The 72089-nt window shown below is 37.1% G+C and overlaps 1 protein-coding gene across 1 annotated transcript; it reads left to right on the top strand.

The window, feature by feature from the left end:
* The first annotated feature begins 16375 nt into the window (after positions 1-16375).
* Positions 16376-42403, top strand: LOC150080883 (uncharacterized). Its single transcript, XM_090382011.1, has 3 exons — positions 16376-16412; positions 35625-35816; positions 42335-42403. The coding sequence occupies exons 1-2, from the start codon at positions 16401-16403 to the stop codon at positions 35808-35810; spliced, it is 198 nt and encodes a 65-aa protein (XP_090238137.1). The 5' UTR covers positions 16376-16400; the 3' UTR covers positions 35811-35816; positions 42335-42403.
* The last annotated feature ends 29686 nt before the right edge of the window (positions 42404-72089 follow it).

The raw sequence follows: 72089 nt of genomic DNA, 5'->3' as shown, positions 1-72089 counted from the left end.
CCACGAGGCCAATAATGGTCATGGAATCGCTGCATTTCAATCGTCCATACAAAACATCGCAAAGGCGGAAATATCGAAGAACCAAACCACCCTTCCATTCTCCGATAGATCAACCAATGCAGAGGATTTGCATGGCGGTGGTCCTTATGCAGCGAAAATAAACTATAGAACAGACAGCACTCTAAAGCAGAGCCACACCACTGACATACTGTAAGCTGAATCAGCTTATATTGAAAAAAAAAAAGGAAATAGATGGCGGCACAGGCGTTGCTAAATTAGCATATCGACCCATTACTATTGAATTATATTAAATGTTGACGAAAATTAAATTATAATAAAAAATTAAAATAATTAAGCATTCATTAGAGGCAGCAACTTGCAATTCCTCCATATGAAGCCGAAATATACTATCATTGAATTATATTAAATAAAGTTAAATAATAATAAAATAAATAAATAATTAAGCATTCATTAGAGGCAGCGACATGCAATTCCTCCATATGAAGCTGAAATACATCCATTATTTTAAATTAAATAAAACATAAGCCAGTAGTATGGCAAAAACTGTAGAGCGAAAATTAACATAAAAATAACCCAAATAAACAATCGAACGAAAAGAAAGAATAGATATAAACAGTAGCCCAGAAACCCTAATATAATTTCGATCTTTAAATCCAATTAACAAAAACTATACAATTTTTAGGATAATGCCAATTAGTTATTAATTTAGCGGTACCCCCCCGAGAGGTACCAGTTCCGAAAGACGTGAAATATCACCCAAAGAGGGTTAAAGGAACTACCAAACGAATAACAAAATCAAAATAAACTAAAATAAAATAGACTGACCATCATGCCCCATATCGACAGAGGACCACGAGGCCAATAATGGTCATGGAATCGCTGCATTTCAATCGTCCATACAAAACATCGCAAAGGCGGAAATATCGAAGAACCAAACCACCCTTCCATTCTCCGATAGATCAACCAATGCAGAGGATTTGCATGGCGGTGGTCCTTATGCAGCGAAAATAAACTATAGAACAGACAGCACTCTAAAGCAGAGCCACACCACTGACATACTGTAAGCTGAATCAGCTTATATTGAAAAAAAAAAAAGGAAATAGATGGCGGCACAGGCGTTGCTAAATTAGCATATCGACCCATTACTATTGAATTATATTAAATGTTGACGAAAATTAAATTATAATAAAAAATTAAAATAATTAAGCATTCATTAGAGGCAGCAACTTGCAATTCCTCCATATGAAGCCGAAATATACTATCATTGAATTATATTAAATAAAGTTAAATAATAATAAAATAAATAAATAATTAAGCATTCATTAGAGGCAGCGACATGCAATTCCTCCATATGAAGCTGAAATACATCCATTATTTTAAATTAAATAAAACATAAGCCAGTAGTATGGCAAAAACTGTAGAGCGAAAATTAACATAAAAATAACCCAAATAAACAATCGAACGAAAAGAAAGAATAGATATAAACAGTAGCCCAGAAACCCTAATATAATTTCGATCTTTAAATCCAATTAACAAAAACTATACAATTTTTAGGATAATGCCAATTAGTTATTAATTTAGCGGTACCCCCCCGAGAGGTACCAGTTCCGAAAGACGTGAAATATCACCCAAAGAGGGTTAAAGGAACTACCAAACGAATAACAAAATCAAAATAAACTAAAATAAAATAGACTGACCATCATGCCCCATATCGACAGAGGACCACGAGGCCAATAATGGTCATGGAATCGCTGCATTTCAATCGTCCATACAAAACATCGCAAAGGCGGAAATATCGAAGAACCAAACCACCCTTCCATTCTCCGATAGATCAACCAATGCAGAGGATTTGCATGGCGGTGGTCCTTATGCAGCGAAAATAAACTATAGAACAGACAGCACTCTAAAGCAGAGCCACACCACTGACATACTGTAAGCTGAATCAGCTTATATTGAAAAAAAAAAAAGGAAATAGATGGCGGCACAGGCGTTGCTAAATTAGCATATCGACCCATTACTATTGAATTATATTAAATGTTGACGAAAATTAAATTATAATAAAAAATTAAAATAATTAAGCATTCATTAGAGGCAGCAACTTGCAATTCCTCCATATGAAGCCGAAATATACTATCATTGAATTATATTAAATAAAGTTAAATAATAATAAAATAAATAAATAATTAAGCATTCATTAGAGGCAGCGACATGCAATTCCTCCATATGAAGCTGAAATACATCCATTATTTTAAATTAAATAAAACATAAGCCAGTAGTATGGCAAAAACTGTAGAGCGAAAATTAACATAAAAATAACCCAAATAAACAATCGAACGAAAAGAAAGAATAGATATAAACAGTAGCCCAGAAACCCTAATATAATTTCGATCTTTAAATCCAATTAACAAAAACTATACAATTTTTAGGATAATGCCAATTAGTTATTAATTTAGCGGTACCCCCCCGAGAGGTACCAGTTCCGAAAGACGTGAAATATCACCCAAAGAGGGTTAAAGGAACTACCAAACGAATAACAAAATCAAAATAAACTAAAATAAAATAGACTGACCATCATGCCCCATATCGACAGAGGACCACGAGGCCAATAATGGTCATGGAATCGCTGCATTTCAATCGTCCATACAAAACATCGCAAAGGCGGAAATATCGAAGAACCAAACCACCCTTCCATTCTCCGATAGATCAACCAATGCAGAGGATTTGCATGGCGGTGGTCCTTATGCAGCGAAAATAAACTATAGAACAGACAGCACTCTAAAGCAGAGCCACACCACTGACATACTGTAAGCTGAATCAGCTTATATTGAAAAAAAAAAAAGGAAATAGATGGCGGCACAGGCGTTGCTAAATTAGCATATCGACCCATTACTATTGAATTATATTAAATGTTGACGAAAATTAAATTATAATAAAAAATTAAAATAATTAAGCATTCATTAGAGGCAGCAACTTGCAATTCCTCCATATGAAGCCGAAATATACTATCATTGAATTATATTAAATAAAGTTAAATAATAATAAAATAAATAAATAATTAAGCATTCATTAGAGGCAGCGACATGCAATTCCTCCATATGAAGCTGAAATACATCCATTATTTTAAATTAAATAAAACATAAGCCAGTAGTATGGCAAAAACTGTAGAGCGAAAATTAACATAAAAATAACCCAAATAAACAATCGAACGAAAAGAAAGAATAGATATAAACAGTAGCCCAGAAACCCTAATATAATTTCGATCTTTAAATCCAATTAACAAAAACTATACAATTTTTAGGATAATGCCAATTAGTTATTAATTTAGCGGTACCCCCCCGAGAGGTACCAGTTCCGAAAGACGTGAAATATCACCCAAAGAGGGTTAAAGGAACTACCAAACGAATAACAAAATCAAAATAAACTAAAATAAAATAGACTGACCATCATGCCCCATATCGACAGAGGACCACGAGGCCAATAATGGTCATGGAATCGCTGCATTTCAATCGTCCATACAAAACATCGCAAAGGCGGAAATATCGAAGAACCAAACCACCCTTCCATTCTCCGATAGATCAACCAATGCAGAGGATTTGCATGGCGGTGGTCCTTATGCAGCGAAAATAAACTATAGAACAGACAGCACTCTAAAGCAGAGCCACACCACTGACATACTGTAAGCTGAATCAGCTTATATTGAAAAAAAAGGAAATAGATGGCGGCACAGGCGTTGCTAAATTAGCATATCGACCCATTACTATTGAATTATATTAAATGTTGACGAAAATTAAATTATAATAAAAAATTAAAATAATTAAGCATTCATTAGAGGCAGCAACTTGCAATTCCTCCATATGAAGCCGAAATATACTATCATTGAATTATATTAAATAAAGTTAAATAATAATAAAATAAATAAATAATTAAGCATTCATTAGAGGCAGCGACATGCAATTCCTCCATATGAAGCTGAAATACATCCATTATTTTAAATTAAATAAAACATAAGCCAGTAGTATGGCAAAAACTGTAGAGCGAAAATTAACATAAAAATAACCCAAATAAACAATCGAACGAAAAGAAAGAATAGATATAAACAGTAGCCCAGAAACCCTAATATAATTTCGATCTTTAAATCCAATTAACAAAAACTATACAATTTTTAGGATAATGCCAATTAGTTATTAATTTAGCGGTACCCCCCCGAGAGGTACCAGTTCCGAAAGACGTGAAATATCACCCAAAGAGGGTTAAAGGAACTACCAAACGAATAACAAAATCAAAATAAACTAAAATAAAATAGACTGACCATCATGCCCCATATCGACAGAGGACCACGAGGCCAATAATGGTCATGGAATCGCTGCATTTCAATCGTCCATACAAAACATCGCAAAGGCGGAAATATCGAAGAACCAAACCACCCTTCCATTCTCCGATAGATCAACCAATGCAGAGGATTTGCATGGCGGTGGTCCTTATGCAGCGAAAATAAACTATAGAACAGACAGCACTCTAAAGCAGAGCCACACCACTGACATACTGTAAGCTGAATCAGCTTATATTGAAAAAAAAGGAAATAGATGGCGGCACAGGCGTTGCTAAATTAGCATATCGACCCATTACTATTGAATTATATTAAATGTTGACGAAAATTAAATTATAATAAAAAATTAAAATAATTAAGCATTCATTAGAGGCAGCAACTTGCAATTCCTCCATATGAAGCCGAAATATACTATCATTGAATTATATTAAATAAAGTTAAATAATAATAAAATAAATAAATAATTAAGCATTCATTAGAGGCAGCGACATGCAATTCCTCCATATGAAGCTGAAATACATCCATTATTTTAAATTAAATAAAACATAAGCCAGTAGTATGGCAAAAACTGTAGAGCGAAAATTAACATAAAAATAACCCAAATAAACAATCGAACGAAAAGAAAGAATAGATATAAACAGTAGCCCAGAAACCCTAATATAATTTCGATCTTTAAATCCAATTAACAAAAACTATACAATTTTTAGGATAATGCCAATTAGTTATTAATTTAGCGGTACCCCCCCGAGAGGTACCAGTTCCGAAAGACGTGAAATATCACCCAAAGAGGGTTAAAGGAACTACCAAACGAATAACAAAATCAAAATAAACTAAAATAAAATAGACTGACCATCATGCCCCATATCGACAGAGGACCACGAGGCCAATAATGGTCATGGAATCGCTGCATTTCAATCGTCCATACAAAACATCGCAAAGGCGGAAATATCGAAGAACCAAACCACCCTTCCATTCTCCGATAGATCAACCAATGCAGAGGATTTGCATGGCGGTGGTCCTTATGCAGCGAAAATAAACTATAGAACAGACAGCACTCTAAAGCAGAGCCACACCACTGACATACTGTAAGCTGAATCAGCTTATATTGAAAAAAAAAGGAAATAGATGGCGGCACAGGCGTTGCTAAATTAGCATATCGACCCATTACTATTGAATTATATTAAATGTTGACGAAAATTAAATTATAATAAAAAATTAAAATAATTAAGCATTCATTAGAGGCAGCAACTTGCAATTCCTCCATATGAAGCCGAAATATACTATCATTGAATTATATTAAATAAAGTTAAATAATAATAAAATAAATAAATAATTAAGCATTCATTAGAGGCAGCGACATGCAATTCCTCCATATGAAGCTGAAATACATCCATTATTTTAAATTAAATAAAACATAAGCCAGTAGTATGGCAAAAACTGTAGAGCGAAAATTAACATAAAAATAACCCAAATAAACAATCGAACGAAAAGAAAGAATAGATATAAACAGTAGCCCAGAAACCCTAATATAATTTCGATCTTTAAATCCAATTAACAAAAACTATACAATTTTTAGGATAATGCCAATTAGTTATTAATTTAGCGGTACCCCCCCGAGAGGTACCAGTTCCGAAAGACGTGAAATATCACCCAAAGAGGGTTAAAGGAACTACCAAACGAATAACAAAATCAAAATAAACTAAAATAAAATAGACTGACCATCATGCCCCATATCGACAGAGGACCACGAGGCCAATAATGGTCATGGAATCGCTGCATTTCAATCGTCCATACAAAACATCGCAAAGGCGGAAATATCGAAGAACCAAACCACCCTTCCATTCTCCGATAGATCAACCAATGCAGAGGATTTGCATGGCGGTGGTCCTTATGCAGCGAAAATAAACTATAGAACAGACAGCACTCTAAAGCAGAGCCACACCACTGACATACTGTAAGCTGAATCAGCTTATATTGAAAAAAAAGGAAATAGATGGCGGCACAGGCGTTGCTAAATTAGCATATCGACCCATTACTATTGAATTATATTAAATGTTGACGAAAATTAAATTATAATAAAAAATTAAAATAATTAAGCATTCATTAGAGGCAGCAACTTGCAATTCCTCCATATGAAGCCGAAATATACTATCATTGAATTATATTAAATAAAGTTAAATAATAATAAAATAAATAAATAATTAAGCATTCATTAGAGGCAGCGACATGCAATTCCTCCATATGAAGCTGAAATACATCCATTATTTTAAATTAAATAAAACATAAGCCAGTAGTATGGCAAAAACTGTAGAGCGAAAATTAACATAAAAATAACCCAAATAAACAATCGAACGAAAAGAAAGAATAGATATAAACAGTAGCCCAGAAACCCTAATATAATTTCGATCTTTAAATCCAATTAACAAAAACTATACAATTTTTAGGATAATGCCAATTAGTTATTAATTTAGCGGTACCCCCCCGAGAGGTACCAGTTCCGAAAGACGTGAAATATCACCCAAAGAGGGTTAAAGGAACTACCAAACGAATAACAAAATCAAAATAAACTAAAATAAAATAGACTGACCATCATGCCCCATATCGACAGAGGACCACGAGGCCAATAATGGTCATGGAATCGCTGCATTTCAATCGTCCATACAAAACATCGCAAAGGCGGAAATATCGAAGAACCAAACCACCCTTCCATTCTCCGATAGATCAACCAATGCAGAGGATTTGCATGGCGGTGGTCCTTATGCAGCGAAAATAAACTATAGAACAGACAGCACTCTAAAGCAGAGCCACACCACTGACATACTGTAAGCTGAATCAGCTTATATTGAAAAAAAAGGAAATAGATGGCGGCACAGGCGTTGCTAAATTAGCATATCGACCCATTACTATTGAATTATATTAAATGTTGACGAAAATTAAATTATAATAAAAAATTAAAATAATTAAGCATTCATTAGAGGCAGCAACTTGCAATTCCTCCATATGAAGCCGAAATATACTATCATTGAATTATATTAAATAAAGTTAAATAATAATAAAATAAATAAATAATTAAGCATTCATTAGAGGCAGCGACATGCAATTCCTCCATATGAAGCTGAAATACATCCATTATTTTAAATTAAATAAAACATAAGCCAGTAGTATGGCAAAAACTGTAGAGCGAAAATTAACATAAAAATAACCCAAATAAACAATCGAACGAAAAGAAAGAATAGATATAAACAGTAGCCCAGAAACCCTAATATAATTTCGATCTTTAAATCCAATTAACAAAAACTATACAATTTTTAGGATAATGCCAATTAGTTATTAATTTAGCGGTACCCCCCCGAGAGGTACCAGTTCCGAAAGACGTGAAATATCACCCAAAGAGGGTTAAAGGAACTACCAAACGAATAACAAAATCAAAATAAACTAAAATAAAATAGACTGACCATCATGCCCCATATCGACAGAGGACCACGAGGCCAATAATGGTCATGGAATCGCTGCATTTCAATCGTCCATACAAAACATCGCAAAGGCGGAAATATCGAAGAACCAAACCACCCTTCCATTCTCCGATAGATCAACCAATGCAGAGGATTTGCATGGCGGTGGTCCTTATGCAGCGAAAATAAACTATAGAACAGACAGCACTCTAAAGCAGAGCCACACCACTGACATACTGTAAGCTGAATCAGCTTATATTGAAAAAAAAGGAAATAGATGGCGGCACAGGCGTTGCTAAATTAGCATATCGACCCATTACTATTGAATTATATTAAATGTTGACGAAAATTAAATTATAATAAAAAATTAAAATAATTAAGCATTCATTAGAGGCAGCAACTTGCAATTCCTCCATATGAAGCCGAAATATACTATCATTGAATTATATTAAATAAAGTTAAATAATAATAAAATAAATAAATAATTAAGCATTCATTAGAGGCAGCGACATGCAATTCCTCCATATGAAGCTGAAATACATCCATTATTTTAAATTAAATAAAACATAAGCCAGTAGTATGGCAAAAACTGTAGAGCGAAAATTAACATAAAAATAACCCAAATAAACAATCGAACGAAAAGAAAGAATAGATATAAACAGTAGCCCAGAAACCCTAATATAATTTCGATCTTTAAATCCAATTAACAAAAACTATACAATTTTTAGGATAATGCCAATTAGTTATTAATTTAGCGGTACCCCCCCGAGAGGTACCAGTTCCGAAAGACGTGAAATATCACCCAAAGAGGGTTAAAGGAACTACCAAACGAATAACAAAATCAAAATAAACTAAAATAAAATAGACTGACCATCATGCCCCATATCGACAGAGGACCACGAGGCCAATAATGGTCATGGAATCGCTGCATTTCAATCGTCCATACAAAACATCGCAAAGGCGGAAATATCGAAGAACCAAACCACCCTTCCATTCTCCGATAGATCAACCAATGCAGAGGATTTGCATGGCGGTGGTCCTTATGCAGCGAAAATAAACTATAGAACAGACAGCACTCTAAAGCAGAGCCACACCACTGACATACTGTAAGCTGAATCAGCTTATATTGAAAAAAAAGGAAATAGATGGCGGCACAGGCGTTGCTAAATTAGCATATCGACCCATTACTATTGAATTATATTAAATGTTGACGAAAATTAAATTATAATAAAAAATTAAAATAATTAAGCATTCATTAGAGGCAGCAACTTGCAATTCCTCCATATGAAGCCGAAATATACTATCATTGAATTATATTAAATAAAGTTAAATAATAATAAAATAAATAAATAATTAAGCATTCATTAGAGGCAGCGACATGCAATTCCTCCATATGAAGCTGAAATACATCCATTATTTTAAATTAAATAAAACATAAGCCAGTAGTATGGCAAAAACTGTAGAGCGAAAATTAACATAAAAATAACCCAAATAAACAATCGAACGAAAAGAAAGAATAGATATAAACAGTAGCCCAGAAACCCTAATATAATTTCGATCTTTAAATCCGCTGCATAAGGACCACCGCCATGCAAATCCTCTGCATTGGTTGATCTATCGGAGAATGGAAGGGTGGTTTGGTTCTTCGATATTTCCGCCTTTGCGATGTTTTGTATGGACGATTGAAATGCAGCGATTCCATGACCATTATTGGCCTCGTGGTCCTCTGTCGATATGGGGCATGATGGTCAGTCTATTTTATTTTAGTTTATTTTGATTTTGTTATTCGTTTGGTAGTTCCTTTAACCCTCTATGGGTGATATTTCACGTCTTTCGGAACTGGTACCTCTCGGGGGGGTACCGCTAAATTAATAACTAATTGGCATTATCCTAAAAATTGTATAGTTTTTGTTAATTGGATTTAAAGATCGAAATTATATTAGGGTTTCTGGGCTACTGTTTATATCTATTCTTTCTTTTCGTTCGATTGTTTATTTGGGTTATTTTTATGTTAATTTTCGCTCTACAGTTTTTGCCATACTACTGGCTTATGTTTTATTTAATTTAAAATAATGGATGTATTTCAGCTTCATATGGAGGAATTGCATGTCGCTGCCTCTAATGAATGCTTAATTATTTATTTATTTTATTATTATTTAACTTTATTTAATATAATTCAATGATAGTATATTTCGGCTTCATATGGAGGAATTGCAAGTTGCTGCCTCTAATGAATGCTTAATTATTTTAATTTTTTATTATAATTTAATTTTCGTCAACATTTAATATAATTCAATAGTAATGGGTCGATATGCTAATTTAGCAACGCCTGTGCCGCCATCTATTTCCTTTTTTTTCAATATAAGCTGATTCAGCTTACAGTATGTCAGTGGTGTGGCTCTGCTTTAGAGTGCTGTCTGTTCTATAGTTTATTTTCGCTGCATAAGGACCACCGCCATGCAAATCCTCTGCATTGGTTGATCTATCGGAGAATGGAAGGGTGGTTTGGTTCTTCGATATTTCCGCCTTTGCGATGTTTTGTATGGACGATTGAAATGCAGCGATTCCATGACCATTATTGGCCTCGTGGTCCTCTGTCGATATGGGGCATGATGGTCAGTCTATTTTATTTTAGTTTATTTTGATTTTGTTATTCGTTTGGTAGTTCCTTTAACCCTCTTTGGGTGATATTTCACGTCTTTCGGAACTGGTACCTCTCGGGGGGGTACCGCTAAATTAATAACTAATTGGCATTATCCTAAAAATTGTATAGTTTTTGTTAATTGGATTTAAAGATCGAAATTATATTAGGGTTTCTGGGCTACTGTTTATATCTATTCTTTCTTTTCGTTCGATTGTTTATTTGGGTTATTTTTATGTTAATTTTCGCTCTACAGTTTTTGCCATACTACTGGCTTATGTTTTATTTAATTTAAAATAATGGATATATATATATATATATATATGAATAAGCTAGTATATCATATTTTACCTTTAAAAACTCTTACCACTATTAACTTAACTCATATTCATATATATATATATATATATATTACAGGACAGTTCACGTGATGATATTACTATTTCAAATTACAGAAGACTACATGTAATTCAGATATCTTTCATATGTAATGAGAAACTTCATAAATTAAAGGCATTTTAATTATAAAGTGTGTCTGTCTTTTTTTTTTTTTTTTTTTTGTGTGTTGTAATGCCGACTGAAATATACAGTTGATATTAGTCAAAGTGACCAGATGTAGATTTATGGAGTTAAGGTCAAATAACTAATAATTTAAAATATAACGGCCAGACAATGGCTAAAATGCAGCCTAGAAGGAGATTAATATGACAGTACTGTGCCAGTTACAATAAACATTAATAAAGAGGCGCCACCGTAGCCAAGTGGGAAGGAGCAGCAGTGCGTAGTACACGCTTCTTGATTAGACCGGGGTTCGCGCCCGTCACCACCAAATACGGAGGATGCGGAAAGGTCAGGAATGACCACCGCATATTCCCGGAGCAATATAACCTTAGTTGCTAATGCTCCAAAATAACAAACGATAAATAAAGAATTTTATATACACACTACTGGGTTCAGGTGGACGATGATAAAAGGTTTCATCACAGTGTGACAGGTGCACTGGTCTTACTGTAATGAAACTTGCTATTATTACTCACCTGAACCCAGTAGTGTGTATATAAAATTCTTTATTTATTAATGTTTATTGTAACTGACACACGAGTGTCATATTCATCTTCTACTAAGCTGCATTTTAGTCAATGCCTGGCTATTACGTTATTAAAACCATTCAAAATATTTAAAAATAGTTATTGAATTATAATATATGGGGAAAAATAAATAAATAAACTAACATGTGTATACTTCAGAAAGAATTTAAAGTGTTAGAAGGGATAATAAAGAGAGGGAAAACAAAAAGCAAAACATATTTGAACTCAGAATAGAGAAAACAGTTTCATTTAATACCACCACACGGCTATTACAATCATTCAATTACGTTTGCCGTTATTTCTACTTATGTTAATATTTCCTTATTCTTCGATCATTTTATAGCTTTTTTGTTTTGTATTGGAGCAATAATTATGAATATGTTATACTAATAATCGGTGATTCGATATATTGTCCATAACAATAACAAAACTGTAGAAAATTCTCCACGAACCCTTCGCAACGTTCCGGCCTGTTTCTAGAGGTTCAATACCGGCCCCGCCACTTTCTATGCGTTTTAACATGTAAAAAAAAATTAACATTATCGCCTACGAGAGTTCCACTCTGTATCTTACAACTCTGTGCATCAGGGGTAAAGGGGACTACGGTGGTCTAAGACAATATTTAAATTCTATATGGTGGAACCAGAGGTGTATTGCTAAAAATAGTACCGGAACGCTCGTTCTCCAGAAGACTATATGATAGGGCCACATCGACCGTACAGTAACTGAATCACACTTCAGACTCACGGTTCATAGAACCAGTTCTAGCGTTCAGCTCATGGCGAATCAAAATGCAGCGTTCGCACGCATCACAGTATCTCATTAGTTGGATCTCTTTATCTAACATATTGTACTTTAGTAAGAAACGTTCAAGTTTCATTGCGAAATTTATATTTTTGTTTTTAAATAAATTTTTAAAGAAATCTATTAATTTTTAAAGATTACTATTAATATATATTTTTAGTAACAATGTGTAAAATATATATTTCTCCCTTGTTTCATAATATTAGGAATATAAATTTAATGATTTTCTATTATGACATTTAGAAAAAAGTACGGAACGTCCTTCCGGTACTTTCCGCCACTGGGTGGGACTAACCGATGATGTTACCAACAGCACATTCAAAATGAGAAGCATTCAAAGGCTTTTCATACCAACTAAGAAATATTGTTCAAGATTTAGGCCTAAATGGATGTCAGGTGAACTAATTAGACATGTGGCAGAGAAGAAAAATGCAAGGGATACATATAAATTAACAGGTGACACGGAAGCCTATGATAGATATAAGCTGGTTTGTAACAAAGTCACAAAGGAGGTTAGGCAGATTACGAGAAATATTTGCAAAGAGTTCTTTACTTATGTAAACTCTAGAAGGAAGGGGATGAATCAGATTGGTAACCTTGATATTGGTGGTTCAACAACTTGATGATCCTGCTCAGGAAGCTAACAAATTAAATGAATATTTCGCATTTACATTCACGCATGAAGTTATTCAGGGAGAGGAATGCCAGAGGTGTATTAAACCCTGGCAGTAAGCTAGATAATCTTGTAATAACTGAGAGTAAAGTGGAGGAGAAATTGTTGAAGATGAACATAAGAAAGGCACCTAGGATGGATGGAATCTATCCAGTTATATCAAAGGAGGCGGCAAAGGAAGTAAGCAAACTCTTAGCCATAATCATTAGAGCTTATTTGGACTCAGGGGAGGTACCCATGGACTGGAGTTGTGCAAATGTGACTCAAATCCACAAAGGATGATCAAAGGGAGACAGGCAATTACAGACCTCTTACTTTAACTTCTATTCCAGGGAAATTAATGGAGGCACTGGTTAAAGAAGCATTGCGGGATCATCTAGACAAGACTTCAGTTATAACTCGGACACCGCATGAGTTTGTTAAGGGGAAGTCTTGTCTGACCAATTTGATTGGATACTATGATGTGGTCAAAAGGAACTGGATGCAAAGAATAATTTTGATATCATATATTTGGATCTTAGAAAGGCTTTTGATACTGTTGCACATGGAAGAATGCTGCACAGATTGGAGCAGTGTGACATTTGAGGCAAATTGCTGCTATGGATAAAGGGATGGTTGAGTGGGAGAAAACAGAGAGTGGTAATAAATGTATACTGCTCTACGTGGACTAATGTTATTAGTGGAGTCCCCCAGGGTTCAGTGCTGGGCCCATTGTTATTTTGTGTATTTATCAATGAGATCGATGGAGGTGTATCAGGCTTAATGTCCAAGTTTGCAGATGATACAAAGGTTGACAGGGTTGTTAATGACACTAATGACAGTATGCTGCTGCAACAGGATGTAGAAAATTAGAGCAGATGGGATGAGAGGCGGCAACTGAAGTTTAACATTGACAAATGTAAAGTATTGAATATGGGTAGCAGTAACCCCAGAGTAACGTATCAACTGGGTGGTTGATACGTTACTACACTCATCGTAGAATGAAAAGGAAAATGAATTGGGGATAATTGTGCAGTCAGAATATGAAGATATGAAGTTTCTGAGCAGTGCTGATGGTCTGCAAGAGTAGTTCATGGAGCCTTGGTAATGATATACAGTAATTTTGCTAGCAGGGATAAGGAGGTGATTGTTCCCTTGTATAAGGCAATAGTCAGGCCACACCTTGAGTTCTGTATACAGGTCTGGAGGCCTAATTTTAAGAAGGATGTAGAGCTGTTAGAATGAGTACAGAGAAGGGCCACAAGGTTAGTGAATGGAACAAAAGGTTGCTGTTATGAAGAAAGGCTTAAATTTTGCAAATTACAGTGTTTGGAGACTAGGAACCTTCGAGGTGATCTGATTGAGGTGTATAAAACTTGAATGGTGTGAGCATTCCCATTGCTGATGGGATTCTTCCTCTTGCTTAGAGTAATCGCCTGAGAGGGCATAAATTCAAATTGAGGAAAGTCAGTTATAGGATAGATGTGCGGAAATTTGCCTTTAGCCAGCGTGTGGTTGATTGCTGGAACAAACTTCCATCTGTCGTTGTAGAAGTTGATAGCTTAAATAGATTCAAAGCAGAACTAAACAAACATTTGGAGCAAGTGGATGGATGAAATGTGAAGTGTGTGTGTGTGTGTGTGTTTTTTTTTTTTTTTTTTTTTTTGGCTGATGCTATATAAGTTTGCTTTCTTGCATAATGTGCCTTTGCTAATGCTAATGTATAAATATGATATGTATAAAATATGTTAGTGTTTAATGTAACAGTAAACAAAAACAAAAAAAAAAAAGTTGGAGAGCTAAATGAGGAAATGTACCCAACCTAATTTGATGTTGTGAATCATTTCAAGAAATAAGACTGAAAGTTGGTCATCGTTGTTTTTAATTTATTTACAGTTTTTTTCTTTTATAAAATGCTATAGCAGCTTCTTAATTTTTCAATTTTCACAACGTGAAAATCCGCCTGAACACACACACACTTGTAATAGCATGACATACAATTGAACATACCATACAAAACAGCGCTCTATTAACAAAACAGTGTATGCATTCAAAAATCCCCAAAACGGTAACAACCGTAATAACCTTAAATCTTTCTACCACCTTTTAATTTAAGAATAACAAAAAGTTACGAAGTTTAAAATATGAGTGATTATATTCAGTTGGCCTTGCTTCTGGGCTAACCGTCAGGATCACACAATGGTATCTGGGTGCACTGGTTTTGAAGACCCTTCACCCTTTTGTTTGTTATAGCAATGTTATACAGTATACGAAAAGCTTTGTCTTTCCTACTGTGTCGGTCCTAGGGTGCTTCGCATCCAGTGCACCTTCCCCGTTTGCCTCGCCCTGTTCAATGGGAGGGAAACAACAGAAAAATTTCCTAGTGTCCTACAGGCCGGTCCCCCTCCCCGTTTACTTAGTTACAATAACGCTGTTCGTATTTTTCTCTGATTTGATTTACACAAACCCACTCAGCAGCATGATGATTACGATCACTGGCTTTCCACACCATGCAGAAAAGGTTTGGTTCAAATTTTGTCAAAACAGGAGTAATTTTTATGGGTGGTTTTCACTTCGTGATCGAGTTAATCTGGACGAGGACTGACCCCCCCTCACCAAGACGCTTGGACTTTTTTTTTAAATAAACGGACAAAACGATAAATGCAAGTTGTAGACACAATACACTGATATCCCATAGCCTGTCTTAATTGCTTTGGTGCAAAAACAACAGTTCTACAGTGGTGAACAACCAACGATCACAGCATCAAGCATTTGTTCCCTTTCTGCCTCAGCGCCAATACGTAAGTTTGTTGTGCTTTAATGGACGTGTCAGCCGGCGGCAGCTGATTGGGTGGGACGGGGAAGCAACACTACTGATTTCCCCGATTTTCCTCCCCAACTCCACAAACCTTTGACAAATCATATCTATTTCTGGACGAATTTATGACAAGTGATTTGAGAATTTCGTGTGTTGCAAAAATGTAAACACCGAGGAGATGGTTTCATCCTTAAGAAAAATCCATTAGTTCGGGTTTTTTCAACTTCCTTAAGATGGTAGTTGTCATTATCCCGCTGATTAAGCTGGAGGTAAGGTAAGGTAGCTCCTTAGGTCTTATTGAAATATACCACGAGGTCAATCACACAGCTACTATCTCCGAAGCGTAACCGTATCAGTAAAAGAACGCAAGTGCTGCTTGATACGGAAATATTTTTCATGCATTTTTTTAGGGATGAAAAAAAAAGAAAACATTCTTTTCTTTCTTGTTGTTTCTACACATCTTATGGCGGCTGGCACATCCTGACATCGCATCTAAATATACTTCGTCTGTCTAGAATAGTGGATATAAAAGGTCTATCGTACAACATTAACGTAGTCGTTGCAGGAATATCTGAGCACAACTTTTGTTTAGAAGTAATGGAAAAGCAGGTAAGGTAAGAGGTAGTGTACATGTAGACGAAAATTATTCGTTCTTCTCTTTTACATTTTTAATTATATATAATTAGGGCTTTGTCTGGCGTGCACCGGGATTAGCGCGTCCAGGTTATATAAATTTTCCTGTTACCTGCGCTTCCCATAAACCTACGGAAAAACCAATGTATAAACAATAGCAAAACTAAAATTTTGGAAATGTATTAATGTAAACCATATTGTAGCTTTGTAACTAACAAAAGGGTATGTAACAAATCAGTCAAAACAAGTAAGATTTAACCTTATTTTATTTTAAACAAGTTAGGTAAAAACGTACACAGTGCGTTCCATTTCATGCGCGTGTGAATTTTTTATTTTATTTTTTCTGTGATTAATGGAAGTGAAAAGCAAATGCGGCCATCTTCATATCAATTAATTACTAAGATTCTAACTTTATAGAATACTTAATAAAACTCTGTAGTTTCACGTTCTCTAAATTTAGACGTTCAGTTTGAGGGTAATGAATATTATACAATTTACAACTGTATAATATTTATTATCATTCTCCCATATACTTTTTTAGGTCTCTCTCTCGCTCTCTCTCATACAGTGGCGGCCACATAAATTCAGTGTTGCCAATTTAGCGGAATTGCTTCAGCTTTGGCGGATTAAAATATGTAATAGCGGATAGCGGTTTTTTTAGCGGAATGAGTTTATATGTAAACATTTTAAATATGTTTAGCATTTTATATATTTTAGCAATGTAACATTTAAATTAAGAAATATTTATTTAACAATATAAATATTTCATAATTGAAATGTTTTATTGATATACATCGTAAACATAGTAGTGATATCTTATTTAATAGTTTTTTTTTTTTATAAAGCAAAGAATCGGTTTTATATTATTCAGGGATCCCCTGAGGGGAACCACAACAATTTCAATACGTAGTTACGATATGACCGTTGGTTCATAGCTTTAAATTGTTTAATCAAATCTAAAAATGTGGAAAAAATTCTAATGAATTAGCCCCACCTTTTTTTGAAACCGCGAAGGAATGCCATTGGATTATTTTTCTTCGTCGTAATTGAATCATCTGGAGAAACAAAATTATAGCGATGAATAACCTCATCATGGGTATAATTAATGTCTTGGTACAGATCTTTATATGCAGGCCATCCATCACTGATGATTCTTGTACCTGACAATATTCTTTTTCTTATAATTGATAATAGAGTTGTTTTATCTCTATTTTCTACCGGAACTAAAAAAACATCGTTTGGTAATTCTTTCGAATGCACCAAAAACCCATTGTGTTCCTATTAGTCGTCCTCTATTATTTTATTATTAGCTATACGGTGCAAGGAAGCCTGAGGCTTATGTTGCACCAGCCGAAAAAAAAAAAAAAAAATCTGAATTATTGAGAGAGAGAGAGAGAGAGAAGTAGAAGGGAATCACCAAGAAAGAGAAGAACGATGATGATATCCAGCTCAGGACCCTGGGTATCCCAAGTCCATGCTCACCAGATGTGAGTCCCTGGAGTTATTATATATTTTCTTTTGAAAAATGCTGATTCATCAATTTCAACTTCGATAGGTAGCTTTCCATTTTCTGAAATCCCCCTAGTTAACTATCTTAATTATTGATATCATGCAGATCTCCCTCAGATCTTTGCATTTTCCAATTACAGTTTTTTTTATGTTTTTTTATTGATATTTAAATCAAGAGCAATGCGATCCTGAGTCTAATCTTAGGACCAGAAGCATAGAAATAATAAATTTTGAGATAACGCTAATGTACTATCATCAAAAAAGATTTATGTCTAATACTCTTTGTTTTACGGCAAACTTCACCAAAAGCTGTATTTTGCAAAATGCGATTTTTCGCCAACCAAGAAATGAAGTGATTAATATTGCCACTGCATAAATTCATCAACTCCGTTAAACGGTAGTTGTTATTATTATTATTATTATTATTATTATTAGCCATAAGGTGCAAGGAAGCCTGAGGCTTATACTGCACCAGCAAAAAAAAAAAAAAAAAAAAAAAAAATTGATTTACCCTGTGTGTGTGTGTGTGTGTGTGTGTGTGTGTGTGTGTGTGTGTGTGTGTGTGTGTGTGTGTGTGAGAGAGAGAGAGAGAGAGAGAGAGAGAGAGAGAGAGAGAGAGAGAGAGAGAGAGAGAAGTAAAAGGAAATCACCAAGAAAGAGAAGAATGATGATATCCAGCTCAAGACCCTGGGTGTGCCAAGCCCATACTCACCAGATGTGAGCCCCTGGGGTTAATTTTTTGACTTCTTCCTCAGAATAAACTGCATTTGATATGCAATTTGGAAGTTTTTGTATGGACATAATGTAGGGGTGTTAAAATTTTTTATGGCACCCATTAATAGGATTTAACCCAAATGAAAATTTAAAAAGTTGGCGGGTTAAGTGTTAAAAATAGCGGATTTTGAGCATGCGGCTAGCGGGAAGTATTATTAAGAGTTGGCAACACTGCATAAATTGTATCAGTGTAAATTTGTTACCAAAAAAAGCATTACAATTGAAATAATTGGCCCATAGCCTTAATATGGTTATACAGTGATGTAAAATGATTGATAAGAAAATATATTAAAAAAAATAAAACTACTTAGACATATTTATTTACAAATAATCACAGAAATACAATGCAGTTCATATGAATACCTTTTTCATTGCGACCAATGTTTGAAATTAACATTACGTAAATAAGATGGAAAATATATATACTGTGCAAACAAATACGGTTACAATACCATCAGACCTTCTATTACAGATATCAGTATTTTCTTGGCTGACCACTAGCTTTGCTCCTTTTTAGCATGGAATGTATCAGATTCTTGATATAATCGTTGTTAGACATAAATAATAAATAAATAAATAAATAAATATTCATTTATTGCAAATACAGCAAGCCCATCACAGCACATGGCTAGGGGCAGATAAGAATACAGAGGAAATGATATAAAGTATATGTACATAGCAAATTTTATATAGATATTAACAATGGCTAGGAATTTTAGTTATGAAATTTAAAAAATTGTAGAACAGGGCATTTAGTTTTCAGCTGCCATTACTGGGTTGGATTATTTTTCTTCATTTCATCGGAGATCTGACTCCTGTAGGCTTCAGAGTTGATTAACCTGTTGCAATCAATGTTGTGATGATTTATGAAGTGAAGAGATGCATTGGGGAACATTCTGTCCATTTGTTTGAGCCTGGAGAGGTTGGATTTGAATCGCTGGTTTCTTGTATTTTCCCTGTTGGGGGCAGCTATTATATTGCCTAAATTTGGTGAATCGCATGCAGAGGTGATTATCTTTGCAAGAAGCATGACTCCAGACTCGTTGATCATCTGTTGCAGAGGCTTTGTTTTTAGGTTTTTATAAAGCTGTTGCCTGGATATTGTATGTGGAAAGCGAAGCTTCCTATTGAGCCATCTAAGAACCCAATATTCTAGGGCAAGGAATTTCTTGACGGTTACTTGAGGAGCACCAGACCAGATTTCGGAAGCATAGGACAGAATGGGAAAGATGCATCTTTGAACATGCTTAATGACTGTTTTTCTGTCTTGAATCGCTGCTGTTTCTTGTTTCATTAACCATTTTGCTTTTTGAATTTTTTGAGCAACATATAAATAGTGGGCATTAAAGGAGAGATTTTTATCAAAAACAACTCCAAGGTCTTTGTGAGCGTAAACATTTGGGATTGGGACATCTGCAATTTTGATTTCTATGTGGTTGGGTTGTTTCTGAAGGGAATAAGTAATTTGAGCAGATTTGCTTGCATTTATATTCAGATTGAGATCTTTCAGGTACTTGATGATTTCACAAATCTGTGAGTTCGCATCATTGATAACTTTGCGAATATCATCACTGGCTTTGGAGGTTATAAATAACTTTAAATCATCAGCATATGCCAGTAGATTTGGATTTTCTTGTAGAAGTGGTTGAAGAGATGCTGAAAATATCGTACTGGAGAGAACGGCTCCTTGGGGAATGCCTGTTGAGGTTGTGACGAGAATATCGTCAGTATTAGTGGGGAAGAGGAGAAGTCTGCGATTTAGGCTGTATTGAAGATAGGAAATAATCATTGTGTCAACGAGAAAGTGATTTTTTAGTATTTGAAAAGCTTTTTTGAGATCTATGTTGTCGAAAGCACCTTTGATGTCAAAATAAAATACGTCGCATTGTGCCTTGTCTTGAAATGCAGTTTGGATGCGTACAATGGTGTCAGCTAAGCTTGTTGTTGTGGAGCGCCCTCTGGGACCAAAATGCATATTGACAGGTGCCTTGGCGAAGATTGCATGTTGAAGATATGGGAGCATAATTTTTTCAATAATTTTAGTGATTATTGACGAAATAGCAATTGGTCGATGGCCGGGATGGTTATTTCTGCAAGCTTTTTTAGGAATCAGCGTAATCCTGAAAGTTTTCCACTGTCTTGGAAGGAATGGCTGGCAGATGCACCTGGAAATGATATGCACTAACGAATCAATGATGTATACGCTGGACAATCTAATAATAAAACCAGGGATGCCGTCAGGGCCTTCACTACTATCTGGGCGTATTTGGTTAACTGCACGCTGAACTGTATTTTTGTTCACAAGTTGGTTAATTAGCAGGGCTTGATTCGGAGACACATCATGTTGCACTTTGTCTGCTTGTTCATAGGAATTAAATGCTATAAATCTGTTTTGTATACCTTCAGTGAAAATGTCAGATCTGCTTGTTTTCATATTGCATCTTATCCATTCAACAACTAGATCATGCTGTAAGGTAGCTGTTGTTTTTGTAGATAGTGCTCTTTTATTGTGCTTTAGCGTGGACATAACATAATTTTTGTATGACTGAATTTTTTTGAGTTGAAACAAAGCTCTGCTCTTTTTATATTTTATGTGTGCTGATGAAGTGCCGTATTTCTTCCACTGTCTGTGGTATTTTTGCTTACTTTTAAAGTATGGTTTCAGGTGGGATTTGAACCAAGGTTTGGAGTGAGAGGATATTCTAACAAGTTTGGATGCCGACTCTGTTTTCAGTTGATTCAGCCATTTTATAAGAAGAAAGGTGGCGTCCTGTATAGGAATATTTTTGAGAGAATCCCATGGGTAGTATTTTAAGAGCTGCAAAAACTTTTCTTTCTGAAGGAATTTAATTGATGATATTCTTTTAGTGATTTCCAGAGGGGGGCGAGGATTCCCGCAGCAAATTGTTGCTTGCAGTTCTATACTTTTGTGGTCAGATTTAAATGTAATGTTCGTACTAGATTTTTCATGCAGTGGAAAGTTAGAGTATACAAGATCAAGCGCTTGATTACCTCTTGTAACAGGGACATTGATTTTGTTTGCTCCTAGAACTAAAAATGAGTCAGACAGCAGCTTCATTTGTAGATTATATTTGGGCAGGGGAAGGTTAAAGTCGCCCATTATAATGATGTTAGTTTGAGGCTTAAGAACAGTAGTGATCCAGGTTATTACTTCATTAATGATGTCATCAGTAGGTCCAGGCGGAATATAAATATTATAAATTTGAAGCAGAGATTCCTTAACTTGAATTAGTAGGGAAATTCCTTCAAAGTTGAAAGTATTAGAGTTGTATGTGTTCAAAACTTTAAATTTGGATTTTAAAATTATTGCTGTCCCACCACCTCTACGATTAATTCTTGATGTCATGAATGGCGTGTAGCTGAGATTCTTCGGCAGTAGGAAAACATCTTGTAAAGATTCCTGCATCCACGTTTCAACTAAACATATGATGTCATGCGATTCTTCAACCATTAATGAAATAAGCGTAGACAGTTTATTTTTTATGCTTCTTACATTTTGAAGAAAAATGCTGAGATGGACATTTGTGTTAGAAGGATGTTTGCAAACAGATGTATTAGATGGCAAATTAAATGATGGATTAGGATGAGAATTAGGAATATTATTCTTGCAATGTTATCTTGCTTGATGGCTTTTTGGTAGTTTAAAACTGCTTTTTCAGACACTCCAACAGTTTTAAATCGAGTTCAAATGGGACTATTTCTTGACCATGTGATAAGGCCATATTGCATGAATTTCACATAAAAATAAAAATAAAAATAATAAAAAAAAAACTGATAAAACACTCAGTGTTTGAAACAAGTTAAAATTAGCATACTAGAAATTGTATTAAATGATTATGTAATGGTGTACTAATCTTACGTGCAGTATGGCGAGTTACGGATGCGAGGAATTTTTATGGGCCTTTTTCACGACGTGGCTCGGTCTGAGGCGATGGTAGCATGTTTTTTTTTTTTTTTTTTTTTCTTTTTCTTTTTCACCTGGAAACTCAGGTTTTTTTCGTCCAGAAAACATCAAATCGATCACGAACAATTTATAGACATAACATATACGCGCAATATAGCCTAAACTGATGATGCGCCTAAAAAAAACACCGCAATAACGGTAATGGGGCAAGGCGCAGAGTCACATTGGAAAACAATTTTTTCCTTGAAAGAGGTCTCTAATGACCTTTAAAAATTGTGTAAGAATCGCATTAGTAGCACCATTCACAAAATGTATTCTGCTCACTCCTTTGCCCAAACCACCTGACCAAATGGAAAATTTACTGTTGACTAAATACAGTCAGGGCAATAGCTTCGTGACATCCACGCTGAACGCAGCGTCACCATCCAATCCGTTGTTAAAATTGGCTTCTTCAGAGAATATTACAGATTTCTATTGCACAATTGTCAAAGAAGCATGTTCTTAAGTTCAGGTTCGTCTTTTACCTCATGTATTCTGCTCACTCCTTTGCCAATAAAAGCTTCTTAGGAAGTCGCTTTCAATCCATCACAAGTCTTCATTGGACAGTTCTATTACGTACGTTTACCCCAATATGTTCTTTCAAAACTCTGTCCTGTGCTGTAGTACTTGTCTGTTTCAGTCCAGTTCCAGATTTAATTGGTCTCGAGTTTCTTTGTAACTATGACACAGCAGACTGGTTACTAACTTTTCCAGCTATATAAAATTCTGTTTATACTCCGGCACGACAACCAAGTCAGTAGAGTTTGAAATAAATCGACAATACAAATATTTATCGTATTTAGTAGTCACGGGCTTGAACCCCGGTCCACTCAAGGAACGCGTGCTATGCACTTTCGCTCCTGACCACTGGGCTACGTTAGGCCTGTCGACTAGAAGAGCCCTGGCTCTCAGGAGTAATAATTTCACTTTTCTTCCTTGGAATTAACCGAGTGTATGCCATACCGCTGCTGAATAGGACGTGAAGAGAGAGATAGCAGTAAGTGGGTGCTTTTATAAACAAGATGATATCACCCCGATATTTCAAAATGATGATGCAATATCACACTATTTTTACAGGATGATGTAATAGTCTTTAGATGACATTATTTTACACCTATAGAGGAAGTTATTAAGGAAATATTAAAAGGTTGACAAATTGTGGCCGTCTCTCTGTGTGTGTGTGTGTGTGGTAAAATTACTGTCTGTTGAAAAGTGCGAAGATCGATGCGTAAATTACACAAAATGCCAAACTAATAAAATAGTAGCAGAAATTGGAGATGTTTAACCTTTAAACATCGTGAGAAAGATAGAAAGAATGTGAATATCCTATATGATATAATTAATTAAGAAAAATTATAGGCTGAATTGGATAGCCAATTAGAGAGAAGGGAACTGTAAAGCAAAAAATGATTAAATGATTAAATTATTATATAGAGTAATAGCAAGCTTCAGACATGGGTAGGCAATTTTGGTCATAAGTCTAAGAAAGTGGTAGAGAAATTATAAAATTAAAATCTGATGTTAGCTAAAAATAAATACTGATACGTGATCAGGTATTTCATCAGGGGACTACACCTGATCATGTATCAAAGACTGCGTTTCTATACTTGTCCGTACCTGTGGAAGGAAAGCAAATTTAAGAATAAAACTAAGTGGGGGGTTAAAGCAGTAGAATGTTCACAAAAATATGGAAAAGGTAGTCCCAACGCATTGTATGTTTTGAACAAATTAATTGAAGTAAATAAGAAGTGAAATGGTAATAAAATTAAAATAAGTTCTTACAGTGTAACCTAGTTGCAATAATAGGTGGTTATAAGCGAATTACGCGATTTAGAATAAATTTAGAGAGAATATGTATATGAAGCTAGTGCAAGCAAATGGTATAAGGCAAGGGAGTGAATCGACGAAATGGAAGGGATGAAAGTTTAGATTAAAAAAAAAAAAAAAAGCGAAGATAGCCAGAGATTAAGGACAGTAGGAACGTTCGTATCACCTAAGTATTACACCAATAGCTTTACGAACGAGAAAAAAAGAGAAGTAGAAAGTATAAAGATAAAAAGCTGAGAAAAATATATTAAAGATTACTTGGGCTAGCTGGGATCGTAAAGCCCATTTTTAAGTAAGGGACTTGACTAAGAGAGAGTTAGTAGAAAGAAAGAGACTAATACCAGATGCTTGCGGTGTAAGAAGTGAAAAATTAAAACGGAAAGAATTACGAAAAAGTAGATAGTTGCTAATATAGAGTATAAAATAGATACCTGGAATTTTCAAGTAATGTGTAGTAAGTAGTTAAGGCGGGAAAATATCCAGTTGAATCGATTCGTATAGCTGAAGCAGTAACAAATTAGAAAGAATACCTGGAACTTACAATAATTTATAGTGAAAAGCGGACTTAAAAGAAAGCTGCAAAAAGAGGTTAGAATTAGTGACCTCTATAGTCTGATAAAATATGTGTGTATATGTTACGGTAAATTTGATTATGAATAATTACCGGTTAATATGTATAATCGCCAATAATATTGGAGAATTTAATAAATATATAGCAATTTATTAAATATACCGGTCATTTTACATATTCTCCAGCGCTCCCTGGTGTATTTGATAAATAGGACAGAGAAATCATATGAATGAAATGAAGGGAAGTGCTTCTGCGCACTATCGAACCGACTAGCCGCTTCTAAAACCTACATTATACCGCCATTTAGTTAGTGTTGTGCTGAACGAGAACGACCAATGTGTCTACATTTCTACCCGTTTAATGCAACGTTATACTTATAGATAAAGTTAAACGTATTTAGTTTATGTCCATAGGTAAGTTTTCTTTGAAAAACAATTAGAAATTAACGTGTAATGAAAATTTTTGTAGTTTGCCAAAGTGTAACGGTTATGGATACCATTGAAAGAATGAAAGAAAGTTTTACTGCAAATTTAACGAAAGTAATAGAAACAAAATGCAGTAACAAAGGTTTTATAACGAAAGAAAAATATATACAGCTGATAAATGACATTTTTGCGCTAAAATTGAAAACCACAGGGAAAACTCCACCAGATTACCAAAGACTCAAGCGCTATGATATAATTAAAGTAGGTGATTGTAATAAATTGATTTACCCTGTTCAAAAAAAATAACCAAAGCATAAAATATTATGTCTGCACTGAGGAAATTGATGCAATACATAATATTCATATAGCTATTGGCCATGGGGGAAGAAATCGGATGAACGAAATTAAAAAAAAAGTATAAAAATATAATCGCTGAGTCTGTAATCGTATATTTAAACTTATGTGAGCCTTGTCAGAAGAAAAGTAAAGTTCCTAAAAAAAGGCTTAGTGGTTAAGCCAATGGTGTTTAACGAAATGAATAGTAGGTGTCAGGTAGACCTGATTGACATGCAAAGTCAGCAAGACAAGGGATACAAATTTATTCTTGTATATCAAGACCACCTAACAAAATTTGTACAATTGCGTCCCTTAAAAAGCAAACGTGCTGAAGAAGTTGCTTATGTTTTATTGGATATATTTACTATTTTACTTTTATTGGATATATTTACTATTTTTGGAGCTCCTTCTATCCTTCAAAGCGATAACGGTCGCGAATAAAGTTATCAAAGAATTATGTTCTTCTTGGGAAGAACTCAAAATCGTACATGGTAAACCTCGGCACAGCCAGAGTCAAGGTTCTGTCGAGCGTGCAAACCAGGACATAGAGAATATATTGAGTACGTGGCTAGAAACTAATGAAACACGCAACTGGAGTGAGGGATTACGATTTGTTCAATTAATGAAAAATAGAGCATATCACCAAGGAATTAAATGAAGCCCCTATGAAGCTATGTTTGGTTCTCCCATTAAAATTGGCCTCAAAACCTCATGGCTTCCCAAAGAAGTTGTTGTTAATTTAAAAGAAGAGGAAGAACTAGAAAACATAATGAAGCAATTTAAAAATGATCATATGATAGAGAAGGAATCAAATATTTATGATTCTGGAGAGATTGCAGGAGACACTAGCATAAAGAGTATTGAAACTGAAAATGACAATATAATGGAGAACATTGATGAGAATATGGAAAACGTTGAAGAGAATATGAAGAACGTTGAAGAGAATAACAAGGACTTGGATAATATTGTTGCGAAAAGGAAAGAACAAATATATAGAAAACGTAAAATAGTAAAAGAAAATCTTGAAATACAAGCTAAAAAAATGACAAACGTGTCTAACAAAAAGTTTCCTACTGGAAAAGTATGTGATACGGTACAGATGTTGACATGATGTTGATAGAGCCAGAAGCGACCCAAGAAATTTGCTTGGCAGTTATTATGGATATTGACAATAGTGGACTATATAAATTGGGTACAAAGAAAGGGAAATTGGCCAACCTTTATACTAGAAATGAGTTTTCTATATGCCATGAAAAATTTATAAGTGTCGCGGAAGTTCCAGACTCCGAATTATCTTTGCGGGAGTGTGTTAAGAAGTTTTCCATATTTGGTGGTCAAGGTTACAAAAAATGTAATTGTAAAGGAAAATGCAACAGTAATAAATGTAGTTGTAGAAATAGTAACAAACTGTGCAATTCAAAATGTCATCATAGTTTATCTTGTAATAATAAATAACATTAAACTTTTAATTAAACATTAAAAAAATTTAATTAACATTAAATTTTTTTTTAGTATTCTGTTGGCATCTAATTTCAATTAATCAATATTACCAGTGAGCATTGAAGTTTATTCATAATATCCGGTATGTTTGATAGATTAAGCACATTCTCCAATATTATTGGGAATTATACATAATATAAAGTATACATAATGTAACTTATGTATACGTTCCGATTTATCATATTGCCCGTAACATATAGATACAAAAGTGAAACGAAGGCAGGGAGAAAATAATAACAGCAGAAATTATATACAGTAGTGCAAATAGATAGCTGGAAGATATATTTTGAATGACTCAATTCCGTAGACAGAAGGTTGTAGTAGTAGTAGTAGTGGCATGTGATGCAAGAAAGCAAATGTATGAGCTTATGCAGCATCAGCCAAAAAAAAAAAAAAAATCACACCATTCCCTCCAAATGCCTGTCCAGTTTCTCCTTAAATTTATTCAACCTATCAACTTCCACAACGACAGATGGAAGTTTGTTCCAGCAATTAACCACCCGCTGGCTAAAGGCAAATTTCCGCACATCTATTCTACATCTGTCTTTTCTTAATTTGAATTTATGCCCCCTTAGGTTCGTAATCTGAACAAGTGGAAGGATCCCATCAGAAGTCAGCGTGCTCAACCCATTCAAGGCCTTATATACCTCAATCAGATCACCGCGCAGGTGCCTAGTCTCCAGCCACTGCAATTTGCAGAACTTAAGCCTCTCTTGGTAAGAGGATCCCTTCATTCCCCTCACCAATCTTGTTGCCCTTCTCTGTACACGCTCAAGTAAATCTACATCCTTCCTAAAATGAGGCCTCCAGACCTGTACGCAGTACTCAAGGCGTGGCCTGACCATTGCCTTATACAGAGGAATAATCACCTCCTTTTCCCTGCTAGCAAAATTCCTATATATCATTGACAAAACCCCATGATCTGCCCTGGCAGCCTGTCTGCATTGCTCAGAAAACTTCATATCTGTCTGCACAATACTCCCAGGTCTTTCATTTTCTACCACCTTAAGTGTAGTACCACACAGTTGGTACGTTTCTCAGGGGTTACTTCTACCCATATGCAGTACTTTGCATTTGTCAAGGTTAAACTTCAGTTGCCACTTCTTAGCCCATCTGCCCAAATTAGCCAGATCCTGTTGCAGTAGCACACTGCCATTACTGTCATTAACAACCCTGCCAACCTTTGTATCATCTGCAAACTTCGACATTAAGCCTGATATACCTTCATCAATATCAGTGATAAATATACAAAACAACAGTGGACCTAACACCGAACCCTGTGGGACTCCACTAATAACATTAGTCCAAGAAGAGCAGCACCCATTGATTACCACCCTCTGTCTTCTCGCACTTAACCATCCTTTTATCCATTGTAGCAACTTACCCTTAATACCATTCTGCTCCAATTTGTACAATAGTCTTCCATGCGCAACAGTGTCAAAAGCTTTCCTGAAATCCAAATATATGATATCAAAATTATTTTTTGCATCCAATTCCTTTGTAACCACATCATAATAACCTATCAAATTTGTCAGACAAGACTTTCCCTTAACAAAACCATGCTGTGTCTGAATTATTGCTGCAGTCTTGTCTAGATGATCCTAGATGAAAGGCTGAAGATCAGTGGCGTAGCTACCCTTTTTTCAGGCTCGGAGGCAAAGAACATGTTCGGGCCCCTACTTAATTAATGAAAATTGCAAAAATATAAACACGAGAAGATTAAAAAAAATTGAAACCATTAATAATTCCTCCTCTGCTTCTGATAAATATGTATAATGTTTACTTTTTTGAAGGTATAAATGATGTATTAAAAAATAAATACCGAATTTATATCAAACCCTATTTTTATTATTGTAAAACAAAACCCAATAGCTTTAATTAAAAAAGTGATCAGTGAAAAAAAGATTTAAAGATCAACAGAAATACATACAAAATGATCAGTGGAAAAAAAAAATTACTGTCTATCTATAAAGTAAACAAAGCTAACTAGGTAGTAAGCAATCTTTATTCACATTAACAAAAATTCAAGCCTTAAGTAAATGAATAATATCTATAAATAATAAGATTTGAATTAAAATATGCATGAACTTAAAACCTGAGTAACAATAATAAATATATACATGATATGTATACATGCAGATATAAATGACAAAATAAAAATACATAATAAAATATACAGAAGCGAAAATAAACACCGCATCAAAAACATACACATACACGCATATAATAGTTTTGGAGTAATTTTAAAACAAATCATTGAAATAAGTAATCAATTCTATATGTTAAATCTAGTCTATATACACAAAAAAAGTTTTATAACAAATATTTTAAACTTTAATCAAAATTGTCTCCTAGCCTTTTTAGTCAAAAAAAAAATCTATAATTTCGTTGAAATCAACAGAATTCACTACACCGTTTTCTATGCTTAAGGTGGACAAATCGCTAAATCGATCTTGGCCTATTGTGTTCCTTATATATGTTTCAATTTCGAAAAACTCCTTTCGACACCAGCCACAGTAACCGGCAAGATCAAGAATATAAAACATGCCGTTGTAACGTCTGTAACAAATGCAGAAAACGACGTGTGTTTTTAATTAAAAAAAGGTTTTAATTAAAGTTATTTAAAACTTTAATTAAAACCTTAAATAAGTTTTAATGTAATTAAAACTTATTTTAATTAAAATAAGGTCTTATAGCCGAAAAATTTTCGGCGATAAGAAACGCATGCCCTGAAGAATATCGACAATTTATTCCGGAATGATACTCCTTCATTTCTTCATTTGAATGTGGGTTATTCACAAATGACCACTCTTTAAGACATCCTTCAGAGAAAAATTCAAGAGGGAGTGGTATGGTCATCACGGTCTAGTGATTTTCACGTTTGTCTATACTCTCCTGATCTATACGTAAAACAAATTAAAATTTGTTCCCGCACATATAATTACAGTGCAACTGTATACGTTTAGCAACTTTTCACTTTAAAAGCATCCTGTATATACAAGGGCGGTCAAAAAAAACTGCCTCACTTGTGAATTTTGCAAATAATGTTAAAATCAGGTTGCAGAAATGTTCGAAATGTATTAGATGGGATATATATCCCTATGAATGAGATCCAATGAAAAGACTCCACCTGATATACCCAATTGCCATAAATATCTTCCCAAAGGGTAAAATGCATAATTAATGGAAATATGAGAAATCATGCAAATGGCAATCATGACAACTAAACATACATTTTATTGCATTGACGTGTACAAACTGAAATGACAAGTTAACGTAATAGTATTATCTACTGTAAATCAGAAAAACAAGTCCTCAATATTTTGTTGTTCCTCCTCGAGCTGCAATTACAGTCTTACAACGATTTGGCATAGAGTTAATCAACTTCTGGATATACGGTTGCCCAATTTCGTGGTACCATCAGTGTTGCCATTTTAGCGGTTTTCCCGCTAGATTTAGCGGAATTGCTTCAGGTTTAGCGGATTTTTTAGCGGGAAGAGTATAAATGTTTAGCATTTTATATATTTTGGCAATGTAACATTTAAATTAAGAAATATTTATTTAACAAATATTAAATTAATTGTTCAAGTAATTATTTAATTAACAATAAAAATATTTCATAATTGAAATGTTTTATCGATATACATCGTAAACATAGTAGGGATATCATATTTCATAGTTTTTTTGTTGTTTTTTTTTATAAAGCGAAGAATCGGTTTTATATTATTCTGGAATTTCCCTGAGGAGAACCCCAACAATTTTACGTAGTTACGCCCGCGGTCAAACGACCTGACCGTTGGGTCATAGCTTTAATTGTTGAATCAAATCTAAAAATGTGGGAAAAATTCTAATGACGCCTTTTTTGAAACCGCGAAGAAATGGCATTGAATAATTTTTATTCGTCGTATTTGATTGGCTTCCAAGAAATGCGATCCCAATTACCGACATAACATTAAAAGTCATTTAAAAACTTTCAAACATATTAAGTCAGTAGAAGAACCATTTTCACCTAATAGATCAGGCAACCAATCTAAATTAAATTTTCCCACCAAGAATTTACAAACAGTGGAAGCTGAAGCAAAGTTAAGTTTGTTTGTTGTGCTCACTCGTCAATACTGGCAATAGACCACCTTGGTGAATTATGTAAGAATGCATTCCAAGATCAAACAGCCAAAACTTTAAAAATTCATCGAACAAAATGCAACGGCGTTATTTTTATTTTATTTTTTTTTTTTTGATTTGGTAGTTGGTGGCGCATCGGCTTCTGTGGCCATATTGCACCTCCCAAGGTTTTTGCAGTACTTTGATCCAAGCCCGAGGCGGGAATCGAACCCGCGACCTTTGGGTTGCCGGGCAGGTACTTTACCCACTCGGCTAGCCCGGTCGGCTGCAACGGCGTTATAAAATATATCCTACACCCCCACTTTCAGAAAGATTTATTATAGTCAGTGCTCAATGGCTTTTCAAATTATAGTTTGTTACTAGATGAATCAAACGATATTAGTGTAACAAAACTATTAGGTATTGCAATTGTGTATTATGATGAGCAATTCGATAAAAGAGTTTCTACATTCTTAGCTCTTGTAGAATTAGATCAATGTAATGCTGAAAATATTTCAAATTCAATTAAAATAACGCTGGAAATTTTTAAACTTCCTTTAAATAAATTTTCTGTTTATACTCCGGGACGACCAAACGGTCAGAGGGGTTTACAAGATACACAGAATACAAGAAACAGTATCGTATTCAGCAGTCACGGGCTTGAACCGCGGTCACTCAAGGCACGTGTACTTGCGCGCGGTACCTGCACCCGCACGCCTGACCACTAGGCTACGGCATCAGAGCCAGTCTGTTTTCAGTATCATTTAATCTACCTTCCATAATTACAATATACCAAAAATAATATGATGAATTAGCTGAAACGATTTAAACCAGAATTTAAATAATTTGTGGGCATTGGGACAGATAATGCTAGCGTTATGATTGGAGTTAATAACAGCGTTTATACACATTTGAAGTCCGATGTACCGAAATTGATATTAATTAAATGCTTATGTCATTCTTTGCAATTAGCAGTATCTCATGCAACCCGCGAAACATTCCCTAGAAGTCTAGAATTCATGATCGCTGAAACTTATAATTGGTTTAGTAAATCCACTAGCTGACAAAATCAATTCAAATATTTATACAGTGCCATAAACGATGGTGCAGATCCGAAAAAGATAGTTCATTCGTGTCAAACAAGGTGATTATCCATTGAAGTTGCTATAACAAGAAATTTAGAACAGTATATTGAAATAAAAGCCCATTTTGAAATAACTCGTTTGACTGACAAACGTTATACTGCACAACTTCTTTATTCAATGTTCAAAGATGAAAGTAATTTAGCGTATATTTTATTTTTAAAACCTATCTTATCTGAAGTACAAAGAGTAGACAAATCTTTTGAATCAAATTGAAAAAAATGAGCAACAGTATATAAACATTACAGCAGGCATTCACCAAATGCAGAACCCTCCTCACCGACAGAAGCTTGAACATCATGCTCAAATTACGCACATTGAAATGCTACATCTGGCCAATACTGCTCTACGGTGTAGAAACCTGGACTCTAACATCAGCCACTACAAAAAAGCTCCAGGCCTTCGAAATGTGGCTCTACCGAAGAATGCTGAAAATTCCGTGGACAGCCAAGATAACCAACGCACAGGTCTTGCAGGACATGCACACGGAACGAGACCTGCTCAAAACCATCATCAACAGGAAATGCAAATACCTAGGTCACATCGCTAGGAACCAACAAAAATATCACCTACTACCACTCATCCTGGAGGGAAAGATCGAAGGCAAGAAACGCCCAGGCAGACCGAAATGGCATGGCTAGATAACATCAACACCTGGCTTCACATGACAACAGCACAAATTCTACACGCAGCGCTAGACAGAGAACAATATCAAAACGAAGTCGCAAACGCCATTCGGCAGCATTAAAGAAGAAGATCAACAATACAATGAAGTTTTGGTCAGAAGTTTAGAAATATCGAGATGCAAGCGGTGAAAATCCATTTAAAGAAATTAGCCAATTTGCATTGGGTATTTTAATTTTGCCATTATCCAATGCAGATGTGGAAAGAATATTCAGCAACTTAAATCTAGTAAAAAACAAAACACGCAACAGAATGAGTGTTGGCATGGTTAATGCAATCTTATCAGTACGACGGGCTCAAAAGTGTTGTAAAAATTGTTTTACCTGAAGAAGTGCTTCGCAAAATAGGTACACAAGAAGCATATGATGAGGAGATATTGAATTTCGAAATTAATTTAGATTTTTAGATATTGATTTTATATTAAAAACAGAAAATAAATAACTATTTATATATACTATTTGTTTGTTTGTTTGTTTGTTTTTATTCACTACAAAGTACAAACAAATGAAAATTTAAAAAATTTGGCAGGTTAAGTGTTAAAAATAGCGGATTTTGAGTATGCGGCTAGCGGGAAATATTATTAAGAGTTGGCAACACTGGGTACCACACCCTTACAATGCTCTCCTGCAGCTGAAGCTTACTTGTTAGCTCCTTCTGAGCAATTTTAGACGACATTATATATAACAGCAATTTTCAATAAGGTTCAAATCTTGACTGTTGCCGGGCATGTCCACCACTGTAATGCCAGCATTTCTGAGGTATGACAGCACCTTAAGAGAGAAAAACGAGGGAAAACATTGGTATAAACATGCTTAAAGCCTTGTGAGACAAGAAGACAAACTCATCATTAAATCTAAATGGCACAAAACTTATCAATTTTGCTGTGTGGCAAGGTGTTGAGTCCTGTTGAAAAATGCAGTTTTGGACGTCTGTGTGGTAATCCCTAATAACGGGTTTCAGGCACTCCTCCAACAGCAGTGTAGGTTTCTGCATTCACCGTTCCGTTAATAAACTTAATTCGCTCCACCCCTTTGTTTGTTAGCATCCCCAGACCATCTGACCGGCGAGGAACCTTACACTCCGATTTTCCTCTTCTGACATATCGCTTCCCATCCGAGCCATGAAGGTTGAATTTCGATTCGTCAGAAAAGATGACGGTATTCCATTGCTCTTTTGTCCATGAAACATGCGCTTTAGCCCAAGCAAGTCATTTCTTCCTCATTTGTTGGGTCAACAAAGGCTTCTTCTTTGACCGATAGGCATGCAGACCACATTCCGAAAGCCATCTTTGGATAATTCGTGCACTTGTTTCAACACAGAGGCCATCTCAAAGTCCAGTTTTAGATCAGGAGCACTAGCATGGCGATTACGAAGCCATAGCCATTTCAATCTTGGGAAGGCGTAGTCACTCTCTCTCTCTCTCTCTCTCTCTCTCTCTCTCTCTCTCTCTCTCTCTCTCTCTCTCTCACGGCCTGATCCAAGTCTTCTCTTCACATCACCGGTATCATGTTTTAATTTCAGCACCCGGGATATTGTTGACTGGTAGCAGTCTATTTTATCAGCGATACTATGTGTAGAAAGCCCTTCCTGGGATAGTGTAATAGCTACATTTTTTTCTTGGTGTCAACTGAACATATGTAGCCATGCTTACACCTCCGCAAAACAGGATAATAATGAGCGTGTATACCTTTCCAACACCATATTTATAGAAACGGTTGATGCAATACCTTGCAATTACTGTCTGATGCAATAGAAGCGTTATCTGAAACAATGCCTTTGCTTTGCGACAAACAAAATGACTGTAATCAAACAATATCTTATACTATTCACTACAAATGTTACTTTATGCCACTGTATGTCTGACAAGAAACAATTTTCGGATCTATGTTCACATGACCTTTTTCGTCGTTTTGGCGAGCAAAATTTACTTCCCAACTTTGGCCAGACCTTGTATATAATTGTAACTGCAAGCCTCCGATGGACTGGAGCGCACCAGGATATTCCGTCCCAGTTCGTCACAAACATCGGTCGCGTCATGTATATACTCGGTTATTACAAATAAGATATTTTATTACTGAAAATTTTCCAGTTTGACACTGAATAACTAAGGTAACAATTGCTAAATACGAGGTTACGAGAACTATTTAATAAAGTAAATCTTTGTTTATTTCTCCTCTTTGCATGCTATTAATCAATTTTCTTACTGATATATGAACAAAAACGAATCCAAACATTAAAAAACAAACAAAAAAAAATAATAAAAAATAAAGGAAAATTAACGGATTTATTGTGTTAATACACATTTCTAAATTCTCAATAAATTTGTATCTATAGGCCGTCACTGTTTTCTTGTAGGCTATTGTTATTATGTTGTTGCTGTTTGTGGCAGCGGTTACAGTGAAGTCCCATCATGAAGGGGTTAGTATCAAGGTTTATCGCGGTCCTTCTCACGGTCATCACGATTTTGCCCCATTTGGTTATTATGTAAAACTGCCAGCAGATCACCATAAGCACCATCATCATCACCATCACCATCATTAAGCGCAGGTAAGTTTTCTTTGAGTAGTTAGTTGCAACTTATGTATGATTGCTGATATATGTATGATAAAGGACCGCATAAAATGATCAAAACGGGTGTTTTGTACTGAATGTAGATCAATTCTGTCTTTATTGCGAACTGCAGCTGTTGCACTAATTAACATTCTATAAAGTTTATTCATTCAAGCAAAAAAATGCAGACCATATTAGTTTGGCTTGAATTTGCGAGGCTGTTGTTGTTGTTGTTATTATTCTCTTCTTTCTTTCTTCTCCTTATGGTCTTTTTTCCATTCCCACAACCGGTACTGGTACCAAGTGTGTGTGACAGTTATTATGTCCGGCTATTATTATTATTATTATTATTATTAGTCGAGGAACACTTACCTGTAGATGTTCAGGCTTTCTGGAGTTCCTCGAAGGTGTTCTCTAGAAGGATTATTGCTGCTAGCTTCTGGGTCTGGTTTCGCAGGGCAACTCGTTACAACAAAAAACGTAAACTGGGAACCATCCAACGCACCATCCTTCTTACTATTACAAGGGCATGCTGCATAGTTAGCAACCCAGCCCTTCAGGTTCTTACGGGCATCCTTCCGCTTGATCTTGAGGTTATTCGAAGGGGCCTCCACTACTGTCTATCCAGGGGTATACCAGCAATTATCCTTGGACACTCCATCAATAACCTGAATGAAATCAGGCAGGAAAAGAAACAAATTGCAATCCTACTACTTCAGACGTGGCAGGACAGATGGACTGCTACCGACAAGGGCCCAATCACCAAGAAATTTATACCTTATGTGAATGCTGTATTTCCCAAGTCTCCAAATTGGTTCTCTCCTGGTCTTTATACCAACTACTATACAAATTCATTGACAACCGCTACTGGGCATGTGGTGAAGTAGAAGACTGTAACCATCTAGTATATACCTGTCAACACTATGAGGACCTCCGCAGCATCCTGTTTACTCGTATACAAGCTAACCCTCAAAGAAATGAACACTTATTCATCACAGAAGAAAACTACTACTATGAGTTTACCAAGTTTGCACAAGCCCTCTTCACAAGACGGAGCACCCTATTGTCAACACAAAATAGGAACAACCCAAACATCTGATCCTTGCCTAACTGGCCAACCGATCTTAACCTGGATAGGATCAACTGGCGTACGGGACCACCTGATTCCTCAGTGGCAACTTACACCCAGCTCTCTTGCTGTGTCTTATTTATCGTCTTTCCCTGGTTCCCCTTTCACCCGATGGCGCTTATTGCTCCATTGATAACCTGGAGGATTCCTTCGCCTACATCCTCCATATTTCTAGCTATACCCTCCTTTCTTGCGTACACTCTGTACTTCCCCAACTCTACTTTTTTTTTTCTTTTGTCTTCGTCCAGGAAGCTCTGGCGACCCTGGCGGAGACAAGCCAGAGAATAATAGGCAGCCTGACTACCTCCTAGTGGTGTGTGCGGGCAACGTGGAGTCCCACCAGGGGCCCTGCGGCCAAATGCCCAGACACACAACAACCTAACGCAATATGTCATATACAACACAACACTTTTCTGGCATTTACAGTAGTATTGTATTCCTTCACAGCGAACATATGATGCAGATGTGGGAAATCACAGGTGGCGCCTGACCCTAATACTATGCACACTATGCTGCTAGCTTCTTACGCCCCACACTGCTCATCACCTCCCGTGCCTGCCACACAGTGAGTACTCACGCCCTCCAGGTCTTGGCTGGTGCCTTACCCCTCGACCTTGAGATCATTAGAACTGGTCTATTGTAGCACCTTTCTAAGGGAAACCCACAAACCTTCCTGAACTTTACAAGCCGCCGTAGCCTAGTGGTCAGGCGCGCGGGTGCATAAGTACACGTGCATTGAGTGACCGGGGTTCAAGCCCGTGACTGCTGAATATGGTGCTGTTTCTTGAATTCTGTCTATCTTGTTAACTCCTTTTGACTGTTTGGTCATCCCGGAGTATAAACAGAAAATTTATTTATTTATTTTTTATTTAATTAATTCAGCAAATGGCAAGGCAGCTGAAAAATATCGCCTCCATGCCCATCTGCAGCAGGAATGGCAAACCAGGTGGTCAAACTCGACCAAGGGAGAAATCACCAGAAAATTCTTACCAGATGTCAATAGAACCTTCCCCAAACCCCCACCATGGTTCTTGCCAGGCCTATACACAACGTTTTTACTTACTGGTCACGGTTCTATAAATGCTAAACTCGCTGCTCTCGGCATCACAGAGGACCCAACATGTACCTGCGGGGGCTTGAGAGCTGGCATAACCTTGTTGCATAACCTTGTTGACGACTGCCAGCTATATTAGCTTTGCTGTATCTTCATTACGAAGATCAGATATATTCCAAAGGATTAAGAATCTCACCTCTTAGACACCCAGGATGAATATAGTCCCTTCTCTTGCTTTGCAAAGGATCTCTTCACAAGACCAAGAACCCTCCTGGCACAACAAAGGCAGACTTGAACAAGATGATCCACAATAGATGATCCGGGGATATGTGGTGGTCATTCCCTGACCTTTCCGTATCCTCCGTATTTGGTGGTCACGGGATCGAACCCTGGTCTAATCAAGAAGCGTGTGCTACGCACTGCTGCTCCTGCCCACCTGGCTACGGAGGCGCCAACAGAACTGTAAGAAGGACAATTCTTGACCCCCCTGCTGAAATCAACAACCACTAATTTGGACATTACCAACTGGACTGACAGCAACAAAGGCCTTTTGGCAACCTACACCAGAACTCTCTTGTACGGTGCCTTCTTTACCACTTCCTGGGGAGGAGATGGTCTCTGTCCCACCCCTTCTCGCTCCCCATTCTTCCTTCTGGTGGGACATGGGCCTGTCCCACTGTCAAATGCAGGGGTCAATCTCTCTATCGACCCCTTACTTCCAACTTCTACACTTCAGTCTCCCCACCCACCCTGTCTACTTCACACAGCATATGCCTCACACAATCGATACTTAAAAGCACTAAAATTCTGTTCGCCCAATTTTTCGGCCTTATGCACCTTTCTGTGTATAACCCCTATAGAGTCGTTATTTTTTTATTTAAAAAAAAAAAAAAAAATATATATATATATATATATATTTTTTTTTTAGGCCTTTGCCATTGAAATCCCAGGAAATTAGGTAGCAGGGCCTGCCAGAGTTCAAATTATGTGCTGGTGTACCTGGTCTGCCTCCACGAAGCGAAGTGTGGGCAACATTGGGTCCCATTAGGGGCTCAGCGGCTAAATGACTAGATGAACAAAGGTACACAACACTACACCGTACAATAACCATACACTTTTAAATTTCTGGCATTTACAGTGAACTGTATCACACGACAATGTAAACTCGCGGTGATAGGAGAAACCCCCGGTACCGTTTGACCCTCAACCCACTGCACTGCTGCTAGCTTCTTATGTAGGCTGTTTTTCATCATGGCGGTAGTTAACATAGTGATCGTCGCTTGTTCCATATGCTACATCTCTTTGACTTCCTGTCTACTTCCTAATCTTAGGTTTTCCTTCCCGCAGGTTTTCTGGAGGCTGCTGGTGTAGGGTACCGCTGTGTCAATCAGGTAGGTAGTCATTTCCTTCTTATCAGTGAGGATTATGTCCGGTTTGTTATGAGAATCATCTTGTGCATTCTTATGCGGTCCCTTGTGTGTATGGGTCTCTAGTAAGGCATGACATTCATGCGAGTGTAATTCAAAAAATAAGTTACACTTGACCATTGTACCCAAAGAGACATTTATTGAGGTATGTAACCTTATGCAATAGAAAGCACATACCTTGCACTACTTTTCCACATAGTCACCGAGATGGTGTAAACACTTCTCGGAACGTGTGACTAAAAATTCAATTCCCTGATGATAGAAATCCACTCCTTGGTCATTCAGCTACCGTCGAACTGTTGTTTGCACCTGCTCATCATTTGCAAATCGTTGTCCCCTAGATGTTTATCAGCTTGCTGAAATGTGATAGTCACAAGGCGAAAGATCAGACTGTATGGCGGATGTTGCCATACCTCCCTTCCAAAACTTTGGAGCAAGTGTTATGTTGTGCGTTCATTGTGTGGCATGCTACCAATTTCAAACTGCTGGTACTACTTCACTATGGCTGGACGCGACACTGCATTTTCCCCATGCACCATTGTTATTTCACGATGAATCTCGAAAATATTCAGACGTTTCACCCACAAAAATGGTACTGTTCTGCGTACCTCGAACTTGGAGTAACATTCTTGCTGACATGCCATTATGAACGTTTGCTCCTACACAACTGTTACCGCTACGTCGACGAAACTCACCTACCAAGGGGCGTACGATATGAACTCCATTCCGCATAGGCGTCACATTTGTTGCGCAATTATACCAAGAGATGGTGGCAGGTGTAACTTATTTTTTGAATGCCCCTCGTACTTGTAATACGGTATACCTTCTTTGATCAACAGGTATTTCTTTGCTAGCTGGTTTCTGATGTATTATCCTTGCGACCTGGCCGTGTCTGAATGTATTCCATCTGGGTGATCACCCTGAATCCAGCAGTAATCTGTTGGATTGTTTGTCGTGCAATGTGGCATCGTCGACATGCGTCATCTGTCACTCTGGGATCCTTGACAATGTATTTTGCAGTTCCCAGTATTACTTACCTGGTCTTCCAGGCTCACGAGAACTGACGCTTACGATCTTCGCTAGGATGAGTCGGATGAAGACACGACTGATCGCCCGCCCTCCAAAAAGAAGAGTAGGAAGCCACCGACCCGGGCCGGCACTGAGACATCCTCACAACGCGAACCCTCTTTCCAGCAGGAAATGATGCAGGCACCCAATGATAAGCCCTCTAGTGCCATAGCACAAAGTGACGGCAACTGACCTGATGCCACTTTGACTGCAGACACTCCCAGCTTAAATACTTCAAAAATGCCTGAAGGCGCAGTGGCATATAAATTCCTGGCCCTTGGTTCAGAGCTTGAGAAGCTCATGCATGATTCCAACAACAGAATAATCACTGCTCTGAGAAGCGATATCATTAAAATCTGGAGCAAAATGGAATACCTTCTGCTCAATTCCCATATTGAGAACATAAAGGCCCAGGCGAAGTTGGAAGCATATCTGGACGGCCTGGAGAAATGAAACGCTACAGCACCCCCGCACCTTTGCTAAAGTGCTGAGGAACCCAGTAGGACAAAAGTCCGACACCTGGTGGATGATGCAACCAACCAGAGAAAGCGGACCCTACTAAAGGAACCACACCTTGTAATACTAATCACTACCCATTTATATTTAACCGACCGTATATTACAATTTTCTCTTCATAATTTACGCCTCTTCTGTTTTCCCTCTTATGTACATATTTTCTGAAAATCACAATCTGCAGAAATGCAAGTTTAATGTTAAAAGTAGTTACCATAAAAAAAAAAAAAAAAAAAAAAAAAAAGAGTACTTTCAGGGTCAAAAGGAATTTTCGTACGACTTTTTTTATGGGTTATAGAAAATTCTGATAAAAATTAGTTTTTAAATTTATTAATTTGGATAATTATTTACAATTAATTATTAGCTCGCATGGAAAATGCATGATCCAGCACTAAAAGTCCATCAGCACAAGCGTCCAATAATACAGTTATTCCTGAGATGATTTAAAGCAAATCCAGCATTTACAACCATTTTACAATCCGGAATACACAAATGCTTGCAATACAGTCTTGTCCTGAACCCTACTAACATCCTACTGTCTAGGGATGCGACGTTGATCCCAAATGAACAAGTAAATAATCTGTTCTTGCCTTTAATAATTTGCCTTTGCAATGGGTTGCCCTTGCAGTACTTTCAAACAGATGGGCCATCCAAAAGCTTAATTGGCTATTTATTTAAAAGTTGAGAGAACTGTTATAGCCTATTTCATGAGGAACTGGTTCCCCCATTAGATAGTAGGGGCCTCTAGTCCCAGTACGTAGGAGAAACAGTTGTAAACAAGTTGCTCGAAGTGGTCTGCCACGAAATAAATTTTCAAAGTGTAATATAGATAAAGCTATCTGTTAAAAGTAGTGCAAAATCAGAGCAACTCTTTACAAAGGTAAGTTTGATTTACCATGAAAAATTAAGACTCATGCAGTTTAATTCCTACTAGTTCAAAAACATGAAAGGGCAAGACAGTCATTATAAATAAGTTCGTTTTTTTGTGTGCGCTTAATACTCATTGTATACCCTAATGTACCCCTCCCCCTTCTAAAGCTGCTTAACCACTAGGTATATCTCTAAAAGCTGGCAGCTCTCAATCTCCGAGGTGCCGGATTTTAAAGAGTTTACTGTATTTTTCTGTTTGAGCCAAATAAATCTGGACAGGGAAGCAAATGTTTGCTGCCCCATTCAGATGTCATATATTTGTAGATATAATTTCCTACTGCTTGATATAATGTAAGTACATTATTTCCATATGGCTCATGAAAAAGGTTAGCTGAGGTTTGAGCAGTTTATTAATAGTTTACATTTTATATTTATATTAATTTTCATGTTTCAGGTGAAAAATTTATCGACGACCTTTGATTTCATGAAAGTCTGAGAGGGCATACTGCTGCTATTGCTGAGCTTCAAACTGCAGAATGAAATCTGTTCTATCCTCTGTTATGTGAGAGTTGCTACTTGAGAATCATTATGTGCGTAACTCAATAAACTCGTTTCATATTAGTTCATCGTTGTATTTTCTTGTTTGTATTTAACCATCACACACACACACAGTCCAATTTTTTTTTTTTACTATATTACTTAACCATCAGTTTAAATGTTTAGATGTTCATTTTGTCAGCTGACATTTCAGCTATAGCAACAACAAATTATAACATAAAGAACTATAACAACAACAACAACGTAGGGAGTGTGAGGTAAGGATCGCGATGTAAGGAGTGTGAGGAAATGAGGCGACAACTCAGCGTTGTTATGGGCCTATATGAGAGCTTGAAGGACAGGGTGGATGCCCTCGAAGGATCTAAATTGAGAGCCCATCAAGCTCTCAGCTGCCCACATCAACGTCAGAGCTTGCACTTGATCATCACACAACACAGCGTCAACCTCCAAGGTAGAATGCGCTGGTCCCACAGGAACTAGTAGTTCCTGTGGGACCAGCGCATGAGTTGGTGACTATTGTTAGGGAAACGGGAGACATGATATGTAAAAAGGATAGGTGGAACAGGACCAGGGTATGTCTGCCAGGGGAAAAGGTTGATAACGTTGTAGAGCAGATATCATCTTTTAAGGACACAAAAGGTGATATTGTTGTACAGGCAGAGGTGAAGCTGATTCTTGCACAATTTCTATTAGAATAAGTAGCGACCTGGAGCGAGGGGTGCTGGGGGTTTCAGGGACTGATGGCAGTCATCGTGAAACAGTGGGTATATGGGATGTGGTAGAGTAACAAATAATAAGGATAGGTACATGTATACTTGCATGTATACCAATCCTAGAAGTATAGTAAATAAATTTGATGAATTTGAAGTGTTGGTCAAGACATCAAAGGCGGATATTGTTGGGATAGCAGAGACGTGGTGTCACACGGATATAAGGAATCCAGAACTGGAATTTGGCGAGTATAATGTGTACAGAAAGGATAGACAGGATAGGAAGGGAGGAGGTGTTATGCTGTTAATTAAGAAAAACATAAAATCAAAAGAAGTGCATCCAATTGATATAGATGAACAGTACACTGTTGAGTCAGTTTGTTGTGACACTGCAAAAGCAAAAATAAGAGTAGGAGTGTGGTATAGGCCTAATGATTTCAATGAGTACAATGAACAATTGTACAGAGAAATAGAGTGGGCTAGTAAATTAGAATGTCTTATAATTGGGGGGGATTTTAACTTCCCAGATATTGACAGGAACTTGTGGGTTGGTCACTCACACACTAGTAAGACTTTTGTGGATTTATTGGATGATTGTTTTATTCAGCAGCATGTTCGAGAGGGTAATACTCTTGATCTGGTTATCAGCAGAGATTCGTGTATTAAGAATTTACAGATAAAGGAACCACTAGGTGGCAGTGATCACAGTGTAATGATGTGTGATTTACTTAAAGATATAATTACCATCAGGGGTAAAGGAAAGGCTTTTTGCATCCGTAAAGTTGAGTACAATGGTCTGAGACAGTTTTTAAATTCTGTACAGTGGGATCAACTGACGATGTTACCAGCAGTAAATTCTAAGTGGGAAGCATTAAAGGAATTAATCGTGGATGCTACTAAAAGTTTCATATCTATTAAAAAATATTGTTCAAGGTTTAGACCTAAATGGTTATCAAATGAACTGAAAGGGCAAGACGAGACTCGTGAAAGGGAACAAAATGCATGGGATGCATATAAATTATCAAGCGACTCAGAAGCCTATGCCAGATATAAGCTAGCCTGTAATCAGGTCACAAAGGAGGATAGGCAGGCGAAGGCAGATTACGAAAAATCTTTGGCAAAACATGCTAAGAAAAACAACAAGGATTTCTTTACTTATATAAACTCTAAAAGGAAGTGGTGAATCTGATTGGTCCACTTGATATCGATGGTTAGACTGTTGATGATCCTGCTCAGACAGCAAACAAACTGAATGAGTATTTTGCATCTATATTCATACATGAGGAGTTCTTAAGGCTTGAAAATGGCAGACGGTTATCAAATGGTAGCAGGGTGCTTAATGATTTTGTAATAACTGAGAGCAAAGTTGAGGAGAAATTGTTGAAGTTAAACATAAAGGCACCTGGGGTGGATGGGATGTATCCAGTTATATTAAAGGAGGCGGCAAAGGAAGTAAGCAAATCCTTAGCCATAATTATGAGAGCATCCCTGGATTCGGGGGAGGTCCCCACGGACTGGAGATGTGCAAATGTATTCACAATTCACAAAGGGGGATCGAAGGGTGACTCGAGTAATTCCAGACCAGTCTGTTCCTGGTAAAATAATGGAGTCACTGGTTGAAGATGCATTGCAGGATCATCTAGACAAGACTGCAGCAATAATTCAGACAGAGCATGGGTCTGTTAAGGGAAAGTCTTGTCTGACAAATTTGATTGGGTATTATGATGTGGTTACAAAGGAACTGGATGCAAAAAATAATTTTGATATCATATACTTGGATTTCAGGAAAGATTTTGACACTGTTGCGCAAGGAAGATTACTGTACAGATTGGAGCAGAATGGTAATAAGAGTAAGTTGCTAAACTGGATAAAAGGATGATTGAGTTGGAGAAGACAGGGTGGTAATTAATGGGTGCTGCTCTTCGTGGACTAATGTTATTAGTGGAGTCCCCCAGGGTTCGGTGTTGGGTCCTCTGTTGTTTTTTTATTTATCAATGATATTGATGAAGGTATATCAAGCTTAGTGTCGAAATTTGCAGATGATGATGCAAAAGTTGGCAGGGTTGTTAATGGCAGTTAACAGAAAGTGGACATGGAAAAGACCAAATGGATTAACAACTAATGAAATCTACTGCATCCTCACTAACAGAAGATGTATCGTGAACGATGTTACCGTCCTGAACAAGGTAAATGTTGGAAGGGATCACAGAATGGTAAGATGCACACTTGATATAGATGTCAGAAATGAAAGGGGAAAAAAACAGACTCAAGGAAATGATACGAAGGCATTGAGATAACAGAAGAACGCTACCTCCTTTATGAGGCTAGACAAAGACAGTACCAAATTTAAAAATCGAGAAAGGAGTTCGAGAAGGAGACACAATATCTTCGAAGTTGTTTACTGCTGCCCCAGAGGAAGCTTTCAGAAGATTAGACTGGTCGCAGAAAGAAGTCAATGTGAATGGAGAGTACCTAATCCATTTACGATTTGCAGTTAACATATACTCCCTCCTACCGTGTCTGGGCAGAATTGTAGACACTTTCAAATTCAACCCTAATTCACGGCTTGTTTTTTTTTCAACAGTGACATGTACTTGTTAAGTAATTCCACCATTCTCTACTCTTAATATCATTAGTGCCAACGTGTAGTAGTAGTGGCATGTGATGCAAGAAAGCAAGTGTATGTGCTTATGCAGCATCAGCCAAAAAAAAAAAAAAAAAAATCACACCATTCCCTCCAAATGCCTGTCCAGTTCCTCCTTAAATTTATTTAACCTATCAACTTCCACAACGACAGATGGAAGTTTGTTCCAGAAATGAACCACCCGCTGGCTAAAGGCAAATTTCCACACATCTATTCTACATGTCTTTTCTTAATTTGAATTTATGCCCCCTTAGATTCGTAATCTGAACAAGTGGAAGGATCCCATCAGAATTCAGGGTGCTCAACCCATTCAAGGCCTTATAGACCTCAATCAGATCACCGCGTATGTGTCTAGTCTACAGCCACTGCAATTTGCAGAATTTAAGCATCTCTTGGTAAGAGGATCCCTTCATTCCCCTCGCCAATCTTGTTGCCCTTCTCTGTATACGCTCAAGCAAATCTACATCTTTCCTAAAATGAGGCCTCCAGACCTGTACGCATTACTCAAGGCGTGGCCTGACCATTGCCTTATACAGAGGGACAATCACCTCCTTTTCCCTGCTAGCAAAATTCCTATATATCATTGACGAACCCCATGACCTGCCCTGGCAGCCTGTCTGCATTGCTCAGAAAACTTCATATCTGACTGCACAATTACTCCCAGGTCTTTTTCATTTTCAACCACGTTAAGTGTATATCCCTACACTGAAGATGGTAGAAATCCTTTGCCACACAGTTGGTACGTTTTTCTGGGGTTACTTCTACCCATATGCAGTACTTTGCATAAGGTCATTACTGACATTCCTCGAGATATTTCAAGTGCCACATGTCTTTCACCTCTTTCGCCAATTCCAAAATTTCTTATAGTTCCTCTTTCTTGCGCTGTTTTCTTACTTTCCAACCTTAGCATCGAAGTCCCCCATAATGATAGCGTAGTGGGTTTTCTGCTCATCTAGAAGACTCTCAATATCGGTGTTCATTTCCTCAATCTCATCATCATGGCTCGATGTTGGTGCATAAATCATTATAACCTTTATCTTGTACCTGTTAGAAATCCTGAGTAGTAGTCTGGACACCGTTGGTGATGTACTTTTGAATTACAAAATGTTGTTTTTTATATCTTTAAGGACCAGAAAACCAACTCCCCCTTCGCTTCTTTCACTGTTTCCATTGGTTTACAGCAGATTTCCACTTGACAAACTTATTAGTGATTCATTTCTTCTTGTTAAGCCAAACTGATGATGTTCCAATTTCTTTTCCATCTCTAATATCTTGTCTTCACCGATGAGCGAACTTACGTTGTAACAGGCCAAGTTCAGTTTCCGTGCATGTCAGCCTAGTCGTACCCAGAGATTCTTAGCACCCTCGCTTGCACTCTGATCCTCTCACTGCCGTAAGAAGGGTAGTGAAAGTCGTTGGATTCTGAGGGCCATTTGTTTCGTCGTGCTGTCATGTGCTGGAGGGTTTGGTCTTTTCCTCTTCACGCTGACCAGGCGTGTTGAAGAGCACCACTCTACACCTACTTTGCCACCTAAGTGACGTAACAGGGCTTTCCACCAAGAAGATGTGAATGAATAGATTTTAGGGAGGCAGGCCAACCGGACTTCTAAATCTGAAAAGAAAGATATTGCATCCATCAGGGTTTGCATATAACACACAGAATGCCTGTTCCCTTCTAAGCACCTACTGTATATCTCTATTTTATGCTTAATCTCCTATTTTTTTTTTTTTTTTTTTGGCGATTCACGGAATTCGCTTAAAGTCTTCTTGGTGATTACGAAAAGTAGGGGTTCACAAATAAGTTTATATTAATGAATAAGCGGAACCCAGAACAGAAAAGAAAAAAAAATCAACTATTATAATGTATATGTTTTTTAAATAAATTTTTATATAAATTTATTTTTTAAATAAATAAAAGTTTTAATGTATATACAAAATTTTATTTATAAAAATATATTTATTTAAAAATAAAATATTTTATTTTTAGGGGGGGTGGGGCAAAATGTGGTTGCCTCCCCTTCGTCTTTTAGGCTGCGCACGCCTATGGTTAGTATTTCTTGTATTTTCATCTTCAATAAATACATCCCATTCTAATATTATTGCTTTTGATGAAGTTATTTGTTTGGAGAAACTTAACTGAAACCTACAAACTGGTAATTTCATTCTTTCGTGTATTGCGTTTTTGAGCTATCTCTGCTCCATAACCGTTATATTATTTTTGCCCAGACTTTTGTAAAATGGGATAGTTTTCCCACTGCTCCATCTGTAATGGAATGGTTCACCAGAATATTTGGTGCGGAAGAAGTTCCAGAGCTATTTACTTTCACATTGTGTTGTCTTTGATACTATCAGAGGCGTTTGGCTCTGTTCTGTAATAAGCAGTCTGATCCATACTGCTACAATGCAACATTAGAACTGTAACCTAATTGCCAGAATACACATTTATTAATGAGAAACGTTCGACTAACCGTTTAATAAGTTATCAGTGTTCAGGAGACTTTCCATTTGGCAAACTGGCTTCAGAATACAATAAAAAGATTAATATTTTTATCGTCTTTCAGATTTTTATCGTTTTAACAACCCACCACTGATTCAATTCACTACACAATCGCACGGCAGCGCCGCTCTCTCCGCTATCATAAACAATACCACATACTTGACCAAGTTTTGATTAAGAACTTGTTCACTGAATTGTTCACTTGCCCATCAGGCGGTCATCACCTGCAGCTCAAAACAGTTTCTATGAAATAGAATGATCACTGAATTATGACCACATCTAACGGTTTCTTCACCGTTTGCACAGGTTATAGCCGCTATTCGTTAGGTATTGACTACACTGGATGTTTGAAGACGCCCATAAGGATCTGCAGTCATGCTGCCTGTAACGCTTTCAACAATGTCCGAATAGATGATGGGTTCCGTGTCCATACGCTCCATTTTCCGTCCCAAAATGTCCCACAGGTATTCAATTCAATTGAGGTCAGGCAAATTTGGAAGCCAATAAAGATGGGTAATATCTTCGCTCTGTTCGTTGAACGATTAGTGTACAGTGCAGTCCCACAAAAGAGCGTATTGTCATCTTGGAAGATCCCGTTTCTCTCCGAGGAAAATGCAATATCGCAGGGTGCACATAGTCCCCTACGAGTTGCCGGTAGACCTCACTAGGGAAATGTTGATCCATCTGCATTCGTCGTGTTGCACCAGACATTTGGACTCATTCACTCAGCACTCTTGTTTACAATCCTCCAGCGTCCAGCCAGCGTGTTGCTGACACCACAACATTCGCCGTCGACAATAATTTGCAGTGTGAAAAGAGTGTGTCTTTTGAGTGGTCTGCCGTGGAACCGCATTCGTCTGGGTGTGCGACGCGACGCTTGTCATTTGGTGTATTGTCTTTCATTTCTCATATTGTATTGCGATGTCAACTGTCGCGCAGTGACCTACCGCTCACGAAGAAAATCAACCTTGTGTAATCGCTTATTATTAGTCATATTGTGCAAGGAAGCCTGAAGGTTATGCTGCACTAGCCAAAAAAAAAAAAAAAAAAAAATCCCACATTACCCTGAGAGAGAGGCATCCTGAAAGAGGCCTCTGAGGTCAGGAAAATTCATGTCTGGGCAATAAACTCATACGCCGACCATTAAATAAAATGTTTACTGTAACTGAAGTTTTTACAAAAATATAAAATCAAATTATTTACAATAAACTAATGGTTGTATATTATGGAATGCTAAAAACTGTAATAAAAGATAATTTACTATAAAATATGCTAAAATTTAAAAGCGTTAAAAACTTGAAGCTTTCAAGAGCATCGACTCCCTTCTTCAACAGTAATATGACTTCCTGCAACATCTCTTTATATAGCAGGCTCACGATACCTGCACACGTGGTTCCATGGACACATGGGCAGAATCAGAAGCTTAAATGGGTCGGGTACGTGGCAAACAAAATCGTTCATCCGAACTTCCATACAATTGCTTCAAAAATAGGATGAATACGCATACCTCTATCCCTATTCATAGTATTCTTACTGGATGAGCCAATCCGTAAACTCTCGAGCCATTTACGCTTCCAGTATCCGTGGGCACGATCCAAATAATAGGGTCCTCCGGGGAGATTTGATGCTGCTTCTCCCAAAAATGCTCGGCCACAGCAGACTTATTGTAATCAGCGGTTCTTGTGGCATTTAAATTTTCCCCCAGACGATCCCTGAGCCGTCGTTTTGTTTCCCCCACATAACACTCACCACAATCCGGGCATTCTATTCTATAAACAACTCCTCTACTGAGATCTTTTGGTATACGGTCTTTGACCTGGGACACAGCTGTGTACAGCCTCCGCCCAGGAAGTTGTACACAGCATGTCTTATAACCCCGTAAAATTCTTGCCAAATGCTCAGTAAGGCCAGGATAGTAGGGAATGTATGCGGTGGCTACTGGGACGAACGGCTCCCTATGTTCGGACACTCCTCTGCTATATCAATCCAGGATCCTCTGGGGGTATGCACACTTTCTAAGTTCTGCCGTGACACGATTGACTTCTTTTTCTTTATCCTCAGAAGTGGTACAGTGTGATCCTGCTCTGTCAAATAAAGCTTTTGCTACACCATTCTAGTATTGTCCAGCTTGTGCTGAATTATAGTGGGTGTATTGGCCTCTACACATGGGTTTTTTTAAAAACTGACGTCTTAAGTCTAGAACCCACCTAGAGACCAATACATCCAAAAACGACAGGTTACCGCCTGTTTCCACCTCTGAGGTAAATTGTATAAATTGGGAGAAGCTGTTAAGTCAGCAAACGGCTTCATCCTCCCTCCCCTTCTGAACCAGGGCAAAGGTATCGTCACCATATCTTTTCCAATTTCTAATAGGAAACGAACACTAACTAAAAACCCTACTTTCCAACTCCTCCATGGCCAATTTGGCCACGGTGGCACTAATGGGTGAACCCATGGCCGTACCGTGAACTTGCTTATACACAGTTCCTTGAAATAACATGGTAGTACTAGCCAGACATACTTCTACCCCGGTACAAATATCTTCAACACCAAGCAGTGATCTATTACCAAGTGAGACATCCCTAGTCAATGATAACGAGAGCACGATCTCTTTTGATGTATCTTTATTCACATGTATCCCTATTAATCATGGAATATATTGTGTAAAAATGGCATTGACCAGGGATGTCTCACTTGGTAATAGATCACTGCTTGGTGTTGAAGATATTTGTACTTAGAATTATATATGGCTAGTACTACCATGTTATTTCACGGAACTATGTATAAGTAGGTTCACGGTACGGCCATGGGTTCACCCATTGGTGCCACAGTGGCCAACTTGGCCATGAAGGAGTTAGAAAGCAGGGTTTTTAGTGGGTGCTCGTTTCCTATTAGAAATTGGAAAAGATATGGTGATGATACCTTTGCCCTGGTCCAGAAGGGGAGGGAGAATGATGCCGTTTGCTGGCTTAACAGCTTCTCCCAATTTATACACTTTACCTCAGAGGTGGAAACAGGTGGTAATCTGTCGCGTTTGGATGTATTGGTCTCTAGGGTGGGTTCTAGACTTAAGACGTCAGTTTTTAAAAACAAACCATGTGTAGAGGCCAATACACCCATTATAATTCAGCACAAGCTGGACAATACAAGAATAGTGCAGCAAAAGCTTTATTTGACAGAGCAGAATCACACTGTACCACTTCTGAGGATAAAGAAAAAGAAGCCAATCGTGTCACGGCAGAACTTAGAAAGTGCGGATACCCTCAGATGATCCTGGATAGATATAGCAGAGGAGTCTCCGAACATAGGGAGCTGTTCTTCCCGGTAGCCACCGCATACATCCCTTACTATCTGGGCCTTACTGAGCATCTGGCAAGAATTTTATGGGGTTATAAGACACGCTGTGTACAACTTCCTGGGCGGAGGCTGTGGACAGCTGTGTCCCAGGTAAAAGACCGAATACCAAAAGATCTCAGTAGCGGAATTGTTTTTATAGAATAGAATGCCCGGATTGTGGTGAGTGTTATGTGGGTGAAACAAAACGACGGCTCAGGGATCGTCTGGGGGGACATTTAAATGCCATAAGAACCGCTGATTACAATAAGTCTGCTGTGGCCGAGCATTTTTGGGAGAAGCAGCATCAAATCTCCACGGAGGACGCTATTATTTTGGATCATGCACACGGATACTGGGAGCGTAAATGGCTCGATTGGCTCATCCAGTAAGAATATTATGAATAGGGATAAAGGTATGCGTATTCATCCTATTTTTGAAGCAATTGTTCGGATGAACGATTTTGTTTCCCATGTATCCGAGCCCATTTCCGCTTCCGGTTCTGCCGATGTGTCGATGGAACCACGTGGAGAAATACCACGTGTGGAGGTACCGTGAGCCTTTTATATAAGGAGATATTGCAGGAAGACATATTACTGTTGAAGAAGGCAACCGATGCTCTCGAAAGTTTCATGTTTTTAACGCTTTTAAATTTTTAAATTTCAGCATATTTTATAGTAAATTATCTTTTATTAGAGTTTTTAGCATTCCGTAATATACAACCATTAGTTTATTGTAAATAATTTGTTTTTGATTTTTTATTTTTATAAAAACTTCAGTTACAGTAAAAATTTTATTTAATGGTCGGCGTATGAGTTTATTGCCCAGACCTGAGAGAGAGAGAGAGAGAGAGAGAGAGAGAGAGAGAGAGAGAGAGAGAGAGAAGAATGATGATATCCAGCTCAGGATCCTAGGTTTGTGAAGCCCATACTCACCAGATGTAAGCCCCTGGAGTATAGTTCTGTAGGTGGGACGTGCTTTGATTGTTCGACACAGTTCTTTGTCTATTTAAACTACAGTGGGCTGTGAGCAACCGACAAGACATGCCGTTTCCGATATGGAAGCACGCGGCGCACGAGCTCTCACCTTCATGCCCCTTTGAAAATCTCTGATACTTTTCTACTTCCTATAGCTATTACTTTATCACTTTGATTTGCACAAAGAAATGGACACTTGTCAGCGTCCACTGTTCCCCCCCCCCAAAAAAAAATAAATAAACAAAATAAAATAATCCTAAAATAATCCTAATCCAAATTAAACCCGAAACTTTGAATGCCACCGGTGGTTCAATCAAATCCAAATAATTGGTAAATTACCATAGTGTAAGTGTCGTGAATTGCTTTCAAAAGCAAATGATGTCAAGACTCACCTGAAAGCATGAAGCAATTTGCTTTCATTTACTGGAAACGCATTTGAAGAGACTTTTGATCCCGTTTTGTATAAATTATCTATCATTCTTGAGGACAGAAGTGTAATGGTTCCGGTTAATTAGGAGTTGATATACTCCAGGCCTTGAGTTCTGCGTACAGGTCTGGAGGCCTCATTTTAGGAAGGATATAGATTTGCTTGAGCGTGTACAGTGAAGGGCAACAAGATTGGTGAGGGGAATGAAGGGATCCTCTTACCAAGAGAGGCTTAAGTTCTGCAAATTGCAGTGGCTGGAGACTAGGCACCTGCGCGGTGATCTAATTGAGGTGTATAAGGCCTTGATTGGGTTGAGCACGCTGATTTCTGATGGGATCCTTTCACTTGTTCAGATTACGAACCTAAAGGGGCATAAATTCAAATTAAGAAAAGACAGATGTAGAATAGATGTGCGGAAATTTGCCTTTAGCTAGCGGGTGGTTAATTGCTGGAACAAACTTCCATCTGTTGTTGTGGAAGTTGATAGGTTAAAAAAATTTAAGAAGGAACTGGACAGGCATTTGTAGGGAATGGTGTGATTTTTTTTTTTTTTTTTTGGCTTATGTTGCATAAGTTCATACATTTGCTTTCTTGCATCACATGCCACTACTATTACTACTACTATATTCTTTTACTTTGGTATCCTTAAAATGTCGTTTTATCCAAGTTGCAAGGCTTGAACAGCTCTATAATGGGCAACCCATCTCGTTACCCTTAGACTCTCTAAAGCAAAATCCATCCAAGTTGGCATGTGTGTTTAAAATTCTCCATCTACGAGCCGAACTCGTAAAGAAAACATATAAGTGTTGCAAATACCGAAGTAGTCACAAATTCGGGTACTGTGGAGGCAGCTTTTTCTCCGACCAGATTAAGAGAATGAGCTGTGCACTGCACGGCACATAGTCTTTGTACTTATTAATGTTTTTAAAGAGTACATGTAGCTCTTTTTCCTCACCTTTCATAACAGCCGCTTTGTACTGACCCAGAATATTGTTCAATGGTAGGTTAAAATAGTCCAGAACTTGTTTTCCTTTGTTGAATAAAATCACAGATAGAAGTGTGATGGAGGAGAAGTCGGAGTGGAAAGAGACAGCAGTCTTTACCCATTGTGGTTAAAATATCTTTCTTTAACAAATTTTACAAAAACACACGACCATGTGAACACTTGCTTGGGTCCCTCCCAGGGCCGTGTAATGGGGTCCTTGAATATGAGGGGCCCTGAAGCTTAAGCTTCATGGTAAATTCGCTGTACATGCACTGTTTGCATGTGCACATTTTGATATATGTGTTATTTAACCCCATGGGCTCATATCTGGTGAGTATGGGCTTGGTACACCCAGGGTCCTCAGCTGGATATCATCATTCTTCTCCTTCTTGGTAGAAGTAGATTTCCGAGAGAGAAGTAGATTTCCTTCTACTTCTATCTCGGTATAATTCAGATTTTTTTTTTTTTTTTTTTGTCTAGTGCAGCATAAGCCTCAGGCTTCCTTGCACCCTATGGTTAACAATAATAATTAAAATAAGCATTACTAAAATTTTATATTAGCGAAATTGCGATTGTTTAAATAACTGCGCGACATGTAGTAGTAGTAGAAGTAGTAGTCGTGGAATGTGATGCAAGAGCTTACGCAGCATCGGCCAAAAAAAAAAAAAAAAAAAAAAAAAAAATTACAAAACAATTCCTTCTGAATGTTTGTCCAGTTCCTCCTTAAATTTATTTAACCTATCAATTTCAAAAACGACAGATGGAAGTTTGTTCCAGCAATTAACCACCCGCTGGCTAAAGGCAAATTTCCACCCATCTATTCTACATCTGTCATTCCCAAATTTGAATTTATGCCCCTTTAGGTTCGTAATCTGAAACAAGTGAAGGATCCCATCAGAATTCAGCGTGCTCAACCCATTCAAGGCCTTGTACACCTCAATCAGATCACCACACAGGTGCCTAGTCTCTAGCCACTGCAATTTGCTGAACGTAAGCCTCTCTTGATAAGAGGATCCCTTCATTCCCCTCGCCAATCTTGTTGCCCTTCTCTGTACACGGTCAAGAAAATCTACATCCTACCAAAAATGAGGCCTCCAGACCTGTATGCAGTACTCAAGGCGTGGCCTGACCATTGCCTTATACAGAGGGAACAATCACCTCCTTTTCCCTGCTAGAAAAATTCCTGTATATCATTGACAAAATCCCATGACCTGCCCTGGCAGCCTGTCTGCATTGCTCAGAAAACTTCATATCTGACTGCACAATTACACCCAGGTCTTTTTCATTTTCTACCACCCTAAGTGTAGTACCACACAGTTGGTAAGTTTCTCTGGGGTTACTTCTACCCATATGGAGTACTTTGCATTTGCCAATGTTAAACTTCAGTTGCCACTTCTCCGCCTATCTACCCAAATTATCTAGATCCCGGTGCAGTAGCAAACTGCCATTACTGTGATTAACAAACCTGCCAACCTTTGTATCATCTGCAAACTTTGACAGTAAGCCTGATATACCTTCATCAATATCATTGATAAATATACAATACAAAAAGTAAGGCAGATTACGAGAAATCCTTGGCAAGGGCTGCAAAGAAAAACAGCAAAGAGTTCTTTACTTATGTAAACTCTAGAAGGAAGGGGATGAATCAGATTGGTCCACTTGATATTGATGGGTCAACTGTTGATGACCCTGCTCAGGTAGCTAACAAACTAAATGAATATTTTGCATCGACATTCATACATGAGGAGTTATTCCGCGAAGGGAATGCCAGAGGTGTATTCAACTCTAGCAGTAAGCTACAGAATCTTGAAATAACTGGGAGTAAAGTGGAGGAGAAACTGTTGAAGATAAACACAAGAAAGGCACCCGGGGTGGATGGGATCTATCCAGTTATATTAAAGGAAGTAAGCGAACCCTTAGCCATAATTATGAGAGCTTCCTTGGACTCAGGGGAGGAACCCATAGACTGGAAATGTGCAAATGTGACCCCAATTCACAAAGGAGGATCAAAGGCTGACACAAGTAATTATAGACCTGTGAGCTTAACTTCTGTTCCAGGAAAATTAATGGAGGCACTGGTTAAAGAAGCACTGCAGGATTATTTAGACAAGACTTCAATTATAGCTCGGACACAACATGGTTTTGTTAAGGGGAAGTCTTGCCTGACCAATTTGATTGGATATTATGATGCAATCACAAAAGAACTGGATGCAAGGAATAGCTTTGATATTATATACTTGTATCTTAGAAAGGCTTTTGATACTGTTGCACATGGAAGACTGCTACACAAATTGGAGCAGTGTGACATTGGAGGCAAATTGCTGCTATGGATAAAGGGGTGGTTCAGGGGGAGAAGACAGAGAGTGGTAATCAATGGACACTGCTCATCGTGGACTAATGTTATTAGTGGAGTCCCTCAGGGCTCAGTGTTGGATCCATTATTGTTTTCTGTATTTATAAATGATATTGATGATGGTATATCAAGCTTAATGTCCAGGTTTGCAGACGGCACAAAGGCTGGCAGGGTTGTCAAGGACACTACTGACACTATGCTGCTGCAACAGGATCTGGAAAGGTTGAGCAGATGGGCTGAGAGGTGGTAAATGAAGTTTAACATTGACAAATGTAAAGTACTACACATGGGAAACAGTAACCCCAGAGCAACGTATCAACTCTGTGGTACTACACTGACACTGGTAGAGAATGAAAGGGACTTGGGGGTGGTTGTGCAGGCAGATATTAAGTTCTCTGAGCAGTGCAGACGGGCTGCAAGAGTAGCTCATGGAGTATTGACAATTATATACAGGAATTTTTCCAGCACGGATAAGGAGGTGATTATTCCCTTGTATAAGGCAATGGTCAGGCCACACCTAGAGTACTGTATACAGGTCTGGAGGCCTCATTTCAAGAAGGATGTTGAGCTGCTGGAACGAATACAGAGAAGGGCAACAAGATTAGTGAATGGAATAAAGGGGTGCTCTTACGAAGAAAGGCTTAAGTTTTGCAAATTACAGTGTCTGGAGACTAAGCACCAGCGAGGTGATCTGATAGAGGTGTATAAAGCCTTGAATGGTTTGAGCATGCTCAATGCTGATGGGATTCTTCCTCTAGCTCAGAATAATCACCTGAGAGGGCATAAATTCAAATTGAGGAAAGACAGATGTAGGATAGACGTGCGGAAATTTGCCTTTAGCCAGCGGATGGTTGGTTGGTGGAACAGACTTCCATCCCTTGTCGTGGAAGTTGATAGACTAAATAAGTTTAAGGCTCAGCTGGACAGGTATTTTGAACGAACAGAGGGGTGAAGTGGAAGCGGGTTTTTTTTTTTTTTTTTTTTTTTTGGCTGATGCTGCATAAGCTTGCTTTCTTGCATCAAATGCCTCTACTAATGCTAACAACAGTGGACCCAACACCGAACCCTGTGGGACTCCACTAATAACATTAGTCCAAGAAGAGCAGCACCCATTGATTACCACCCTCTGTCTTCTCCCACTGAAATAACTCATAATTATTTTTTGCATCGAGTTCCTTTGTAACCACATAATGTAGTGCGAAAGAAATAACCCTTGGCGGTAGCTCAGGTAGTTACAGTCTCTTTTCTTTCGAGCTTGTGGAAGATTGGTTTCTGGTTGAATTCTGTCAAGGCAGATGGAACTATGATTGGATTTTTTTAACGTCCTCAAATTACTCGATCTTCGTTCCACGATTTTTTATCCAGAAAACTATCAAATCGACCTGGGCTATGCGCAATTTGCAGTGCAATACACGAGACCCCATTACCTTATTTGGTCTGAGGTTAAAAAAAAAAGAAAGAAAGAAACAGAAAAAAAAAAAAAAAAAAAACTAAGGAAAGGAAAGAAATGCATTGAAACTCTTTCCCCCAATTTCGTTTTGATTCGTAGAGAGAATTGAATTACTGCCACTTAACGGCGGGAATCTGAACAAAGAAATTGAGTCATGTTGTGCATATTTGTTGATTTTGTGTATAGTTCTTTAAAATTTTTTATTATTTTGTACTAATAATAAACATAAATAAGAAAGTCGCTTATTTCTCAATCAGGATTATCTGCTTTTCTATTGGATATATATCTATAATGTCGTTTGAGGCAAGCAATTCTTTTTACAGGTATAAACACCGGTTTTTTAGCGGTGTACAGTTCATTGACTGAATGCAAGAAACTTGACCTGTATATGGAATCGTTCAATATTTGTTAATACATATATGACTGTATAAAAGAGTTGACGAGTTATTTATACAACCATATAAATATGGTGGGTATAAATATTCAGCCTTGCTGCATATATGTTGTGTATATTTTTGTGCCTGGATTCAAGTTATGATGCGGGTTTTTCGTATGAATATGATATGCACGGAAGGATCGTAATTTCTCCGTACGTTTAAAAGTTTTATGCTATTCTGTAATGAAACGTTTTTTCAACTAGCACAGAAAAAACAAAACAAAAAACAAAACACAGTTTTATTCATACCAGGGATGAAATAATTTAGATTTAGAACATGCCATAAACAATCTTTCCCTAGTTTAGGGGGGGGGGAGGAACTGACTGCAAAACAGCTGTGCGTACCGATTATTACATTACGATTCATTTAGGTATAAATAATTAAAATAAGAACTGAAAATTACAGAACCAAGAAACTTAGTAACAATTATAAACTTAAGCACACTTTCAAACCCTTATGTATGAACCTAAAAACCAGAACTGTGAAATTTTGACAGTTCGGCTCAAGGAAACACTTCAAAATTGCTGTTGTTGCCATTGCATATGCTTCGAGAGGGATTTTAACGCAGGTTCATTTCCAAGGCAAGCTTTGAGAATTTTCCACCTGGTTGTTTTTCCAGACAGTTTTTCTAAAGAGGCGGGCGGATATAACGATGGTGATATGTGCGTGAATGACAGCAGTGGTGTGCTTAGAACTTTGTGAATTGGAGGGAAAGCCGTGTTCTGGGAACACTAGTCAACACATTTTCAATTTTTTATTTTGTTTTATTTCTTTAATGAAAATATATTTTTTGTATTGTTTTGCATATGCGGAGTTAGAAATCAGCATTAAAAATTATTTTTGCTTAAATTTTGAAAATACCTGCTATGTCTTATATTTTATCATATATACACCATATAAGCAGTGCCAGATTAAGGATAAGTAATGCCTTAAGCACAGACCAGTGATGATGCCCCCTTGGCTTTTCCATTGCTTAACTTACAAGACATTGATTCAGTAGGTGCTGAACGTGAAATGAGAGTTGAAAATTTATAACTCCTTTTCAGTTTTCTTCCAGGCAAGAACCCCACAACTATATTAAATAAAAACTTTTGTTTTTTTAAAATTATTTTATTTAACCAAAACACTAAATAGCAGTATAAAATATAAGCAAAGATTCACCAATAGGTTTATATTTATTTACTTTTTAAAACATTTTCTTCTAGATTTTTTAATTGCAAAGTCTTTGATCAAGTCCTCAACACTAATTTTGCATAAGAAATCTGCTTCTATACATGGCAGAGACAAGGCATCCAATCTGTCTTAAAGTTATAATTAGCATCAGGGGTAAAGGAAAGGGTTTTTGCTTCCGTAAAGGTGAGTACGGTGGTCTGACAGTTCTTAAATTCTGTATGGTGGGATCAACTGACGATGTTACCAACAGTAAATTCTAAGTGGGAAGCATTCAAGGAATTAATTGTGGATGCTACTAAAAGTTTCATACCTATTAAGAAATATTGTTCAAGGTTTAGGCCTAAATGGTTATCAAATGAACTAATGAGACTCGTGACAGAGAAGAAAAATGCATGGGATGCATATAAATTATCAAGCGACACAGAAGCCTATGGCAGATGTCTGTAATCAAGTCACAAAGGAGATTAGGCAGGCGAAGGCAGATTGCGAGAAATCTTTGGCAAAGGATGCTAAGAAAAACAGCAAGGATTTCTTTATTTATATAAATTCTCTAAAAGGAAGGGGATGAATCTGATTGGTCCACTTGATATCAATGGTTCGACTGTTGATGATTCTGCTCAGATAGCAAACAAACTGAATGAGTATTTTCTATCTACATTCACACATGAGGAGTTATTAAGGTTTGAAAATGCCAGAAGGTTATCAAATTGTAGCAGGGTGCTTAATTTTGTAATAACTGAGAACAAAGTGCAGAAGAAATTGTTGAAGTTAAACATAAGAAGAGCACCTGAGGTGATGGGATCTATCCAGTTATATTAAAGGAGGCGGCAAAGGAAGTAAGCAAACCCTTAGCTATAATTGTGAGAGCACCCTTGGACTTGGGGGAGGTCCCCATGGACTGGAGATGTGCAAATGTATCCCCAATTCACAAAGCGGAATTGAAGGGTGACACAAGTAATTACAGACCAGTTAGTTTAACTTCTGTTCTGGGTAAAATAATGGAGTTACTGGTTAAAGATGCATTGCAGGATCATCTAGACAAGACTGCAGCAATAATTCAGACAGAGCATGGGTTTGTTAAGGGAAAGTCTAGTCTGACAAATTTGATAGGATATTATGATGTGGTTACAAAGGAACCGGATGCAAAAAATAATTTTGATATCATGTATTTGGATTTCAGGAAAGCTTTTGACACTGTTGCGCCTGGAAGACTGTTGTACAAATTGGAGCAGAATGGTATTAAGGGTAAGTTTCTACAATGGATAAAAGGATGTTTGAGTGGGAGAAGACAGAGGGTTGTAACTAATGGGTGCTGCTCTTTGTGGACTAATGTTATTGGTGGAGTCCCACCTGGTTTGGCATTGGGTCCTCTGTTGTTTTGTATATTTATCAATGATATTGATGAAGGTATATCAGGTTTACTGTCGAAATTTGCAGATGATACAAAGGTTGGCAGGGTTGTTAATGACAGTAATGGCAGTGTGCTACTGCAACAAGATCTAGATAATTTGGGCAGATGGGCTAAGAAGTGGCAGCTGAAGTTTAACCTTGACAAATGCAAAGTACTGTGTGGTACTACACTTAAAGTGGTAGAAAATGAAAAAGACCTGGGAGTAATTGTGCAGTCAGATATTAAGTTTTCTGAGCAATGCAGACAGGCTGCCAGGGCAGGTCATGGTGTTTTGTCAATGATATATAGGAATTTTTCTAGCAGGGAAAAGGAGGTGATTGTCCCTCTGTATAAGGCAATGGTCAGGCCATGCCTTGAGTACTGCATACAGGTCTGGAGGCCTCATTTTAGTAAGGATATAGATTTGCTTGAGCGTGTACAGAGAAGGGCAACAAGATTGGTGAGGAATGAAGGGAACCTCTTACCAAGAGAGGCTTAAGTTCCGCAAATTGCAGAAAATGTCTCCTGTTTTTCTCCTTTTTTTTTTTTTTTTTTTTGAAAGCACTACTACTGTTTTTGCAAAAAACCTGGAAAAACCTTCTGTTTCCCTCCTGCTTATTAATACCTGATTCTAGCTTTTTGAAAGGTAGAAGTTTACAGCTAATGAAAGCTTTGTGGATTAATTCTAGACTTGTAACTATGGAAGGCTCATGGGAGGAAATTTTTCACAGCGTGGCCTGCTCTAGTTAATAGAAGAAATTTATTTTGTAAAGATGGAATTCATTTGAACATAGGAGGTAAAATAAATTTTGCTTATGCGTTTTAAATCTTAAGGTTTAGATTTGCTAATTTGAGGATTTTGGGAGCCATTTGATGATGCAGGTCAGTGACATAGGCCCAGAGGCCTTGTACTTTCCTGTGAGTGCCTGTATCCAATCTGTAATTGTCCTCTGCACAGAAAGAAGCATTTAAATAGGTGTGGAAACCACTAGCAGTTGCCCCTGGGAAAAATGTGTTTAAGCAATTATAAGGGATGCATTAGGGTTGTGAAAAGCCAAAAGATGGTATAAGGAATTTCATTAGGGTCGAAGGAGGGGGGGTGTCATGTTTCTTACCAAAATATTTCTGAGCACGATCAAACTGCCCAGGTTCAGATCAAGTTCAAATGGTGTTGAGTCTGTGGAGCAGACTGACAGGGAAGATGAAAGTTGGAAGTATATTACCAACCAGTTCTGTTGAGAATGACAAAAATCTCTATATGTGGTATTACCATTAGTAGAGGCATGTGATGCAAGAAAGGAAGCTTATACAGCATCAGCCAAAAAAAAAAAAAAACACCCCTTCCCATTTCACCTGTTCATTCGCTTTAAAAGTTTGTCCAGTTTTTCCTTGAATTTATTTAAGCTATCAACTTTGACAATAATAGATGGATGTTTGTTCCAGCAATCAACCATCCACTGGCTAACTGCTCATCTAGTCTGCAATTTTTTCCTCAATTTGAATTTATTCTCCCTCAAGTGCATAATCTGAGCAAGAGGAAGAATCCTATCAGCATTCAGCTTTCTCAAACCATTTAAAGCCTACCTAAATCAGATAACCTCGCAGGTACCTAGTCTCCAGATGCTGCAATTTGCAGAACTTAAACCTTTCTTGGTAAGAGCACCCCTTTGTTCCCCCTCTCCAATTTTGTTGCCATTTTCTGTACTCATTCCAGCAGCTCTACAACCTTCCTAAAATCAGGCCAACAGACCTGTATGTAGTACTCGAGGTGTTGCCTGACCACTGTCTTATACATGAGGAATAATTACTTTCTTATCTCTGCTAGCAAAATTCCTGTATATCATTGATAAGACACCATGAACTGCTGCTGTGGCAGCCTGTCTGCAGTCTCAGAAAACTTGGTATCCGACTGCACAACTACCCTCAGGTCTTCATTCTCTACTACCCTGAGTATAGTACTGCAGAGTTGGTACATTACTCTGAGTACTGCTACCCATATGCAGTACCTTGCGTTTGTCTATGTTAAACTTTAACTGCCATTTCTCAGCCTATCGACCCAATTTTCCTAGATCTTATTGCAGTAGTTCACCCTGGTGATTGTTGTTAACCATCCTGCCAACCTTTGTATGATCTGCAAACTTAGACATTAAGCTTGATGTACCTTCATTAATATCATTGATAAATGTAGAAAACAACAATGTGCCCAATGTCATACTCTTGGGGATTGCACTGAGCAAGAGGAATCCTACTTCATACCTTCACTGATTCTCAATCATACCTTCAGAGTTGTTAATTATTGGAATAAGTAGCCTCCATGGATAATCTCAACCATCCATCCAAGTAGCCTCCATGGATAGTCTTAACCATCCATCCATCTAAGTACCCTCCATGGATGGTTGAGACTGACAGCTTGTGGAAATTAAAAGCTTATCTGGATAGTTTCCTATTTGAAGAGGAGGAGGAAGTTAAATAGGTGATTTATTATTATTATTATATATATTTTTTGGCCTGTGCAGCAAGAAGCTCTACCTTAAAATCTCGTCCTTTATATAAACTTTTGTTTTCCAATAAATGTGCTAAGGCTGTTCAAGATAAGAATGTTGCATATTGCAATTGGCTTGTATTCAACTCTCCAGGTTCGTTTCCTGCCTACACCAAAGCTCACAATAGTTGTAAAGCAGTTATTAATTAGTCCAGATTTCGAACCAGCTAAGAGTAGAAAACTTGCTTCTTGTTGAAATGATAGTCGAGCATTCTGGAGACTCCTGCCAAAGCTGTCGGTAGCAACTTTTGCCCATCTCTGTTCCCATTTTTGTCAAAACCAGATGGTTCTATTGCCACTTTAGCCAAGCATAAAATTGACCTGCTATCATCCTATTCTTCTTCCAACTTGTGTATTGACGATCTTGGTAAACCAGCTCCCACCATACCCAGTATGCTCCATTCAGTGCCTCCTGCGGTCTTCCGTCAAAAGGACGTCCAAAGGATTTTGAACAATTGTGATGGTAAGAAAACTTCAGGTGCTGATGGTATTTCTCCACAAGTTCTTAAAACTTGTGATTCTGAGCTTACTCGTGTTCTTTGTCGCTTTTTTCTCTTTCTTATTCCAAAGGTGTTTTCCCTTCTGCTTGGAAATTGCTCATGTACAACCTGTTCCTAAAAAGGGTGACAAATCCCTGCCATCCAATTATCATCCCATTGAACTTACTTCTGCTCTTTCTAAAGTAATGGAGAAATCAATTAACTGGTGACTCTTTAAACTATTGAGAAACCTTCCATCTGATCAAAGATTGTCAGTATACATTTCATCAGTGCCATCCGCTTGTAGGTGCCTCCATAGCCAGGTGGACAGGAGCGGCAGTGTGTAGCACACGCTTCTTGATTAGACCGGGGTTCGAGCCTGTAACCACCAAATACGGAGGATGTGGAAAGGTCAGCGAATGACCACCACATATCCCCGCAGCAGTATGGCCTTAGTTGCTAATGCTCCTAAAAAACCAAACAACAACAACAACCATCCGCTAACCATGTGTGGCTAACCATGTTAACCATGTGTGGACAAATTCAGTGGAAAAGTTTGGTGAAACTCAAGCAGTTGCTTGGCATTTCAAAGGCTTTTGATCATGTTTGGCATAAAGGTCTTCTAAATAAGCTACCATCTTATGGTTTGCCAACTGTTTTTTGTAATTGGGCATCCTGTTTTCTCTCTGACTGCTTACTGCAGGTGATTGTAGATAGCTCTCTGTCTTCTAACTTCTCCACTAATGCTGTTATTCCCCAAGTTTCAGGTCTTTCTCCCATTCTTTTCCTCTTGTATATTAATAACCTTCTTCCATTGACCGGAAATTCTATCCATAGTTTTGCCGATGATAGCATATTGCATTCCACCTTCCAATTGAGAAACCTTGCTCTGCAGTAATTCAAATATCATACCAATTTCTTAAATGACAGTCTCCATCATTTAAGGAATCTCCAATGGGAGAAAGATAACTTAGTTAATTTCAATCCTTTTAATACTCATTCCTGTCTCATATCTTGTAAAAAGGATTTGTCTGGCCCCAAGCTTATCTTTGAGAAGTCTTCAGATTTCTTGACAAGATCACATATCTCTGTTTGGAATTATCCTGACTTCTTATCTCTCTTGGGCCAAGCACACTGAAAATATTGATTCCTCTGAATCCAAACTTTGTCTCATGAATGTTCTGTTTCTGTTGCATGCCCTTTCTATAGATACTTCCATGGGTACTGTTCTTCTGAAGTGACTTTTATAATTCCAGCTCTCTCTCTTCCAGAGCAGTGAAGACATGTGCCACAACCAGTCAAAATCCTTTTGCTGTCCGACTTTAAACTCACAGAACCAACTTTTCTTCCTCATTTATTCATTCAACTTCTGTTTTCTGGAACATTTCTTTATATGTATTTCCTGAAAATTTCAATCTACAGAAATTCAAGTCTAATGTCAACAAGTATCTTCTTTCATCTTCTCAACCTGTAGCCTTCTCAACACTGTACTAAATACTGTAGGTTTTGTTTTGGGGTTTATATAAAAACCAAAAAAAAAAAAAAAAAAGTCGTTGTGTAAATAGGGGGCGGAAGGCATACGGTGTCCTATCTATGGTAAATAGGACCATTGCAAATAGTTCTTATATAAAACAACAATGACAAAAATATCATTTTTGCTTTATATAAGATTATGGTGAGACTTTGTTCAGAATATTGTGTTTAAAGTCTGGAGGCCTCAGTTGAAGAAGACAACTTCTAAAAATAGTTCAAAGGGCAACAACCAGATTGGTTAGGGAATGCTAATCAATGTACATATGATGAATGGTTGGTGAAGGTAAAGAAAGCCAACACGAGAACGACGAGAAACGTCAGATAACTTACGTGGAAAATTAGTTTCCCGATACGGCACTCTAGCGCTGCTCGCTCGGTAAACAGACGGTAGGTGTTATCGGTCTGGAGCAAAGTCGAGAACGATTTATTGAAATGACAGGTAGGTGTGGCAAACGATGTGCTGATTGGTGCGCAAACACAGCACACGATAAATAACATTGGTTTAGTATCACTCAGAAGCACTAATTGTAACTTGTCCTAATGAACGCTTTCCATAATGGTGAAAAAAGGTCAGGTTACCTCCACTTGAATCCCATGGGAGCTTGACCCCCTCCCAAAGTGGAGGGGGTAACCTAACCTTTTTTCTTTAGAATCACAGTCATATTTAGAAATACATTCATAAAAAAATCAATTTTTTACGACTGTATTTTTATTTTTTTGTTCAATTATATGCTCTAATGGTGACAAAAAAGGTCAGGTTACCTCCACTTGAATCCCATGGGAGCTTGAACCCCTCCCGAAATGGAGGGGTAACCTAACCTTTTTTAGTAACGAATGGGCCTGGAGTCCTGGGGTCCATAGTTTATAATATACACATAAGTTAGTTATAATCCAGTTTAATACAAATATATACTAACAAAATCAGTAGCTTTCGAGAAGCGTGTCTCTTTGTCAACTGACAAATTAAATTGTATTTAATTTGTCAGTTGACGAAGAGACACGCATCTCGAAAGCTACTGATTTTGTTAGTATATATTTGTATTAAACTGGATTATAACTAACTAACCTTTTTTCTTTAGAATCATGGGTGGACTAGTGTATAAATTGCTTATTAACAAAATATTGATTTTTTATTACTGTACTTTTATTTTTAAAGTCAGGTTACAAAATATAACGAAAAATAAAGAAACCTTTTCCTTTTTTCGTAACCAAACCTAAATCAACAGTATAGTAAAAACACTCACGAATTCCAAAAATCTGCTTTTAATAATGAGAAAAAAACATAATGAAGAACATAAAAATGAACAGAATGAAACTTTTATTAATTTAGTTTACATCAAAAAATCAACTAACGTTTTATTTTCCTTACAAATTTATTCCGTCTTTAAAAGATTCATCGCTACTATTAACTGTTTACCGTTCATCACAAAACTATTATGCACCGTTCTTTACTCATAAATACACATTATAATGCCAACCAATGACTATACAGTAGCTTGTTATCTGTCGTGCCCACCACCAATCATTTCATTGTTTGCCACGCCTACCTGTCAGTCAATATATCTTACTCGATTTTGGCTCCAGACCGATAACATCTACCGCCTGTTTACCGAGTGAGCAGCGCTAGAGTCCGGTGTCGGGAAACTAATTTTCCACATAAGTTATCTGATGTTTCTTGTCGTTCTTGTGTTGGCTTTCTTTACCTTAGCCAAATGGCTTAGAAGGTTCAGACTGGGAAGCTTGGCAACTAGCCCTCTTAGGGATTGCACCTGATAGAGGTATATAAGGCTCTGAGGTAATCAATAAAGGGAATGAGGGAGTATATTTTCAATGGTAGAAGAGAGAAGAAAAAGGGAGCACAAATAAAAAAAAGTTTGGGAAGTAACAGAAGACTGGATTTCATGAAGTTTACTTTCAGGCAGCATGTTTTCGTTCATTTGAATGAAATTCCTGCATACTTCCAGTGGTTTGGTAAAGTTAAAAGTGGAATTGGCTTTTTTGGTGACTGGGAAGGTATGAATGATAGAAACTATATTAATACTAAACTGGCCATGATATATTAGATGTTTTTTTTTTTTTTTTTTCATGGTTAATTATTTTGATTAAATGCAGTAATCTGGTTGAGTCATTGTTTCAATAACATTCACTGGTATAACTTGAGTGAATTGAAATTTATGCTTAGATTTTAGTAGTTGATCATGTGATGCCATAACAAAGCTGAAGTCCCAGTTTGTAGGTTAAAACATTCAAAATATGGGTTCACATTGGAAAGCCAAACGAAGAGCTATCATCCTGTGCTTTGTAATGTGTAAAATTAAGGCCAGCACAGACTGTTAGAATGGTGGCCCAGGTTGATTTTATCCAAAAAATCAGAGAAACCAAATGAAAAATTTATCCCTCTGTATAAGGCAATGGTCAGGTCACGTACAGGTCTGGAGGCCTCATTTTAGAAAGGATGTAGATTTACTTGAGCGTGTACAGAGAAGGGCAACAAGATTGGTGAGGGGAATGAAGGGATCCTCTTACCAAGAGAGGCTTAAGTTTTGCAAATTGCAGTGGCTGGAGACTAGGCACCTGCGTGGTGATCTGATTGAGGTGTATAAGGCCTTGAATGGGTTGAGCACGCTGAATTCTGATGGGATCCTTCCACTTGTTCAGATTATGAACCTAAGGGGGCATAAATTCAAATTAAGAAAAGACAGATGTAGAATAGATGTGCGGAAATTTGCCTTTAGCCAGCGGGTGGTTAATTGCTGGAACAAACTTCCATCTGTTGTTGTGGAAGTTGATAGGTTGAATAAATTTAAGGAGGAACTGGACAGGCATTTGGAGGGAATGGTGTGATTTTTTTTTTTTTTTGGCTGATGCTGCATAAGCTCATACACATGCTTTCTTGCATCACATGCCACTACTACTAAAACTGGAAAAAAAAAAAAAACTGACATTAATGAATACAGCAACTACTATATTTAGAACCAGTTTGAAAGGCATAGTCAGGCTTCGGTATAACCAAAGGCAGATATAACATCTTGTATAATGCTGTAGAATGCAAAGGCTTTATATGTTGCCTTAATAATCTTAGAGCCTAGTTTTTTGTTTTTTTTTTTATATATCTCTGATGTAAATTAGGAATGAGCCATTGTAAACAAATACAACTCTGGGATTCTTATAAAGAGTTTTTTTTTTTTTATTGATTGTCAGCCTGGTCTTATAGCAAGAATATTTGATTGTTTAATATGCTGTTTAATCCGAGTAGAGAATTTGATATTTTATTATTTTTAGCCATATAAAACTTCAAATTTTCAGGATTGTATTTCATATTACAGGAATCCCCATATAACACGGTACTTCTACAACACGGTTTTGCTCTAACACGATTGATAAATTGCGGTGATCCTCGCACAACATAGTACTTATATAATACGGTTTTGCTCTAACATGGTTAGAGAATTGTGGCAAACCTTGCATAACATGGTATTTTTGAGCTTTTGTGCTATTATGTTGGATGTAATTTTTCAACATTTCATTCTTTTTTTGTGAATCCCCACTGTTGATTCAATAGTCTTTATGCAAAAAAAAAAAAATATTGGGAAATCCCTGTGTTAGGTACTGTGCTATTGTGCTTGTTGAACTTGTGGAAAAATCTAGATTTCAAAGTTTTATTACCGTTGGATAATGCCCTAGGCCATCCAAAAGATTTAAGTTATCCAAACGCTGAAGTAATGTTCCTACCACTTAATACAACTTCTTTAATTCAGCCATTAGATTTAGGCATTACATCTGCCTTTAAAACTCATTATATCAGAAAATCATTACAATGGATTTTGGAAAAAATTGATTCTGAATCTGTTGAAGTGATGGAGGCATGGAAACCTTTTTTTAATTGTGGACTGTATTGGAATCATATCTTTATCGCTCAAAGAAGTAAAACTGTCAACATTAAATGTATGTTGGCAAAATGTATGGCTAGAGTCAGTTCATTCAAGAAATATGGTTGAACTGGCAGAATGAAATCGGTGTGATACTAAACTTGCTAAATCGTTTTGATGATATGACTACTGAAGATGTTCAAGAAGTACTGGTAGATAAAGAGACTGGGGAAGTGGATGTGGTGGAAATGGCATCCGAGGTAAAACAAATCAATTTAGAGGATGATAACGCAGATGAAAATTCTGAATTTCCAAATTTTACAATAAAAAGCATACGGAAAGGCATAAAGTTAGCCAAGCAATTAGAATCTTATTTTTTGAATGTAGATTCTTCAACTAAAAGGAGCCCGAAGTTCAAAAATGCTTAGTTCCATGCGATGAAAGTTACAAAGATATATCAAGCAAAAGCAAACAAACCCAGAGATTACTGATTTTTTAGAAAGAGCAGAAGATACACGAAATCTAGAATGGTGTATTTTTGTTAACATTTTATTAACAAAGTGGTGTATTTTTCATTAGCATTTGGAACATAACTCCCTTTTTTTGTACTGGTTCTTAGTCCTGTATAACATGGTTTTGCACTACACAAGATTTTATAGGAACCTAACTCTGTGTTATACAAGGGTTACTTGTATTTTGTTTATTTCAGATGTGTTTGTAGAGTATTTTTGAAGGATTATATTTTCAAATAATTATTTTCAGTGTTTTGCACACCTCAGTATATGTGAAGGTTCTGAAACTATTTGTTTTTATTCTAATGCATGTACAGTAGTGTTAAAAATCTGAAATGTCAGTTATCCGAACAAGCCATCATTTATTTTTTTTTGTTTTTTTATGCTAGTGCCGTAAAATAATTACAGTAAGCCCTGGTTATTGTGATCATGGTTATGAATTTAATTTTGATTTTATTAAATGGAAATTATAATAAGCAAAAATCAGAGGAATAATATCCATAGGCTATAAAAGTGAAGATATAAACACTTTTTAATAAAAGTGTAAAACAAATTTACACTTTTATTACCTTACCAATTAACAAAATTAAATGATACGTGAAAGTCGGAAGAATTATTCACGAGTTAGCAAAATAAAATAAATTTACACTTGCTTATATAGCTTAATTAATATGCATTCAGTACTAACTAAACATAACACTTTGTAATCTGTTATCCAACACACTTTGTAATTGATATTTCTGTTCACTGACTATTTTTGTTTTTGGGTTGTAATATCTAAAACAGTAAAAAAAAGATAAGCATCAATCAATAACAAAGACCACGGCACACAGAAATTGCAACTAACACAATATGCACGTGAGATATGGAGTAAAAAGTTTACGAAGTTTATATATAGAATGAAGAGAAGATACAGAGTTTCATTTTGCCATACTGTAGTTATGGTGCCTCCTTCCTCGTCTTTTAAAAGGAAGCAGAAATTTTTAACAATTGAATCGAAGATTAAGATTTTAAACAGATTTTCAAAGGGAGAAAGCAGGTCTTCATTAGCAAAATTTTATGAGGTTGGAAAGTCAACCATAAGATACATTAAAAACAACAAGGAAAAAATTTTAAAGTTCACATCGAAACTTGATTCAGATGATGGTGCAAATAAAAGAAAATCTATGAGGATAGCTAATGACCCATCCCTTGAAGATGCTGTTTATTTGTGGTTCACACACAGAGACGAAGTTTAGGAGAACCTGTATCTGGACCTTTGTTGTGTGAAAAGGGGCTGGATTTAAAAAGAAAAATTAGGTGGTCCCTCAGATTTTAATGCCAGTACAGGCTGGCTTAAAAACTAAATCATGCCACTGCATTAGAGAACTTCACATTGAAGGGGAAATTTTATCTTGTGATTTTGCTGTAGCAGAATCGTTTAAAAAAAGTTTAGCAATCTTATGGGAAGGATATTCCAAAGACGATATATACAGTGCTGACGGAGACTGGAATAAACTGGAAGTCACCTCCTTGAAAATCTTTTGCATTTCACCATGAAACAGCTGCTCCTGGGTTTAAAGCGAGTAGAGAGCAAGTTACAGCTATGGTTTGTGCTAATGCCAATTGGATTTATGCCTTGCCATCGATGTTGATAGGAAAATCAAAGAAACCCTGTTGTTTTAAAAATGTTCCCTCCCTATGAGTTATAAAGCGCAAAAAAAATGCATTGGTTTACCAACGATTTTATTCCAAATGTCAAAAAATATTGTGAACGAGAAGGCAAAATGGGCAAGGTCTTATCCTAGACAACGCGCCATCACATCCTTTACTGAAAATATTAAATAAAATAGACAGCTGATTCAAGGTCATGTTTCTTCACCATACGTTACTTTACTCCAACTGATGGACCAGGGAGTCATTGAGAAGTTGAAGAGAATCTACAAAAAACAAGTCTTGCATCATTTACTTTTAGAAAACAATGACGAAAGCATCATAGCTCTTTCAAAAAAGCTCAGGCTCAAGGACAGCTTCTATGTGTTAGCTGACACATGGGAATCATTCACTGTGCAGAATTTAAAAAATGCTTGGAAAAAATGGTGGCCTATTGCAGAAGAAACCAGAGGAGATGAGCAGAATCAAACTGAATGAGATGATCAACTTGTTACAGGTGTACTCAGTCTGGCACTGCCTTGAAAATCTTTTGCATCTCACTGTGAAACAGCTGCTCCTGGGTTTAAAGTGAGTAGAGAGCAAGTTACAGCTATGGTTTGTGCTAATGCTAATGGGATTTATACTTTGCCATTGAGGTTGATAGGAAAATCAAAGAAACCGTGTTGTTTTAAAAATGTTTCCTGCCTC

The sequence above is a fragment of the Mastigoproctus giganteus genome, chromosome 9 (assembly GCF_048544385.1).
Source record: "Mastigoproctus giganteus isolate SK-2022 chromosome 9, ASM4854438v1, whole genome shotgun sequence".
Taxonomy (NCBI): domain Eukaryota; kingdom Metazoa; phylum Arthropoda; class Arachnida; order Uropygi; family Thelyphonidae; genus Mastigoproctus; species Mastigoproctus giganteus.
This window is presented reverse-complemented; position numbering and strand designations above follow the sequence as displayed.